At 39.2% G+C, this 72,089-nt stretch overlaps 1 protein-coding gene across 20 annotated transcripts; it reads right to left on the minus strand.

Annotated features, from left to right (window-relative positions):
* Positions 1-13,837: 13,837 nt before the first annotated feature.
* Positions 13,838-41,807, minus strand: LOC113079269 (transducin-like enhancer protein 3-B). Of its 20 annotated transcripts, none has more exons than XM_026251495.1 (22): positions 41,430-41,807; positions 40,753-41,032; positions 39,947-40,047; positions 39,507-39,570; positions 37,617-37,661; positions 32,107-32,169; positions 31,894-31,998; positions 28,624-28,656; positions 26,536-26,731; positions 26,367-26,383; positions 22,224-22,346; positions 21,524-21,574; positions 21,273-21,425; positions 20,726-20,858; positions 20,336-20,511; positions 19,809-19,885; positions 19,211-19,460; positions 18,231-18,478; positions 17,971-18,118; positions 16,382-16,532; positions 15,901-15,977; positions 13,838-15,144 (listed from the first exon to the last, which is right to left on the minus strand). In XM_026251495.1, the coding sequence occupies exons 2-22, from the start codon at positions 40,774-40,776 to the stop codon at positions 15,037-15,039; spliced, it is 2,343 nt and encodes a 780-aa protein (XP_026107280.1). In that variant the 5' UTR covers positions 40,777-41,032; positions 41,430-41,807; the 3' UTR covers positions 13,838-15,036. The 20 variants fall into 20 exon arrangements, with proteins under 20 accessions (XP_026107280.1, XP_026107276.1, XP_026107287.1 ...); XM_026251491.1 differs by having other exon boundaries at positions 20,336-20,514; positions 40,753-40,948; positions 41,430-41,806; XM_026251502.1 differs by having other exon boundaries at positions 20,336-20,514; positions 26,536-26,728; positions 28,624-28,653; positions 31,924-31,998; positions 41,430-41,806.
* Positions 41,808-72,089: the final 30,282 nt, after the last annotated feature.

Raw genomic sequence — 72,089 nt, forward strand, 5'->3', positions numbered from 1 at the left:
GCAATTTGTGACCCCAGAAAAATCTTCAGAGCACTCTTTGTGAAGTCTTTTAAGAGATACTTGGATGCTGTGATTGGGGAAGATTAGAGCGAATGAGAATTAGCTGGCTGGTTTTGGCTGGGTGGATTCGCCTGGCTCCTGGGGACCTCTATGTCACTGATAACTTCCACTGAGCTGTTTGCTAAGAGGATAGAATGTGCTAATCCAAATCAAAAGACATGCCATGTGAATTACATCCCCAAACAGATAATTAGACCCATTTGGATGAAACCAATAAATCTCGTCATGTCATTCTTGATACTTGCATACGCAGAAATCAGAACTAGCAGATGATCTTGAAAGACATTAACATGTTGGCCTATTAAAGTCAACGCGAAGCAAAGAGCCATGAGAAAATCAAATCAAAGGTGTGAAAACTGGATTAGTATTCTAAAATTCAGTGTAATGCTAAAGCAGCTGTCTCTATGCTTTCTAATATATATTTAACACTCTTAAATATAGTTTAAGCAAGGATCAGCATTTATTTTACTTGATTTGCTGTGCAGATTTTGTCTAGTCCACAATGTTTTTGTAGTTCTATTGCATATAGAGTGTGCTTGTGCTCCAGCACACAACAAGAAAGTTGGGGTGGACTGTAATTATTTCGCTCCCCTCACACCTAGAGGGTGTGTTCAAATAAAGTGAGAAAGAAGAAAACGGCAGAGAGGTGTGTGCTGTCTTGTGCATTTGAAACTGTGGTACCCAGGGAGTTTCCAATGCACACATAGGCACAGATGACCATAGCACATACCCACAATGCATCTGGGCCCCTAACACACCACACAAAAAATAGCTTCACTATAAGACAAACACTGTTTTTTCACCTGTGAATGTGGAGGAAGACGATAGGGCACGAACAAAGAGAAGAGTAAAAGGAGTCAGACAGGCATGCTATAGGTCATCAAGATTCTCAAAGGCATTAGATCTGACTCACACCTGGGTCACACTAGCTGGCATTCTGGGACTGCAGGGAGCAGGTGTATGCGTATGTGTGCTTTTATGCGTGTCTGTGCAACTGCATTGAGCAGATGGTAAGAGCAATAACTGACAAACCCTGAGAAGGAACTGAAAGCACCTAATAATTATCCCTGTTTTCTGACACGTCAATTAGAATCCCAGCAACACCTTGCCAACACATATGTTTGTATGTCTGACACTGAGGCCATGTGTACTAGGATATACTAAAGCAACATGCTGCTCTGAACAAAAGGCCATTGTTTACACTGAGAATGACTCATAATAACATGTTCTTTCTTTCCTTTCTCCTCGCGTTTCGGTCTCGGTCTTGCAGGTCTCCAGAGGCTAAAAGCAGAGATGTAGCTGTGGATCCCAACAGATGGAACGCTTGTTAGAACAAGAAGTGCACTTACAGGACCCACTGGGCTCCCCAGAGGACCTGCTTCTCAGACTCAACATACTTTCAGATTCAGCTAACAGCAAGTTCACATTGCTTTTGTCAATTTTAAGCTGTCAGTATATTTGAAAGCACACCTGGAATCATGTGTTTGCACATTCGATCTACAGTCTTCATCTGTCTGTCCAACTGTAAATCTGTAATATTAAACATCACACATCTCCTCTTTTTTAGATTCATGTCAAGGCCAGTTGTAGTCTGATTAATGTGTAGTACTATTTTATAATTAGTAATAATTAATAATAATAATAGTAGTAATAGTAATAATAATAGTCATACTAACTGTTTAGTCCAACTAGAATCAAACTTTTAAAGTGCATGTAAATGTAGCCTAGTTAAAGAGAAAGTTCACTTAAAAATGAACATTCTGTCATCATTACTTGTTACTATCCCTTTAAATGCTGGATTTGATTTTCAAACATTTAAATATGAAAGCTCTAAAATTGACATTTTGGACTGTTTTTCAAATGTATTTCCCTTAAAATCAAGATGTTCCCCTCTCTGTGTCTGCATTTTTAGTTTATGGCATTCAAGGTACCAAAAGTCGTGGCAATTACCATATGAGTCAGATCCCTGGACTTCATCCACTTAAGATTTTCATTCCAATGAGGCAAAAAGGCAATTCATACCTCTTCGCAACATCCACATGATCGTATCAGAGCCTGAAGCACTCTGGTAATCCAGGATTAGGCTTGGTTATGAATGCAGAGACCAACTGTAAAACAGTAAATAATAATAATAATAATAAAAAAGTTGGTCAGTTGGTCTCTCCTTCCTTTAGACATATCTAGTATCAGTTTGAAGATAAAGCAAGATGCAAGTATAGATATGTAAGCAATACACAGGCTGATCGAAGATCAAATTAAAAACCTGGGATCAGTGTAGAGGTGGAGGAGGCTAGGATCAACCAGATTCCTCCTGTGGTTCATTCTAATATAAAATCATAGAGAGACACAACAAATATTTGAGCTCCTGTCTGGGAAGTGTTGTTCTGTGTGGAATTTGCTCAATTTACTCATCACATTTGCTCTAGCTTGTATTTGTTAAACCTAAGTGATGGCTTAGACCATTTCAAACCAACTGAAACCAGAAAGACATTCTCATATTTAAATGTATGCCATTATATTCATGCGTTTCGAACAGTACACAGCACACTCTCAGAAATAAAAGGTACAAAAGCTGTTACAAGGGTGGTACCTTTTCAAAAGGTACATGTTTGTTCCTAAAGGGTCCATTTTGGTATCTTAAAGGTACATATTAGAACCTAATTGGAACAAAACTGTACCTTTTGTAAAGGTACCGCCCCAGGGACAGCTTTTATACCTTTATTTCTGAGAGTGTAGTGACCACATCAGAGAGTGACAGGTTAGCATGCTTTACTCCGCTATAGAAGAAACCTAATGCCTTGGACATTTTTTACATAAGCCATCATATGCTCTTTTTTTCTGTCTTACCCACTCTCACAGCACTGGAAATGTATTTCCTGAAGCTGTCTTAAAGTTAAACAGTGAGTGTGAAATCAGGAGGGAAAGATTTTTCAAAGTATTCTAGACTCATTTTCAACAAGAAATCAAATATTCAAAAAAAAAAAAAAAAAAAAACTTGTGATTATGTACTACTTCCGCATCAGATGCTCACTTTCCACAAACTGGTATGATTCTTTAGGGCCTTCATGAAATGTCTGCAACATACTTTGGTTAAAATCTCCCAGTGGTTGTGTAAAACAACACACTTTTTACCTTGTCAAAAACAGCTCTAATCACAGCAACCTGTTTGGGTGCATGTCTCTTTAAATGATAATGAGTTCTGCTCACCTCACCTCACCTCACCCCACCCCACCCCTCTCTTCCTTGGATATGGTGGACAGGGTACAACTGGCTCAGGGTGGAGATATGCTAATATGGGACAGTCCGTCAGTGGTTGTGGGTGTGGCTTGAGCATTACTACTTGGTCATACTACTCAAAATCAAAACACTTGCTTAAGACTATTTAAGATTTTTGGGGATTAAAAAAAGGAGTGAATGGATTTCTATCATTGTAGGGTGTTTTTGTCTTCACACTGCTAAGACACACAGGAACACAGCTCAATTAATAACAAAACTTAAATTATTTACAGATTAATATTGTGGTCACAGTGGTTAAAGGACCTCGATGGATGACCTGGAGAGTGAAAGACAATGTGTGACACATGAACTGGAGAGCTGAAAATTCCACTTGTGTTGGCCAATGCAAAATTAACTAAAAAAATTTAAATGTCCCTTCTTTATTTTATGGCCTCCCACACAAGATTAAACAACCTGAGGCAGCTTAACTGTATAAAGACACCATGAAGTAAAAAAAAAAAAAAGACACACCCACATCTAAAATAAATAAATTATTGTGTATTCACAATTATTTTTTATCATCATACAGAATACAGAAATTGTGGGAAACATTTCCACAATTAAAAATAACAAATAATAATAGAAAATCATCTGTGCCCTAAAACTCTTGATTCTCAGTGGATTTCACATGTACATGTCTTCTGAGAGGGATTGTTAAGAGATTTAAGCTAGCATTAGACAAAATACTGCTTGAGTCTGATCTGTAAGAATAGCTTCCCACCACCTAATCAACCCGAGGCCTGTGCTGTCTGTCTGCCTGGGTGCCTTGCCTTTGTTGCACCCTGAATAGACGCTAAATATCCTCCCAATCTCCTTTCTGGCTCTGGCTGAGCTCTCAGGACCCAGTCTATTCACATGCTAATGCAGACAGGCTTGATTCCTTAATCACAATCCTGCTGAAATCCAGGAACAAGGACATCTAATAAGGAGCCATTTCCTCATTGTTATTTTCCTTTCCGTAATTCTCTTACATTCTCAGTTTTGCCATGAATTGCAAAGCAGGGCTATGAGAATGGAAAAAGCTAGAGTCTAAGACGAGCCATTCTTTACTGTAGCAGTGGATGGTTAGTGGCAGCGACACTGCATCAATTCAGTGGAGGATTTGATTTGTTTCTGTTGACGAGCTCTGTTAATTTCCTCTCCCGCCTCATTAAGCTCTAACTGCCAATTAATGTCTTTTGTTCTCTGTAATGACTGCCTCCCAAACAGAGCTGCACACACGCACACACGGACACGGGCTTACACAACAATAGGGGGGAAAATATCAGTAGCACACCCCTATACAGACGGGGAAAAAAGAGCGAGAGAGGGATCCGTTGATTAATTAGGAGCTCGGCTGAACAGCAGGCAGACAGGATCTCTCATTAGCTCCTCTCCAAACCCCACCAGCACTCAGACACCACTCGTAGCCCCTCAGGACATGAGGTCATGATCTCCCATGACAACAGTTGGACAGACTAACAACGCCCTAATTGTGAAGAACTAAACAATGACACCATAACTTTACAAGTTTGCACACACAGGCACATACACACACACTTTGGATTACGAAAGTTGCTTTGGGGAACAACAGCATTCGTTGATGTAGTTTAAGGAAGATTTCAAACAGGCCCAAGAAATGATGGTTAAGGTGGTGTAGTTTGTTTATCTTGGGGTAATGATTGTGTGTCACAACAACAATCTCCGCTTTGAGAAATCCTCAAATATGGACCAATTATTGGCAAAGAGTGGCTTTTTTTAAACACAGGGCTCTTAGATTGTCGAGTGACAGGGAGAACCACGCGTCACCCTTCGGTCCATTAAGAAAGAATGGATGTTTTTGTTCCAGCAAGGTAACAGAGACTTTTGCGAGTGCTCCTACAGGGGCTTTTATGGGAAAATATGATTATGCTGTGATTCAGTTTTCAAAGAGATCCATCTGAAAGGTTTTTGAACCTTTCATTTTCGAGATGACCTTAATGAACTTTGGTCAGCCCAACTTCTGAAGTACTGAGAACAGTCATCCACTTTTCATTTGAGTATGAGAGAGAGTGGGAGAGAAAGAGAGAGAGAGAGCGCTAGTGAGCGAAAGAGAGGGTTCATACATTTTTAGAGCATTTTTATGGACTTCAAAGAATGAAGGCAGTGGTGTACGGTATGTGTGTGTTTGTGCATTCAAGTAGACTGCAGAAATTTAAAAGAACCTTTATTTTTAAGAGTGTAAAGAAACTAAATTGTCTACAGCTCAACTGACGTCAGGTCACATGACAAAGCCGACTAGGTGAATGAAGTCCCAATTTCACTCATACTATGCACATTTATACTATATTACGGAGCCCCGCACATGGCATGCAAGAAAAAATAAATCGTGCAGACGATTTAGCATAATATTTTTTCCTGCATGTCATGTGCGGGGCTCCGTACTATATAGAATGTATGTTTTTAACATTTCACAAAATGCATCCCACATGAAATGCAGTACAGTACCTCATCCAGGTGGATGCTGCACACTGGTGGTGGATGAGGAGATACCCCCTGACTATGTAAGCGCTTTGAGTGCCTAGAAAAGCGCTATATACATGTAATGAATTATTATTATTGTTATTACTCACAGACTGTATGTGATTTCGGACATACCCCATTCAAGTAGATAAAAGTTTTCCATCAAATGGATTGACTAAAAGAGACTTTGTACAGGTACAGGGTGACAATCCTCACCTATTTGTACCAGTACGTGCCAACAATACAAGTACTTTTAAGAGTATCTGCTCTGACACCACATGTGTCAAGTACAGTGTCGATGTATCTCCTAACTGGCCTGATTTGATAGTATTGTAGACATTAATAAGGCAGAAGTGAGGCTTCAACTTCCTGTCACTAAGCAGCTGTTGCTGTGTTGACATATCAAACTGTGTATCATTAAACACCTCCAAAGCACTTAATGACTTAATGTGAAAGAGGAAGCTTTAAAACAGAACAAGTTTACACCATGTACAGGAGCCTGTATTAGAAATTCATAGAAATAGACACTAGCTGCTGAAAGCAAAACAAAACCCCAAACTAAATCATCTCCAGATCCAGCACAAGCATTTTCAGATCCAGACACCCTCCTCTCACATTCTCTGCTCCCACCACTGATCGGTGGATTACACTGATCAAATGAGACAGACAATATGCCCAACATGGTGGCAAAGCACCCGTTCTGCTGTGCCAAGGATTGACAGAACCCACTCACTCTCCTCTGCCAACCCATAGAGGACAAGCAGACAGGGGCTGGCACGGGTCCTGAGCCCTGACCACTGCAGCTTCACACTCATTATCTCTTCTTGGGGTTTCCTGTTAGCACACATGCATGAAACAAAAAGTACACACTTACACACTGCTAGCATTAGCAAGAAACTGTTTTGGCCAGCTAACATAGTGACAGAAAAAGATCATAGACAGAATATCCACCCCTCTCTTTCTGGAACACATATTTCACACTTTAAATCAAGTTTAAAGTTTCAAACATTCAATTTGAAATTTTAACATTATAATTTAATAGAAAAAAAGGTATTTATTGATATTATACCATCAAATTGTCATTAAAGTATAATAATATCCAGCATTTAAACTGATTTATAAATTATTTTATTCTCCACACAGTTTATGGTGGGATTAACTGCTGTCATCAGAACTAAAGAACTCTCTCCCTGTTTTCCATTTCTGTACTTCTGTTTATCATTGTTTAATTGATTTATGAAATATAATAATGAAAATAAAAGTATGTGGTTAATGAGTTGTTTTGTGGTCCATTAGAAATCTGTGCTCTTTCTCACCACACATTTGAGAGCACAGAATATTATTTCTTTTGTATATGTGCAGGTATTCATTGAATATTATTTTTTTATTTGAATATGCATACACATTTGAATTTGAGTATTTCATTTGAATATTTTAACAATAATGAAAAAATATTTTGGTTATATTGACATTTGGCTTCGCCTGTACTGACCATACATATTACTATTTTCATACGTACGATATATGTTTGCATAAATCTGAAGAGCTTAATGCATGAAAACAAGTTTCCCTTGCAGCCAAATTCCAGATGTAAAACAGCAGTAATGAAGATAAGCAATAATCCAAGCATCACGTCTCCATTTGCATCTGCAACTGACTGAGCAAAAGTTCAACTGCACCAGAACAATCAACAATCTCCTTTTCTCTAGTCACTAAGTGATCAGTCTTTTCTCTTTCTAACACTTATTTTGCTTTGATCACTCTTTCAATCTCTCCTTTTCATCCCCCCTCTGCTGTCTCCTCCCTTTCCTGGTGGCAATGCTGTTTGGTAGGGATGGAAAGATTTCATACTGTGCAATGGGCACTTCAAGACAAAGCAATGCAATATTAAAGCAGGAAATATTGTACGATTTGCTTCACTTACTATACTGTATATCAGGTGTCAAATGGAGGAATCTCCAAGGTGATAGGCTGTGAACCATAGACTGTATAAAAACATGGACGTAGTGTCTGTGATGTCACCCATTGGTTTCCGAAGAGAGTTTTTGAAGCCAAAAGTGGGCAGAGGTGGCGGTTGCCATCTTGGCAGCATGTCACCTCATGTCACTCCAGGATAATTGAAAATGGGCAAAGAGGCGGGAGCTGGTTGCTGAAGCCACGCCCACCTAACTTGACAGCATTGACAGCAGCGGCAATCCACCTGTCACTCAAGTGCCCACGCCTTAATTACGCCAAACTTTAAGGCTTACTATATTTTAAATGGATGAGTTATAAATAAATAAAAAATCACCCCCCTCACAGTTGTCATAAAGGGCAAAATTTGCTATATAGACCAAAGCCACTTTTTGAACAGGCCGTAAACATGTTCTTTTCTGCAGTACTCTACTGCAGAAAAGAACATGTTTACGGCCTGTTCAAAAAGTGGCTTTGGGTGTTTAAACATGGGGAGTCTACGGGATTGACTCCCTTTTGCAGCCAGCCTCAAGCGGCCAGTCAATGAATTACAGTTTAAGTCACTTCTGTATGGGCTTCACGAGAGAGAGTGAGAGGTTGCTGCTTGCTGTTAACACACAGGCTTGGTTAAACAGAAAAAAGGCAAGCTGATTTGTATGGTCGCAGGCTGTATCTTACACATATGGTTCCTTATAAAGAACAGTGGAAGGTCTAAATCCTAGAAATGGGCTGCATCTTTTTTCACTTTCACAGCTTTAATAGATAAGATAATTAAGCCAAAGTCTTTGAGAGAAGGTGAATGATATGTTTGGGAATTCTCTTGTAAAGACTGCATTATTCCACCTCCACACCATTGCACATCCCGGTCCAATTTTAAGCCTTAGGCCTTCCAGCCTCATAAACAACAGCCGCCTTTCTTCTCTGTCTTACTTGTACCCTCTCCCTTTTCTGTAAAGGACCCCCACATGTGACAATCCCCTTGGGAATGACCATTTTCTAAACACATATATTTGTGTGTATATGTATAGAAATAAATTCAACCTAGGTAAGCATAATTGACTTCTTTCAAAAAACATTAAAAAAGATCTTAATTATTCCAAAATTCATAATTATAAACAATTTACTCAACTGTAAGGTGCATGTTATTTAGGTTTTGCTGGTTGTTTACAGTGTTGTTGGTAAAGCCGAATAATCCATTACTGAATTGTTCACATCGAACATGAGCTTGGCTCTATGTTAAAAGAAAATGGGGAATGTCAAGTAATACGCAGTCGAGTGTATGAATGGCGTAAAGGTGGAGAGTGTTTACTGACAGAAGCAGTTGTGCACCCAGCACCAGCTGTCTCTCTCACACACACAAACATCACCATCTGCTTCTGTGTGCGCCGTTAGTCCAATGGAAGAACGTATTAGCATTGTGTAATGTGTGTGTAGGTGGGTCAGCTCAGTCACGGCAGCGATCAGGGACAGAGGCAGAAAAAAGTAGATCATCAGATTAGAAAGGAAAACGCTTATGGGTGTCAAGAGGTATGAAATACAATCAGCCCCATCTGTTCTCACTCTCTCGCTGTCATTATCATCAACTTTCTAATTATTCTCATTATGACTATTTATTTAGAGTCACAGTAGTCATTCGCAACATACCTCGAGAGCACGACCACCGGCGTCCCGTCAGCTCTGACATTCATCGCTCAGCGCTAGCACGAGACAAACAGGTCGTGCTTCACTAGGACTACTGAGGCTGAGATCTTCAAGAACTTGACTGCGACCTAAAGGAATAAAAAAGATGCTCATAAATATATATTTAAATCAGCCTTTAAGGATTTAATGACATTTCTGAGGCAGCGAGTTGACAAGCACCCTCAGTGCACCAGTAACCGCAGGAAATCATTAGCAGTAAGAGTTCATTTCAGCTCTGCTCCATCTGATTGAGGAGTTAAAGGAGAACTTCATAATCATGTTAAATTAAAGGTCCATTAGATTTAATCTCACCCTTTCCAATCTCTTAATTACTTATTTGTCCCAATTATTTGCTTTACTGAGTCCATTAGCGTCCCTTTTCACCTCAGAATTAACTAGTAGCAGCTGTAATCATGCCAGTGTGAAGCCCTCTTCATTAGAGCACACACACACACACACACACACACACACACACACTGGGGAACATGTCAGAGGAAGCTCACACTCTTCTGATGAAAACCATGCAGCATTAAAATCAGTTCAGGTGGCGTTTCAGAGGAAGAACCCAACTGTGCTGATCTGCAGCTGACACACTTCCCTACACAACACACACACACTCATCACAGAATATGAATCATCATCCAATACTCATGTCCCACTCTTTGTGTAATGTATCACTGCATATGTAATGTAATTTATGTGCAAATAAAATATTTCCTCCGTCACCTTCTCAGCATGGTGCAAATCTTTCATATCTGTTGTGAATCATCCTGAAGATGCCTGCTCCGCTCGCTCTGGCAAAACAGGATATTAACAATTAAAGCAGCACCGATACATCAATTTCGCAACAACACCCTAAAATGCTGGCACATGACGGACATTTATCACAATTAGAATGAAGATGAGCAGCGAAAGATGTGCGGCGATAGCGCAAGCCTTGCTGTGCTAAAAACCGAAGGAGAGAAGATTAATGTCATAGTGCTGCTCAAAAGAGCTTCAAAAACATTGTCTGGATAAGGATTAAGGTGAAACCTTCCCAGCTTTATCGGTCCATCTGTGTGGAACAGCATGCATTCAGTTCCTGCAGTTATTACATCTGATTTTTTTCAGAGAGATGTGCCACAAAACTGTTCAGGGCAGGCCGTTCAAGAAATGGATGGTTTGTTGGCACTGGTGCTAAATGACCTTAGCAGAGAGATTGAGCTATTATACTTTTAATGACCACTAGAGGAAACGTTCCCTTAATCCTGTCTGATTGCTGAAGTTATACATTTCCACTTCCAGCAGGTTTTAAGCTAATGACCATTATGGACATACCTGATAATTGACTTCACAATAATCACATCTCGCTGCCATTTCTTCTTCAGTCCTGTCTGTCAGAACACCATAATGGAAGTAACTGTAAGGTACAATAACATTTGTACACATGATGGGCATAAACAATATATTACACACACATACAGCAAATTTGATAAAGAATTATATTGTGATGTGATAACCTTTGTCACCTCTTAATATTGTGTCCATTACGCAACCTATTTTTAGTTTGGGGTCAGTGAGATTTTGTCCATTTTTTTATGTTAATTATGATAAACACATTTTTAAAAAGCAATGTAAAATATTATTACAATTTAAAATAAAACACCTATTTTAATATATTTTAAAAGTATTCTTTTGATGACAAAGCTGAATTTTCACTCTACTCTTCGGTGCCACATGGTCCTTCAGAAACCATTGTAATATGCTGATTTGCTGCTTAAGAAACATTTCTTAAATATTATCAAGATTAAAAACAGTAGGGCCGCTTATTTTTGTGAAAGTTTTTGTTATTTTATTATTTCAAGATTCATTTTATAACAACCATTTTGTCAGTTCTTGCTAAACAAGTGTTTCAAAAATAATATTTAAAACTAAATTTTGAACAGTAGTGTACTTTGGTGACAGAGCACTCCATTTTCAGCATTGATAATAATGATAATAATGTTTCTTGAGCACTAAATCAGCATATTAGAATGATTTGCAAGTGATACTGACAACGGGAGTAACGGCTGCTGGAAATTCAACTTTGCGATCACAGAAATAAATTACATTTTAAAATATATTCAAATAGAAAGCAGTAGATTTAATATCACTGCTTTTGGCGTATCTTTTTCTGATAAAAATAAACAAAGTCTTAGTAAGCATCAAAGATTTTTTCATAACTTTTGCTGGTCCCCAAAATATTACTGCAAGTGGTCTGTTTCTGCTATAATGTCTCAGACTGAACAGATATAAAGACATGCGGTGAGACTGTCATGTCTGAGCTTAAATAACAGTAACTTTACCTCAGTCTACAACTGCAAATGCTGCAAGAAACTCATGAACTAAGGATCACATACACACACTAAGCAGCCCTCTGTCTAATCAGACGGATGAAACTAATCTTCTCACACAGACTTCTCCCCCAGGTTCAGTAGGAGTCTCCTCAAGAGCCGCTAGAAAGATTCCCGAACACGCTCGTATCGCAGGATGAGAGAGACGGCAGCAGAGGATGAGTGAGGTTACTGTTTCATCCGGCTCAGTAAGCCCGGTCTAATTTGAGGCCTGAGTGGAGAGGGCACTTGTGTGCAGGCCTGATGAAAGCTCTTCAGAGGAAAGAAAAGAGTGGAGGATTGTATCAAATCACTGGTCGCACTCATAGAGAAGCCCTTCTCCATCTCTCTCTCTCTTTCTTCAGTGGTGCCACTCAACGGGATAGCCCTTTAATCTCTACCTAGTCAGCGGTTCCCTTATTAAGAGTGAAACTAGAAAGAAACAAAGAAAAAGAGAAAAGAAAAACACACCTTGTCTATGTACAGCCTTTTAACATCAGAGCAAAAGAAATGAAAGAGTGAGAGCAGAACGAAAATCAGTATGCTAGGATTTTGAGTGCATCTCTCCCTCTCCTTCATCCTCTCAGCACTTTTTCTGAGGAAAACATCAAACTCCGGGCTGCCAGCTAAGAAAGGTAAGCTTTAGAAAGACAGAAAACAGAAAGCAACCAAAGGAGAGAAACAAGGACCGTCTCTTCACATATGCTAAAAGGCACTCTGTCAGTCAAGTTCAAACAGCATATATGGGAACTGAATTAGCTCTGGGTTTGAGGTTCTGAAAAGGCTACTGGACAGGGAGGATAATGCAGACGCCTGACTCACCAAGCAGGGAAACGGAGTGGGTCCATTCGTCATCGTCTGAGGAAGACAATCGACACCAGTCCAGAGCTGAATCATGAAAACTGACACTCCTTTGCCAACAACAAGAACAACTTCTCCTTATTAAAGAATGCACTCATGCTAATGTGAAATAGAGCTCAAAATCTGTCTATGGGAGACTGTAAGGTGTAAGAAAGGCATAAAAGAGGCCCAGTTTGATTCATTTTACCACATTTAAACCTGTAAAATTGTGCAGATTTCCCCCTAAACCAGTGAAGACAATGCATTAAAAAAAGTAAAGAACTCTGATGTTCACCCTGTATGGTTCACACACACACACACACACACACACATACATATATATATATATCTCAGTGCCAATTATAAATGGCTCCTATAGAGTCGAGTATACACTTTTAGCCTGTGCTGTTGTGGGCAAACATTGATCGCAATATTTATGGGCAGAGGAAGTGTGAGAAAGTTTAATTTCTCTAAGTTACAGTCATTTTACTTCTAAAGAATGCAGGAGGTGAGAGACAGGCATTTACTGCAATCACTCCTAACGAAACCAGCTCAAACTATCAGAATAAATCGAATGACAATGCACTTCCTTGCCAATAATCCACTTGAGGTCATGAAACCAAAACATTGTGTTGTGCGTCACCAGCTGTGGCTGGGGGACCACAGGGCATATTTGAGTCAGCTGGTCTGTGGTTGCAACAACTATGTCTCTTTTACACAAACACACACCTTCATGTCTCAACTCGTCTCAATCAGTCAGCCTTTCAGCAGCTTGAAACCATGTGGGAACATCTAGATAACACATCCAGTGTTCCTGGCCTTTGTCATTAGTCTACATAAGACATAGGAGGTTAATGGGACACACACCCAGACTGTGATTCAAATACAACAATGGTGCTCTCAATTAAACCAACATTCATGATATGTTTTTTTTAAAAATAATAATAATAATAATTTTTTTTTAAATTATTAACAACTGAACATGATCAGTGCTGACACAGTTTGCTACATACTTTGTTGTGAAGTTGGGAGACTGTGAAAGGCAGGCGGGTCATATTTTGTATCGTTATAAAGATGGACGGTATTGTACGGTTACCGTGACGGTTCTGCTGCGGTCCCATGAAGACGACTCCAGTTCCCACAGTTAAAACAGTACACATTTACACAAAAAGGGTTGGCCAGGATCCGGTTTAAAAAAAGCAGATGTCTTCGGTCTTGGTCTCTCTCTCAGTGCAGGCAAATAAATATATTCATTAGAGAACTGGCTCAACTTGTACAGAAGCGTATCCCCAATTGACTCCGATCACTCATGTAGAAGAAGGTTTACATCAATCTGTGAGTGAAACCAGGGCTGCAGGCTCATTAGGGTGGAGCTCTACAGCAGAAGTAAGCCGTCAATCACTGAGGTGAATCATATCCCATTTCAACAACAGCAACTACAGTGGAGCCACTTGTGGGATCAGTTGGCAAGTTACTCGTCACTTGCGATCCTCACCGAGTCAGCATGTTACAATCACACATCATTATCCGAATTCCTCTTTCCAACAAGACACCACACAATGCAAAGTGCACAGAAATGCAGCACATTTAGTCATTCTCCAAGTTTAATAATCGCTGTCAATTTACAAACATCTCCTCACTCTCCTCTGGGCTGTTTCCGTCGTATTCCGACTTCCACAGGATTCCGGTCTGATCCCATTTTCAATGAACAGATAGGCTCAATAAGCAAAAAATAAAATAAAAAAAATTAACGAAGATTATTCTGGAGCCTTTTAGCAAATGGCCAGCCCAGAGAGTGTGCTTACAAAATCAAAATTAAAAAGTGTGTCCTAATCTACATTCATCAAGCATTGAGGACATGAGGACAAAGAAACCCATCACAAGTATATCAGGACATGGAAATATATATAATTATATATATTTATAAAACGTCTTTATTACTCCATATATACACTTTTAAACAAATTGTCCACGGAGCAGGAGGCTAAAACTGAAGCACTGCTTCATATTATAATCACAGATTGTTCACTTTTTGTAAAAAGGAAGGAACAAAGATGGGGAGAGGGGATGGCAAGGTAGAAATAGGCACACACAATCCCGTGAGCAGACCTAAAGCAAAGGCAAGACAATATTTACTACATTAGTGCCTTCAGGAAGTCCTTGGGACAGTTTAACATGTTTCCGTTTTGATCAGTAGTGGACTGCTCCACTGCTAGAATCCAGGTGTGCTAAAAATAAAAACATCTGGGAACCGATCCCAACGGATCAACCAGTTCCTAACCTGGGTTCCTACTATAAAAGGAGGAAAAAGTGGAGGAGTGATCCCTTCAATCCATTAAACATCAGGTCCAAAGAGAAGCTTCATACGTAAGTCTTTATATCTGGCGAAGTGAATTCAGTAGATCACTTCATAAACAGTGGCCTTCTTGTCTCCAGATCCTGTCACAATGTACTTATCATCAGCTGAGATGTCACAACTCAGGACAGAGGACGACTCCTTGGACTGTGGAGGGAAGAAAGCAGGGAAACTATTAGCTGACATAAACAGAGACTCAGTGACATCATGAACCACAGAGCAGCATGTCAACATTACTCTCTTCTAAAGATCAACTGAAGCATTTAAGTCACTCTTAGAGGCAAGCAGGTCACTTAATAGTAAACAGAGAGCAAGTAATATGAAATGTAGTGGAATAGCAGTTGACCGAGTACAACCCCCCCCCCCCCCTTAGTTTTATTCTTGTTTCAGTTTTAGTCATTTTATTTCAGTCAGTTGGCAAGGCCACAGTTTTTCCCAAGATTTATATTTATTTAAAGCAATAATTAATTTGTATTAACATTTATTTAAAACAAATGTTAATAGTTTTAAACTTTAGTTTAACAATAACAAACACTGATTTAAGACTGTAGTTGAAACCGTTACTGATTTATGATGCCCATTATTTTGACGAGGCCATTCAGAATGGTTGGAAAATGGCAGCCTTGCTTCCTCAAACCTGTGCTAAACCATTAAACTTGCAGAATGTTTGTCAAAAAAAGATGCTGTTTTTAGCAGACTAATGGCCCATTTTATGTACAGCTGCATCTCCACAGCAAAAATAAAAGCTATCACTCAAAGACCCTACTGCAACAGGGATAGTCCAAAAGAAAGCCTGAAGACAGAATCTATCAATCTCACACTAGAAATCCCACAAACACACGTTCATTCCCAATGTATTGTGGTCTGTAGCGAAGGGAGGCAATGAGGTATTGACTGACATACCTGGAAAATGCTGGCACCATAGGGAGTCCTCCAAGCATTCAAGAGGTTGTCCTTTCCAGTGCTCACAAACCATTTACCTTTAGGAAATGGAACAAACACACATGCACTAATGGGTACAGAGTCAAGGTTGATATAAATGACTTGATTCACTACAGCTAGACTTATTTGGAAGTAGAGTGATCCATTAAGAGAAAAAGAGAGAGCATGCCGGGGGTGGTACAAAGTGCAACTTGGCCCGGCTAAAATGGACAAACCCCACTGAATACTAAAGTAAGGCTGAAGTACTCCATGCAATCAGAATCAGAATCAGAATGAGCTTTATTGCCAGGTATATTTACACATACGAGGAATTTGTTTTCGTGACATGCAATGTCATGTCTCAGACATATTTCATAGCAAGTCTACTGTTTTTTTCCCTATGCATTCTCAGGTGCAAGATGCACTACCTATAAGGTGAAGTAACAGTACTGTGGTCTCTTACCACAGTAGGCAAATTTGAGGGAGAGGACACAGCTCTCGTGCAGGTGCAGCTGGTACTTGTCAGGCTTGGTGTGATGAAGAACCTCCACATTACTGCTCTCCATTCCCACAGCCAGCCACTCACCCATCGGACAGTAGCCCAGAGAGAAGATCTAGATGAGAGCACAAAGCCCAAAGGCAATCACACACTTATCTAAAAGCATACAGACAATGAATGCATAAACACTGATTTGGATTATCAGAAACAGAACCGTAAAGAAGTCATTCAAATAAGTCAAGAACACATTGTGGTACAATGCAATGTATATAGATAAATACACTAGTTGTCAAAGGTTTTTATTTCTTTCCTTAAATTAATTTTAATTAAATTTATATATATTCTGCAATGTTCAGCATAATAGTTTTCTACATTAATTTGTTACGCAAAAACCAAGTCAGCATAACAATCAGTTTTTTTTGAAGGATCATGTGACACTGAGGACTGGAGTAATGGCTGCTGAAAATCAGCTGTAAATCACAGGAATAAATTACATTTTAAAATAAATTAAATAGAAAATGCTTACTTTAAAGGGGTCATGAATTGAGAAAAATCAACTTTTACTTGAGCTTTTGATATACAAGAAATCATCGTATTGAAATAATATATTGAACAAAAGAATGTCTTCAATGTGGCATACCCATAAACACAAAGAGTTACGCGAACTGGCCTTAAGACCAGGGAAGAAAACAGCCTATTACTTATTGATTTTTATGTTTTTGAATGTAAAAACAAGGGGTGCATCGGCAAGAATCTGTTGATACAATACAAGGGTTGCGATACTGTAATCAAGGACATATTTATTTTATATCTTGTAAATTGTATTATACAATGTCATAATATTTTGATCTGAAAAAAATAACTACATCAGCTTAATATTAATGAAAAATAAAGTGCTTGCAGGAAGAACATGAACACACACACACACACACACACACAGTATCAATGTGTGAATTGCAGTATAGAAAATTAAATGCAAATTCACTCCAAAAGTAAAAGTGCACTTCATGACTTGCATTATATGAAAATCTAGTTATGAACGTCAAGGATAAAAGATTTGTAGCTATTTTCAGTCATTTAAAACACACTTCAGCTTTGAACAATTTTTCCATCCTTCATTACTAGCAGCAAACTATATTAATGCTAACATTAGCGGCGTGCCCTTATGCTAGCACTTCCTGTCACTGTTTAAGTTCAGAGATTAGACTGGAATCTAGCGGTCGAGATTAAACTCAAAACAAAACTGCCATGAATCTTGTAGGATCATTATTTAAATGTTTTTATAAATATCGATATCGTGTTTTTGAGAAATTCGATACAGTATTGCCAAACAAAATATCACGATATTCATGGTTATCAATATTTTCTTACATCCCTAGTAAAAACCACGCGAACATCATAAGTGAACCTCAGAGAACAGTATAAAATGAACCCTTTAAATCATAATATTTTGCAACATTACAGTTTTCACTGTAATTTTGATAAATTCAGTGTTGGTAAGCAAGTTTGGGGTTGGTAAGATTTTATTATTTTTGTGTGTTAAAAAGTTTTACCTGTGAAGTAAAGTCATGCTGCTGGAGCTGTCGTCCTTCTCTCAGGTCCCAGGACCGTACTGTGTTGTCCAGACCACCTGTCCACAGTTTGGTGCCATCATGGGAAATGTCTATACAACTTGCACCATCTGTGTGTCCTTGGAACTGCCTACATACGTAGATAAGACATATACACATTGGCGTTTAATGCATCAGAACAGCGTTTGCATCGCTATCCACAAAGAGACACTATGTCATGCAACTCCTGGCTTGCTTCCTACCTGACAAGGGTTTGGTTATGAAGGTCCCAGACAGCAATGTTTCCATCACTGCAGCAAGAGAAGCAGACCTTGGCGTCAGGGCTGATAGCCAGTGCATAGCAGGCCGGGGCAGAAGAGGTGAGCTCGGCTTTGATACGGGGAGTCTGAGAGGCCAAATCCCATATGGTCAGAGTGCTGGCTTCCCCTCCAACGATCAAAGTACGGCCATCCGGAAGCAGCTTACAGGAACGGATATAGTTGTCCCTGTTCTAAAGAGAGAGAGAAGCATGGAACATATGTTTATAGACAGATATTATTGGAATGCTGCATTAAAAGAGGATTTTGGTGAAGGAAAAAAAAAATTGTACAGTTTCTTTTTTGTGTGTGTGTGTGTATTTTAATAATATGCATCAACATCCCTCTCTAGCCCCTCAATAATCATGCTCAAGAGTTTAGGCCAATCAAAATGGCAGGGCTGAAAAGCAGCCGTTCAGCTCCCTGTTATTTGCTCTGGCTCCCTAATTCCTGTCTAACCTGTGTTTATGAAGGTTAGTCAAGGAGGCGAGGCGACCGATAAAAGGGCACAGAATGGTAAGTGGGTATTGGAAAGGCTTTTAAGGGTTTTTAGTTGCAGCACAAGGATGAAGCACATTTTCAAATTAGCAGGAGAATTCTAGATCTGTTCCTGAGGGAGATCAATAAGTCCAGGCTTTCAGACAAATTAAATCACTTTATAATGGCCGAACAGCTCATCAGATACACCGCTTTCTGCACTATGGAGCAAGCACAGGGACACAAAGACTGAGGGGGATAATGCAGAGACATCATGGTATTTTCCCCTAGAATGACTTCTCATAGCCCCAAAATTGGTTCTTTATTTAGCAAGGGGATTAAAGGGAAAGATTATACATAGAAATGTTTTTAAAAAAAATAAAAGAATGTAACTGTACTTCAGAAGAGAATTCTTGTGATTTTGTGTGGACTGACAAGACAACACATACCAGACAGTCGAGTTGTGAGACGGGGCTCTTGCTGCCAGGCTGACTGATGTCCCAGATCTTCACGCAGCCTTTGCCGCCAGTATAGACGTGCCGTGTGGGGTTGCTGATGGTTACGGCGCACACCACCTCACCGTGGCTGAGTGTGTTGATCTGACGGGCATGACGGGGAATACCTGGTCCAATCAGAGCATCTGGAGGAAAAGGTACTGGCTGCATCTGGCCGTCCGCGCTAACGTGGAAGGAGTAGGCCCTATTTATCAGAGCATTAAAGGAGGAGAATGATCAATAATCAGAAATTCTCATCTCACATGTCACATGATCCTTAATGAATCATTCGTTGATTTGGTGCTCAACATTGCTTATTATTATCAGTCAAAACAATCTGTGCTGCTTTATATTTTTATGGCATTGTGATTATTTGATTAATAGAAAGTTCAAAAGAACAACATTTATTTGAAATTGATCAAAAGTGCCATTTATAATGTGAGATAAGATTTCAATGTAATGCATTCTTGCTGAATTAAAGTATTCATTTCGTTCAAAAAAAAAAAAAAAAAAACTTGTTATACATAGTTTGGAGTTTAATAACAGCACTTACGGTTTCCCTCCAGGTATAGAGGTCAGACTTGCTGGCAGACCAGGGGCACGCATGTGGGGATGTGGATCAAAGCCCGCCTGCAACACACAGACATCTTAGTATCTTAGCATTAAAGAGTAAAATGTGAAAAATACATAAGCTGCAAAATAAACCGAAACTAATTTTGTAGTCTAATTTTTCTCTTTATCAGCTCTATTGTCATTGTAATTTATTGTTAATATTCCAGTTAAGCTATCACCTCAAGCCATTATTAGAGACCCCCCCAGGTTATATATTACTTCCCATGGCCTCAGCACAAACACAGAGATCCAGAACAAATTCTGCACAAACGCAAAAGGTAATATTGAAACCGAATGCTATTCTAACAGGGTTTGCATGTGAAGCTTGACTTTGAGTTAAGGAAGAGAGCTGCTAAAGGCCATTCAGCGAGAGAGAGAGAACAAGAGAGAGAGAGAAACCGGAACAGGAAAACAAGCTTCTGCAAACCTTTAGGAATGTATATGCAATCAAAGTAAATAAAGACTAACCATAGGCGAGCGTCCATAGGCAGCAGCGGCTGCGGCACTCATCTGAGGGGAGATGTGAAGGCCATGGTAAACACCTGGACTGGTCAATGAGCCGTTCATCTCTGGGTGGTGACCCATCATGGCAAACGGAGCCCCATATGGTGGCGCAATCGACAATGGCGTACGTAGGGCAGGCGCTGCTGGGAATATATAAAGAAGAAAAGCCATAAATGCATACTCACACTCACAGGTTAATTTTTTCTTTGACTCCAGATTAACCACATGACATCACAAGCTCAGGTAACTGGTTTCAAAAAGTTATTCAATGATCAAAAATATGGTCAAAAGTTTAGACAAACGAGTATGCTTGATGAATGGAAAGCTTAAAAAAAGGGCGCATTTACAACTTACTCAGTGCTTCTATGCCAGGTGGTTTTCCAGGTATGGGCCTGAGTCCAGGGGTGTTGCTAGTTCCTGGGGTGGGAGCGTCGTTGCGTGGGGTGGGGGTGTTGGACTTTAAACCTGGGGTGGAGGACTTGTCATTCTGAAAGATGAAGGAACAAAGATGGAATTAAAGCTAGCTAAAGCTACATTCCACAAATGCTCAAATCCAGAGAGCACACCCACACTAATCCAGTCAAACACTGACAGCTCATTATAGCTGAGGAGGATAAAGCTAAACTTCAGACCAAACCCTTCCCCGAGACTTCATCCTCTCACTCATCTTTAATCACTCTCTCTTTTCTCCTCTTCCCCTCTGAGGCTAGCTAAGCGCGTTGAGACATTAGCCAAGGCTAGCGGCTAAGCCGCTGTTTGTCTGACAGTAGCTGATGTATTCATGTTATGCTTCAATCTGACATTTTCACTGCAGCTATAAATCTGAGGAGAGGAAGAAGGTCTTGCAAATGTGCAGAGACGCATCACCATCAATGCCCATTCTCTTTTCCCTAACACTTACATGTGGGTGGTCCTTCACTTTAGAGGAGGGGGTACTCCCAGAGGAGGCCACAGAAGCCGGGCTGTTGGGGGCATCTTTCTTCAGTGCTCTGGCCTTATCAAGTCCATTCTCAGGAGGAGAATGAGACGGGCTGACCCTTGGAGTGGCAGGATCCTACAGTGGGAAAGAGTTACATACGAGAGACTAGTAGCTCTCAAAACAAAAATGGGAAACTAGTTTTTAAATATAGTAAATAAAATACTAGTTTTTACCTCATTGGACACATCCACGACCAGATCATCACTTTTGTCACCATCACTGTCCTGTATTGTATAAACAACAGTTATAGACTTGAGCGATCCAAGATAGTACTGTATTTCTGGAAGTAACACTGATATGAAAAATAACATTTGGCTAAAACAAAGCTGGCAGTAAATCTGTCAGTATGAACACAATCATAAATTTATAGCATGGACAGTTTATATATACACACATCATAATATACACTCCCACTCAAAAGTTTGGGGTCAGTGTTTTTAGTGGGTTTTTTTATGCTCACCCGGACTGCATGTATTTGATCCAAAATACAGTAAAGACAGTAATGTTGTCAATTATAATTTAAAATAACATCACGATTTTAAAAAGTAATTTTTTTCAGGACTCTTGGACGGATAGAAAGTTCAAAAGAACAGCATTTATTTGAAACAGAAATATAATGTAACAATGTCAAATTATTTACTGACTTTTGATTAATTTGATACAACCTTGCTGAATAAAACTTTTGGACAGCAGTGTACATTTTTAACAGCAAAATGAAAATGACTTCATTAGGAACGGACAATATATCCGTATCTTATCAGCCATTAGAGATCACTTACTGGTCTCTGTAAATATTAGTAGAAAAATCACAAAATGAATGACCACTGAAAATGATTGATTTCTGTATGTGTGGCTGTACTATAAGAATCTTACATATCGGCTCATGTTGTCCTTCTCCTCTACTCTGCGTTTCTTCGGGTCCAGACTATATTCAGAAGAGCCTCTGTGTTTCTCACTGGCCCTCAGGCTGTCTGACGGTGATACTGAATTATTCTGCTTAAAGAAAAAAAAAAAAAAAAATATATATATATATATATATATATATATATATATATATATATATATATATATATATATATATATATATATATATATATATATATATATATATATATATATATATATATATATATATATATAAAAACATGAAGTTGATCAGCACAAATCATAAACAAAAGCTCATCACTGTGCACTTGGTTTCAATACACTTAATGATTCCCGTAAATAATGCCACATTTATAGAATTTGTACACTTTGCACTTCAATACCAAATCAATACCCAAACTAATAGAACCCCCTGAATATCACGTAGCATACATGTATTTATATATGCAGGTTTATTACATTTTAAAGAAATACTCCATGTAAGAGCTCCTCCCTCAGTATAACATAACAGACGATTTAGGTTCAGCTCATTAGCTGCAGACAGTCAGATATGCTCAGGATGGCCCGGGCTTTCAGCAGCACAAATACAAATATCAGAGGTGACATGGGTCCACTGGTGGCTTTGAACGAGCCATGTGTGTAAATTCCTCGCTCGTACAAGGTAAACACAAAGAAGCGAGGGGGTTAAGCCCCAGGCCCTGTTAGATCACCCTGTACTCCCTGGCATGGAGAGAGAGAGCGTAGGTCCTGCCAAGCAGGCAAGTCCAGGCCCCATGAAGCAAAGCAGGCGGGACAGCTGAGCAAACTATCCCTGAAGAGTGAGGCCTCTGAACCAGCCTGACCACACCACGCTTCAAACATTCTGGGCTAACCTCACAGCACTGGGCAACCTGCACCAAGCATTACACAACGCGCCAAACTGGACAGCAGGTTCAAGCGAAAACTAATCCCTGTGGCACAGAGGGGGGAGAGACAGAGAGAATAACAGTGAAATTCAAAGACCAGACAAGAATAAACTGCCACTTACCATGAGAGTTAACCAGCCAGATGACGTCTTGTTTTCCTACCCTCCTGCACATGCCCACCTCTACTAAAACACAGCAAACCTTTCAACACAACTAATGGGCCTTAAAAGGGAAGGCGAGTTTAAGTACGCCTCTTTCACTCCACAGCCCTCTGCCAAGACCACTTGCTGCCTTAAGCTCAGTTCACACTACATGACTTTAAACATCTGCAGATCACGGTACTGTTCAGAATACATGACTTGCTGTCTGTCGTGAAGTCGTTATAGTGTTCACAGTTCACACTAGACAACACTACGTAAATGATCCACAACAGGGGGTCACACACTACACAAGCTGAAAACAACTCTGTCACACAACAACTCTACATGGTCCACAAACCACATCATGATGAAAACCCACACGAGAATTAGAATGGGAACAACACAAATTAAGAAGTGAAACAGGAGCGGTTTATTTAAAAATGGACATTAGGAAGAAATCAGTCCGACCTGTTGGCGAGCTCGTAACTTGGAAACCTGGGTTAAAATCCTGTAGTGTAAGCTAGGCATTAGAGCTACACAATCAAAATAAAAGTGAAATCTCAATACGGATTATTGCAATTATCAAACTGCAAATGCTGTGGATTCAATTAAATATAAATATATGCACAGTGAATTACAGAGTGAAGCGTTCTGTGTACAAGCAAGCATCGGTCTCTCAAAGTGGTTTGCTCCAAGTAATGAGATGTGAGTTTGGGTCGCTCATAATGTGTATTTGAAAACACAGCACACACCAATCATTTATGAATCAGCTGTGGTCTTAAAAAAAAAAAAAAAAAAAAAAAAAATTAAAGGGGTTCCTACGGATTTCGGTCCAAAAAGCTTGATTTTTTATATTTGAAACATATTAAATGAAAGCACCCATAAATATTAGTACTGTAATTTTACAGTTGTGCTATAAAATAAAATTATGACCCACTATTTTACAGTGAATTACAATAATAATATTTCCTATTTGTTTAATGTTGTAAATTGCAAAAATCCAATTTTGACAAATTGTGAAGCCCTTCAAAAAAATAATAATAATCGACAGCAAACCTGGAGCTTTTTTTTTAAATAATTCTAATAGTATTAATAGTAATAATAATAAGAAGAAGAAGAACTACTGCATTTTTTTAATCCTTACTTTTTTTAAAACCACCTAATACAAGTAAGTATACTTAAACTACTTAAACTGTGTGTAGGTACCGTAGAAGAAAGTCAGGAAAGCGGAAAAGACAGGAAAGGAAGATGGAAGATCACATATCCCAGGATGCACTGAGAGTGGCAGCGGCTGAGTGGCGCTAGCACTTTGAGCAAGGCTGGGCAGGCGGGCATCATCTCTGGCCCAGAGAGTGTGGCACTGCCAGTGCATGATCTCAGTGCCAAGCCCACACTCTCGTCTGACTGACAAACCTCTATTCATGCAGAGAGAGAGGGGAGACAGATGAAAAGGAGGATGTGGCTGGGCCAAAGGAAGCGATCTCCAGGCAGAAGGAACCCCAATGCTCTCCTGGAGGCAACACAAAGGATTCCCGGCATCTTAAACCCCACTCACAAACACTCTACAACAATCTCAGTGTTGCTTTTGTCCCGTTTTCCCCACCCCCCTCTTCTGCTAATCCAAAAGTAATAAACAGACCTAGACTGCTCTCTCAGCCTGACAGGGGAGCATGTGTGTGTGCGTCTCAGCTGCGGGTTTAATAGGCTGACCTTTTAAGACAGGCTTAACATGACTCAATAAGTGAAGTCAGAGCAGTGCTATCAGATGACCCATGACAACAGGAAGTCCCGGCGGGCAGAGAGCAGGATGGACGCTGCTGCACTAAGCGCTAATGAACAGCAGAGTCTGATTTCTGCAGGCATGACTGCACCCATTCACACTGTTGCCCATTCAACACACACACACACACACACAACTCTATTGCCAAGTAAAACCTTTCTGCATATCCAGTTTAAGAGGTGAAACGGGGTAATCCAGCCTTTGGGAGATAGGAAGACTTTAAGTGGTTGTATGGAAACTGCAAATAAACACGACAAGAGATATGCACATAGGGACAGAACAACAGCTGTGGAGACAGAGCCAAACGAACAAGTGAAAGAGCAGTTAACAAAATTGAAGAAAAGAGGCACAAGGAGAAACAAAGGTGGAGGCAATGACACATAGTTGAATGAGTCAGGTTTATCTGAGCCAGGAGCCGGAGACATGAAGAGTGGGTGAGGACAAATCCTCTAAGATAGAGAGTCAAAGTCTTTTTTAATTGTGATGAAATTATAGCGCTGCTAATCCCTGGCCTGTGCTTTTGCGCATTTTTTACCTGGATTAAAAGTAGGATTATACAGCAGGCTCCCTTCTCCTTTTTATTATTTTTTTATAGGCTTAGTGTGCCCTAATGCTGCCTGCTCCGCTCTCCTCACGCTGTTAATATGCCACTGACTTCCCTCTTCATCAAACATCAGGACTTAAAGGAATAGTTCAACAAAAAATTCTGTCACAATTTACTTCATGTCACTCCAAACACAACAGGAACACAACAGGAGTAATTTTAAAGAATGGCTTTGTAAAAACACTAGCAGTGTTATGTTGTTTGATGAGGCAACAAGCAAAAAAACTAAGGTTTGAAACAATAGGATTTTTTTTTTTTTTTTGGATAAAACGTATGGCCCAAGATGAAAGGATTTACTGACGCAGAAATGAGATGCCCAAGGTAGCTCTTTTTTTGTTGGACAGTAAAAGGAATTGTTGTGTAGACCCCTCTCTAAAACTCACCATGATCAGTGTAATTTACATAAAACTTAAGAGACAATCACGCTGATCCACTTTGACAGCCAGTGCAACATCTTACACCATTGTGGTATCGGTACTTAAAGATGCATTCAGTAGTTTTTTTTACATCGTTCTTCTTTGTGTACTTTAAAATGGACATAAAGTAGCACAGAAATAAAAATCCATATGACTCATGTTTGAAGCCTTCAGCACCATACAGTAGTTTTGTGTAAGGAACAGATTACATTTTATGAAGATATGCATAAAGAAAAGCAAGTAGAGACAGATATGGAAAATTAGAAAATGACACTCTTGAACTCACCGTGCTAGATTCCCGCTCTTTATCCAAGTAAGAATGAAGAAGTCGTTAAAAGAAAAAAATATAAAGAAAAGCACCAAGTCAGCATTTACATTTATTTTCTTACCAAAGCATGAGCATACCACTTCAGGGCATGTATTTTTGTTTTCTCTTCAGTGCATTTGTGCGTTACCTCTGTGCTCCAGGTCATGGTGGTTCTTCTCATCTTTGACTGACAGGTGCGCCTGGCTACCCAGAGCTCCCAGCGCCAGCAGACCTGACCCTGAGCCCGTGACTGGAGGGATGCCTGGGGGCTGCAGGTGAGGGGGCAGCTGGACTGGGGGTCCGTGGGCAGCATGAGAAAGGTGTTGAGCCTGGAGCTGCTGCTGCTGTCAACACACACATGCACAGCAAGTGGGTCAGAGGGAAAAAGGCATATGGAAAGCAAACACTGAATAAAGGTGACTGGTTAAGCCCTTCTCTCACAGGATGCACAGAGAGAGACACTAGCACCACAACACTTCCATTAGTGGCTGGATCAAAGCAGGACACTGTTCACAAGGACATGTCCTCCTTGAGCTCAGCAGGAACGGCTTACTCGAACACATACTATAGATTTCTTAACATGCACTGCTCTTAAGAAACTACACTACTTAACATGCATCCTTTTACAACAAACAAGACATACACAAATCCTTGACTAATTACATGAGCTTCAAACAGGATTTATACACACTTCGTTCTATCCTATGCAATCAAGAAGCAATATTAAATTAAGGGTGCATGAGTCAAAATGTACACACATTCATTCACATACTAATATACACACACATACAAGCACGGTCCAATGTATGGCATTCACTAGTCACCTCTTTAGACATAGGTCCATGGCTACCATCTCCTAAACTAAGCCACTCCTCCATGCCTCCTTAACAACAGCCAATAAGACAAGCCATCCTATGTTTGTGTTAATTTAATGGTCAGTAACATATATAGTGTCAAAGCAGTGGCTGTTTACAACTAAGAGGGGAAGATGTGATAATGCAACTGATCAGATCAGGTAAATGTCTGTTGCATTGTGTGATTTTCATCCGAATCAAAAATATATTGGTCTTCATCTAATACTACAGTTAAAGCTACATTTCTCATGGTGCTGCCTTCATTTTGGATTTAGTCATTTTGGCTAAAATATCAGAATCCCTTTTGATGAGAAAAGGATTTAATATGAGTCCAATCACATATAGCTCAGAACGGCCTCTGTGGTGGCAGCATTAGGTATAATTTTCACCTTATTTCCCACAATTGTACACAGTAATTATGACATTTATCATCAGACCAATTATGCTGGATTAAATGTTCTGTGATACATACATCCAAAGCAAAGACCTTCGCAAATCTATATTAGATAGATATTCCCACATTAGTAATTACCTTAAAAAAACCAAATCAGTCCACAAACTAATGCGGTCCATACAGTGCTTTAAAAAATTATATTACATTTCAGATGGAAAAGCTGGCCCACTACCATTCAAAGGTTCAAATGAGGTCGATACAATTTTTTCTTTAAACTGATCAAAAGTGATAGTAAAGATGTTAACAAATGTTACAAAAATACATACAGTATATTTCAAATAAACTCAATTTCAAGTTAATCTCAATTCAGGTTATTTTTTTCATACGATAAGACATCAGCATATTAGAATGATTACTGAAGGATCATGTGACACTGAAGGCAAATCCAGCTTTGCCATTTAATAATTTTTACAAATGTATTAAAATGAGTTATTGGATGTATTTCACAAAGTCTTGGTGAGCACAAAGTGGATTTAAAAATAAATAAACAAACAAAACTAACAGTAGTGCATTTGTGATTTATGAACCGGTAACTGCAAATAATTAACAATTTTATATGCAGAATTTTAGCTCTAAATACATAAATGTTCTCATGCAAATATAGTGCATTTAGTTAATGCATTCGGTTCAAAATAATCTAAATATGTATCAAATACTTTTTATTGATGTCTCAGCAGTCCTGCAGTGATCATATTAATGTAAACAGGGATCATAAATATATAATATGAATTTCTAAACCTATGTAAAAAAGCATTAATATTCTCCCAATAAGCAGCCACTGCTTTGAAACCAACAACTAAAGGAAGCACAACGCTGAACAAACACACAAGATACAACAGAGAAGCGTTAGGGTCTAAAGAATGCTGGGGTATCAACTTCACTTCAAAAACCAAAATATAACATACACAGAGGCTGTTTTAGCACTGACCATCAGAGCAGGGTAGACAGCATGAGGCTGCTGTTGATGAGAGAAAAGAGATGAGCATGTCATTACAAGCTCACTCATGAATAACACATCACTACTTCACAAATCCACCCAGGCACATGAATGCTGACCAACAGGGTGCTTTTGTATTTAAATGTGTGTTTCTAACCTTACCACAATGCTGAAAACCCTTAAACATCATAAAAAGAAACACTGATCCCTATTAGTCTTCCACTAATAGCATAACAGTGCTGGCAAAAAATGTATTGTTGGGTATCGAGAACTGGTTCCAAATTTCCAAAAACCAGGGATTCGATAGGAGACGTGCATTTCGATTCTGCTTAACGATTACTGCATTTACATTTAAATGTGATTTTAAATCATTTAAGCTCAAGAATGGAAAGAACTTGCACACGGTTTTACTTGCCATGCATGTATCTGAAGCGTGAGCACAGAGAACCACTGTACAGGCACTAGTGCAGGTTCCCAGCCTATGTCCGTATCTGTGCATTTCTACAGCGGAAGTAGTTGTTCTGGGCCGGAACGGACTTCTCTTTTTACCTCTTGTTACCAATATGCACAAAATGATGTCAGTATATCCTCACAAGCACAGTCATCTTTTGTGACCGTAAATAGATGAGAAAGAAAGCACATGTATAAGCATGAAGAAAATCATTCACTGATCTTGACCGAATATCGGAAATAATAAGCAGAATCGTAACCTATAAAATTCAAACGAAACCCAACTCGACAAACATAAAGCTGAGGATACACAGGGCAACATTGGCCAATGTTGATGTCAACGAGCAACTAGCTGAGACAAGGCCCACAACTAGGGGTTGTGACAGTGAGGAAATTTTCATCAGCACTGACACTTTAACAGGTCAGTGGTACCGCAGACTAGAGGTTTCATGGGCATCTCTCTTCTCTTGCTAACCCACTTATTTGCCTCTACCCCTCCCTTTGAATATCACTCCCTCTCACAATGTCTCTCTCTCCTTTCACAATCTTCCTTCTCCTCACTGTCTCTATCACTGTGCCAAACACTGCTGGCTCCTGATTAACAGTGAATCTAATGACCCCCTGGCATCTCACCAGCCAACAAATAAAAGCTTTTTTTTTTTTAAGCCTGTAAGGGTGTGTGAGAGATTGTGTGTTAATTCCTGTAACAGTGTGGCAAGTGTCTGCCTGACTACATCTATTTACCCACCATCATGATGATGATGATGATCCACCATCATGACCATGTGACTGCTAAGTGTGCACAAGTGAGCAGAAGCAGCAAGCCCTGCCCCCATGCCTCCCCACGTCTCACCAAGCTGCTCTGCTGAATGGCTAGCTGTTAAATGATGGAGCCCCGTCGACAGTTGCATTCAGGCAGATTCGAGGAAGCAATTACCTTGAAAACAGAGGTCAGAGTCTTGGCTCACTTGCCTTAATTGAATTCCAATATCTTGCTCTGGCTGTCCTGACCCAGCTCAGGACCTCCTACCCACTAGCCCAGCCCAGGCAAATCAAAGTTGGATAGTCACCTTCACCACTGGAGACACACTAAGTACTTTAACATCTAATAAAACTTTGATTTGAATTATTTAGTAAAATCTATCAAGTAAAATTTTCTAAAAACATTTTTTTTTGTAAAATGAAAAGGAAATGGCCCATTGACACAAAGGATAATAATTAAACTGAAATCACTCCAGTTTAGTTTTCAGAACGTCTGACTACTGGACCTAGATGAAGTGACTGTAGCTAGTCTTCATCAAGCATAGCATTGTGTGCTTGCTCTGAAGGACACAGGTGACACTGTGCATTTTAATACTTTAAACAATACACACTGTGTATATTTGGACAGAAAGATCATGCCTACAAAAATGTGATTAACTGTGCATGTAAGAGCACTTCTGTTTTTGGCCTACTGACCTACAGAAATGAATAGTTTAGATTAAACACTGAACAAAATTAACTCTGGATAAGATTCAAACACATTGTCTGACAAAGTCTTTTCACACTTGAAACCGTTAACCCTGGGTAATTCTAAATGGAATCCTGAATTATTTTGATTCACATTTCATACTGCTCATACTTTTTCCCAAAGTTTGCAATTAGTCCTGGGTATTCATATGTTGACATTAAACACAGTACATGTCAGTGTCTCTGAATGGTTGACCACAGCGTGCAACATCTTTACCCGTTACCAATTCACACGTTTATCACCAGATTACATTTTCCCACTTAAACACTGCAACAATTGTTTATACAATGCGCAGTGTTTCCATATGATGTACACTATTGGTTGTCTGTTGCTAAGCATCTTGCAATAACATTCTTTAATACACCGCATCATTTCACACTCTACAAGATTGACACCACAGTGCAGGGTTAGTACCATGAAAGCAGTGGAGTAAACCTGCTTCTAAATTACAAGTGTAAAACCTACCTTTAACTAAGGTTAAAAGTGGGGTTTAGAATGACGATAACCCAGGCTTAGGTACAGAGAAAACAGTCTAACACACAAACCAGTTTTCCAGATACTAAATGAAGTGATTCAAGTAATGTTTGTGTTGCCAAATTCAATAGGAAGCTTCTCATTCTCAATGCTCCTTAACACAGGCTCTTTAAAGTATTTAACATGACTAATCGCAGACAACCCTGACAGAATTAGACTTCTCCCTTTTTGTGATCAAAACGAGAGCTTAACTACACAATCCTTAACATGTTTCTCTCCACATGCCTCTGAAACCCTGTGACAAACAGACACAGAGAGAGAGAGGCACTACAGGCACAAATTAACTCAAATGATCCAAACGGCACACTGTGACAAGACAAAAACGATGGCATAATAAAAGCAAACATCATGGTGTAAATGCATGGCATTACAAATTAAAAAAGTGAAAATCACATCATGAAGGACAGGGGCAAATCTGCAGCCAGACACACCAACAATCCTGATCTGCTCCCAGAGCACAACTTTAAACGTCTCTAGCAATCACGGATTTGCCCTTAGACTGTTTACGAGCTTCTGAGGTAATATGTGTTGGATTGAAGGTTTTACAGCGGAGGATTACAGCTTATGTATCACCTTTGACCCAAACCCGGCCTGTGGGAGTAGGCTGGTGTAACTTCTTTAAGAGCAAATTTGATCTTTATTACTACATACTATAAATCCAATTGTCATTTAGGAGCCAGGCATGAATGCATTAGTACAGTGAGTGGCATGAGTGCAGATTTGACCCTGGCCTTGGTCAAATGAAGGAGAAAGAAGGGTATACACACGGTGAGAGGCAGATTGGGAAGTCCACGTACCCCGATGATGGCATTCAACTCTGTCATTGTCACTTGCTTAGCACGTTCAACAGCCTGCGCAACCTGCTGTTGGTGCTGGAGGAAATAGAAAAGACAGATTAATACACAGAACATTAGCATGGGCTACCGGAAATAATGGGGCTAAAATGGCAAGCAGCTCATTTTATGAGAATATTTATTTACCTCTTGTGACAAAAAAGGCATTATTTGGGCAAGAATTGCATTTAGACGTTTGGCAATCTCAGTCTAAAAGAGAAAAACAGAGACATACAAACAGTACGGTTATTAAATGTTGTCAGCTCTTCCCGAATCACTCAAATGTACTTAAATCACTACAACATGCACTCGAACACTCTCACATTACTTTCACATTGCTGAATGCTCTAATCAAGACTCTAAATGAGGCATGATGGGAAACCTCCAGAGCTCCAGATTAATGAAGTCAAAACTTCAGAACTGTCTGTCGTCGCTGATGTTGCCATGTGTATGATTTGGAGCATAATGAACATGATGCTCTTTGAGCGCCGATATGGTTGTGTGTGGCTCACAAAGCCAAACGGCGCTCCAGCACACTGCTACTGAAACAGATCTGGCCAAATCAACCGCTCTGCCAGGCCAAGATGGGCAGAAGGCCTGCGGTGCCCATCTGGTCAAGAGATGAAGAGAGGGAAGGAGGGATGGGGGGGGGGGGTGTCTGGCCTCAACCTCCCCTCCACCCCCTCATTACCCAGACAGATTATTTCATTAACATGTTGAAATATGCTAATGCTAATTTGGTGCTGGGAGATTAACGATGGCAATACTGAGCAATTACCATTTTCCCCCATGCTCCCATTCCAGCAGCGCAGGAGGCGAGGAACCAGAGCCCTACAGCAATATTCAAAATGACTTTTATTGATATGGAGAGACGGACAGGGTAATCAGCCAACATGCTCTGGTTCTCCTGCATTACTCACAGCTACCTGAAGCCCCAAAAAGCTATATTTCATCATGAGCTATGCTAATGCTCCAGGATGAAAAGAAGAGACGGGAAGGGAGAGTGTGAGGAGGGTGGGAGAGGAAATGTGGGGCGGTGAACAAATTGATTATAGGTTGGAGCAGATGGCCCAGCAGGTGAGGGAGGGGAGAAATTTCTCTTTCTTTCCTGCAAGCCACATTCCGTTCATTTTTTGGCAGCGTGACCTCTGTGCCTGTGGGAGGGTGCCGACCCTGGCACTCTGATGGATTCGGTCTCTCTTTAGAGCGGGTGAGAGTGGATGTGTCCTGACCTGTGATGAACTGACTGTCAGGGATGTGAACAAAGGATCTAAGCTCTCTCCACACCCCTTCAGAGTCATTCAGCTATTAATGCTTTCTCAGCCCGGCTTTGCTACACAAACACATACTCCTTTGTAAAACAAACACATACAATAACAATAATCAGTTGGTATCTAACCAAAACAAGGAAATATTGAAATAGGTTGCCTGCTCTCAAACGTAAGCCATAGACTGAGGTTCTTTTTCCTCGCTCACTTCATCAGTTCACCCCCCTCCCCTTGGCTTCCATTCCTGTAAGCCACTCTGAGGTTGCCACAGCAACCGGTCCGCCCCTATCTCTCCCTCTGATCATTATGTAAATTGGAGCTCTGCTTGACCATAACAGGCAGTAAAATCATATTACGCGCACAGGGGCAGGTCATTAAATTTAATTTTCAGCCTGTCGATCAGATCAGCTCTGCAAGTTAATGTGGGATGAAAGGGGGCAGATGGGGGAGGGGGAGTAACGGCTTCTCTTTCATGGGTGGGGTGAAGAGTATGTGTGTGTGTGTGTGTGTGTGTGTGTGTGTGTTAAAAAAGGAAAGATTGGGAAACATTAGCAATATGCCCAATACAATAAACCTTTGTGCCTGTCCGAAGTAAAATATAATCTACAGTAATTATCAGAAAATACTTTTCCACTGATATATGGCATGACTTACACAGGAGCTTCCTATTGTGATGCTGGCTTGAAAGAACGTGACTTATGGTAAAAAATATCTACATTTATATTCATTAAAAAAAATAAAACGAACACTAAGCAAGATATGATACAAGGGGAATATCATTGAAAAAAAGTGTTACGCATCATGAAAAATATTTTTTTTTCCACTGTGACATTGACAATCACATTTTATCCTCTCATAAATGTTACAAAAAACACTGTTAAAGTAGGGGAAAAAAACAAAAATGAGAATCAAAGTAAAGATAATTAAGGGAACTTCAGAAAAAAAAAGTAATAATAAATTGAGAGGGAGAAAAAAGTCATGAAATTGCCACAGTGAAATTGCACCATCAATCAATCATTTTTCTTTTCTTTTTTTTGTGTGACCTGAACATGTTTTTATGACATTCACTTTTGGTAGACTCCATAAAACAAGCTAAAAGGATTTTAATCAGAATCACTTTACACAAACTACCCTACAAAATACATTAACCTCAGATTAAACCACTGCACCATGGGATAAGAACAGGAAGTGTGGTTTTGCTGAGTTCCAGAGGCTTGCCGTAAGCTACTAGAACAGCTCCCACACAGGCTGATGAAAAACAGGGCACAGGGAGTGAAAACAAGGCCCTTCAACAGAGCAATGCTTTCTGCTCAGCTTCACCATCCCAGGTGCTCAGTGCTGTCAAGCAGCGTGTGAAGAGCTCTCACGCACAGCCCTGTCAATGGCACGCCAGAAGCCATTTACCTGTTGCTGTGGGTACGAGCTGAGTGCTGGGAGACACTGATGAGGATAAAATATGCTGCAAAACAACTGCACACTGAAGGAGAGCCAATCGGTGACAAATGAACACACATACAGACCACTGCACTGTCTCTCTGTGACTCAATGAACAATTACAGACAAGAGGGAGAGAAATAGGGAGTGACTTTGTGTAGATGAACTTACATTTACATGCTCACTCAGACACAAAAAAAAAACATTAATTTTCATTCTGATGACAGATGAAGCAACCTTCACAGATAAGACGTTAACAAATAAACCAAAGCACTCAGTGGCATTCACACACTTGAGCTCACTCCTTCCTGCCTGACACAGGCTCCTCTAAACCTCGGGCTGAAAGGCTGCTTTGAGCAGCAGCCGTCTGTACAGGCTGTCTGTGTCTTGCCCCCACTGCATATGCAGCACAAATCCTGTTGGAACCATTTAGTGATGTTTGTGTCTCTCTGTGCATTCATCTGCTGAAGCTGGACATGGGACCTGGACAAAGGACACAGACACGACCACCTAATCCAATGCACAGGGCTGAGAGACAGTTGTGATCCAAAATTCACACGAGCACACTCTACCGTATCTATATTCAACACTGAACATACAATGTGGCAAGCAGCTTAAAATGTCCTGCAGGCTAGTATTTCATTACACACTGCAGTCCAAAAACACTTTATTCAACGAGCTTTATCGAGGAAGACAAACAGATGAATCTGTCAGTATTAAACACTTTTTAATTAATCAGTACTGGTTTATATTTAGAACATACATTTGTTGGCGGATATTAAACCTTTAACTGTAAGTGATTTAAAGTGCTCAGTTAAAGTTAATTCTTTAAAGCATTAATCAATAAACAGTTAAAAACAAGCATTAAGCAAAAAATTAAATGTCTAATTTGCATAATGAAAATTATAATAACAATAATAATGTTTAATATCAGGCATTACATGGAAAAATAAGGCTTACTGGTGTATGCCTAAAAAGTAAATGTAATGTAAAATAAATAAATAAAAATACAACCCACACTCATCAACTCAAACTGTGTTTCAAATAAGACAAACTACCAGTAATCAGAATAAAATATTATAATATAACCCTGTCTGCATTCTGTTAGGAATACACTGGCCTGTCATGAGAATGCGGGCTCATTTCGTCACCACTAGACATCTCACTCACATGTACACAAACACTTCTGAAGAGAGACTGCAGTGTGCTCGGAGTCCGTTTGCTTTGGCTCAGAATCAAATCGACCATCATCACCTTGGCAAACAATTCCTGGAATCCTGAATAAATTATTCATCTGAACAAGTTCCCTCCTTGCTGCCCATCTCAGCCCCCCTCCTTGCTCTCGGGCCACAGACTAAGCTTAACTTAATGAATCTGGCTCAGTGTGCGTGCGCACACACACATACACACAAAACTGACCAAATACGGCCACATCAATGACAACACACACTAGTTCTGCATTCATTCAGCAGTGAGAACTTCAGGACAAAATGAGGAAGAGAATGAAGACAGAGGGAACTGTGTTAACCACAGAGGGACAGCAGATCAGGGGCCTCTGAGGCTCAGTAATTAAAGGGCAACATTGACAAGAACAGCCGTCCACTTCCTGCCCCCACACGGCCAGTCCTCCCACTCATGAGTGTAAACTCACCATCCTGCCCCGAGGCTTTAACGTACCGCAAGATTAGCGCTGACCCTTGCACAATTAGAAACTCTCAAGTGTGTTTACATAATACAGTTATTTAATTGCAATCCGAATCTGGTGGATCCTGAAAGCACATGACAAATCTGGCACCTAGATGAATTTTCCCTTTCTTTTCCAAAAGCACTACATGAAGGGCAGACTGTGTGTTATCAGACTGCTGTCATCGCTAACTCCAAAGAGAGCAGGGAGTCCATGCTCCAATGAATAATTCATGCGTTTGAGTGCACTCAGTCAGAGCTCTATTGATAAACAAAAGAGAGGCCCTAAAAAAAAAAAAAGCCAGTCGATTAACCTGTTTGAGCAAAGCCCCTGCACCTTCCCTTCCCTCCCTTTTCATTTTCTCTCCATCTCTCTCACAGCTGGAGATAAGTGCCTGACAGAACCTTTCAGAAAATGCAGTGTCTTTCAGAGAGAGACATGTGGCTCAGATACACACACACACACACACTTGGAGAAGCTGATGGATTGTGCATGCTGTTCCAATTCAGCACCCTCACACTGATACCATTAACCTTGTGAGGCCTCAGGGTGAGAACCATAAAGGGCCTCTTCAAACTGAGCCCTCCTCATATGACTATATATCACATCACTACTAATGACAGAGAGATAGAGAAACAGAGGAAATGTGGGTGTTGGCTGGTCTCGCTTTTAAAATGCATCAATTTCATAACCTCACTTGGTAACAAAACCCCAATCGATCAGTTGCAGAAAAAAAACATACAGGCTGACAACAATCAGGACAGTCTGTGATGCCAAACATTCACATAAATTACTAAAAGAGGTTAAACAACACTTCCTGCTGGACGCGACTGACCTAAACCTTTATCTGCCCTCCATCTTTCTCTTGGTTATACTTTTATTTTTTGTTATGTTGGGTGCAGACTCACTTTTTGCAGCATAGGAAACAAAGACAATAAAAGGGAACAGAATTGGGAAATGGGTTCAAACTTGCACAAGCTAGGTTCAAACATGCACTAACCACTATGCCGACAACAACTGTAATCAATTCAATTACATGTTTAACTGCTCAAAATATGTATTGTACATGCACCCCTTGCAGGCTCTTTGACATGAACAAACAGCCTTTATTGGACAATATAGTGCTTTTAAGAAATGTACAGTAATGTAATCATCATCCTTTTAACCAGAAGAATTTGTCATGTCAAAAGACATGCAATATTTTTTTATCATACAAATGTTACCTACAAAATGCACATTAAAAAGACATGGCGTCCAAGTAGATCACATACCTGTTTATGCATTTCAATGTTCAGCCCATAGGACATCTCATAATACTGCAAGAAAAAAAAAAGAGAAATGCATTTAGCTCACAATAGTATAATGCTATTGACTGCAGTAATGCAGAGTATCACCTCTATATATCATGCACACATACAAAAAAAGTAGTTCGAATAGCAAATCCGTATTCGAAAAGGCACGGAAAGTTAGTCATGTGTTGTACGGAGCCACTAAAGGGACATGGTTAGCTGCTTGCTAGCGGTTGCCTTTTACATAACAGTAATGTTACATAATATTTCACTTACCACATAAACAGAAAGAGGTAAGGAGACATGACTGATAGGACGATGGCGGATGATTTGCACATCCTGAGCATCACTGACAAACATCTAATCTTGTGAAATGTGTGTAAAAAGGACCGCTCTTTAGTAGAGTAGGCTACTTGTGAACGCAAATCTCAAAAGTAGAAGTAAAAAGCCAACGCGCATTTATAAGTGATTTCAATGTCCTACATATTAATAACAGCTCCCTGATTCCTCCAATTTATATACAGGATAATTACTCAATTACATAATTGTGAAAGAAACCATCGAAAAAAAAATGTTTCATACATCATGTATTTATTCCCTTTAGGGGTGCTGTAGTACACGTCATTATCTTTCCAAATACTGTATTCAGATTAGGGCACATCCCTAAAAAAAAGCATCCACAAAACCAGGACTCCGATAACTGCCTGATTATAGAAGTAGAGGGCAATGTGTATGAAACTCTCTGGCAACATTTGTTTAGAGGTATTTACTTACTACTAGCATTCATGGAAGCGGTTATCTCATACCAGTTACTAAAGAGCAGTTAAAAAACAAACAAACTAAGCAAAGATAGGCAAATATGTGTCTGAGGTACATTTCTTCACAATTCTACGTCTCTAAGAAACATCTATTTCAGATCCATCATAAGCATCCCTGTCATTTCAAGATAAAAGTGGTTTTCAGTACTCAAAATAACTGATCAGACTATGTTCATCCTAACAACTACTGCAAACATCGGATTTTCTCAGAGCATGTCTGTATATTTCATTTCGTTTATCTGGTAGTGTCCTTTATACCACTCAGCATTCCTCTGAAAAACAATATTTAACAAAGGTGCCGGCATGTTGAGTCAATATCTACTGCAAGTTCAAATAAGATAAGAGAGAGTAAAGCTTGGTTAACACTGTTCAACCTGTGTACTATTACATCACATGCAGATGGAATTAAATTTCCACTCAATGGACTTCTAATAAGAGGCATTCAGCGACACTAACATTAGTGTAAATCTTGAACTGCACACAAGGTACAAAATTGAGTGAGAATGCAATCATCCTTAATGTTGATGACATTTCATTTGGGTCAGGTCTCTATGTAATTAAAGAAAAACAAACTATACACCCCTCTATTGAATTAATGCATACATTGTTTTATTTTTAACTGGTTAGCTGAGAAGATTGTTGTTTATTTACACTCACTGCACATCATCAATATAACTATTTAACCTTGACAAGTCTCTTAAACCCAGTTTGTTCCAAAAATTCAAATCTGATTAAATTGAGCAAGCCTCCCTTTCTCTCATTTGAATCAAGAGACACTTAGCCCTCAGGACAGAGTGGATGGAACAAGCAGTTACTAAACGCCCAAAACAGCCTCCAGGCATTTTACAACAAACACACACACTCACACTCCTATAATCTCAAAGCTGATCCTTCGGTGCAATCAATGCAAATGGTATCACATAATAAATAAGGGCAGTGGATACTAAACACCAGCTCAGATGGGCAGCTGGTGACCCTACTGATGTTTTCAAGCAACAAAAGAACAACAGATAGAAGACCTCAAATTAAAAAGAAAACCACATCTTGCTCTTACCATGACATAATGTCGCTGCATCTCTGTCTTCTCATTGGCCAGTTTGTCAAACTCCACTTTAAGACTGTGAGGAGAGAGAAAGACCCAGAATGAGTTAACGGTCCATGCTGGCAAATCCTCTCAAAGAGCACTATTTGGTCACATACACAGGAAACTTACTGACATATGACAAAAGTTATGCTAATATGAAATTACAAATACAAATATGAAACTATAGTTTTAACAGCTACAGCGTACACTGATATATTACATACTATAATGTTGTTATAGTTACTATTCATCTGTTATGGTTACACTGTTAAGGTTGCACCGATGCTGCATTTGATTTACACAGAATCAAAGTAGCATCAGAGCTGCCTCACAGTCTAGTAGCAGGTGTGACATTAATCCCACACATACATCAAGCAGGTCATTAATAACAGCACAGCAGCAATATTTACCTGTGGTACTGAGCTTGAAGGAACTGGAATTCATCTTTGATCCTGTCACAAGATTCTGCTACAGTGAATTTGAAGCCTGGTTGACCAGGCTGGTGAGGTGCCTGAAAAATCATAGCAATAATATATGTGAACTGCTGCAAAGCATAAACTTCACATTATCAATATAATCTAACCTAGTCACTGATGCAATCCGCTTTCACACGAAGTGTTTTTAGCATGTCATTGTACCTTTGACTTCCTACCACCATTACCAAAACAACCTACGACCTTCTCCATTACTCCTTTTACGGCAGTCCACAGGTCTCAGGTTTTACTTTCACTGTGTTTTTGAAGTCATGGGTATAACCACGGGTGTCAATAACACATTTCATGCTTCCCGATTTTCAGGGAAATTTTATTTCATCAGAGCTGAATTGCGGTTCTTCACAGGCGCTCCTTCGAGCTCGGCCTGTCGGTGGTTTTGAGTCTAGTGGGAACAGTCAGCAGAGGTCGGCGTGACACAGACGGGTCACTGCGTCTAAACAGCCCCGGAGAAAAACTAGTAGCTGATTCCCCTCCATTCATTTTTTCCTAGACATTTTACCACTTTTAAGTTAAATGAAGATGCACTACTGTTCAGAACCAAGACAACGGACGTCCAGAAAAGCACATCCTTATTTAGATTGAGCACAGATAAAGGACACACCGCGCGACGGAAACGTCACGCGACACAATAGTCCATCCACGAGCACTTGGACCGAGAAGGTAACGCGCTCTGGCGCGGAGTTGCCAGGGCACAATGCATCAATATAATTTATGCTACTCACCGGATGCCGGCCCTGCGGATACATCTTGAATGTATCCTTTCTGAAGTGAAGATCCAGGGGTCGTGGCGCTCTTCAGTAATCCGAGTAGATGAGCGAGAATCCGTCGGTCACCCCTCCCAGCGCTCTCGGACACACAAAGCCCAGTCCGTCCACCCGATCCACGCGCTTCTTCTATAGCCGATTTAACCCCTTTATCCTTCACACAGCCGAGGAGCAAGACAAAAACACATCGCGTTGGCTCATTATCTCCTTAAGAGTCAAGCATTCAGCTGCGCTTGTTCTGTAAACACAGAGTAGTTGTGCAGAGCGAGTCAAACACATTTGCTGCTTGTCATCTGCGCTGTGACTAACAAGCTGTTTGAGTCTTCTCGCAATAACAAGATTACCTGACTACTGTTTGACTGAATGTACCCGACAAGAGTACAGAACAATGTAAAGACGTTAGTTAAGATATACAGTAACAGAACCCCAGTCAACTTAGAGCAATTCCTCGACAAATGTGTCAAATGTTTTTGTTTTTTACACTTATTCTTTATAGCACAAAGTCGAGCCTCAAAGTGGATACGGCAATAGCATTTTTGCAAATTACAAAACAGGAACGGAGAAAATAAGGCACGTAGAGTGTTCAATTGTCTAAATTATAAGTAGATTCGTTTTAAAGTTATCTACCGCGTTACCTTCAGTCTCCATAAAATCGTTTTCCGCCAATGTAACAACAGCAATAATTCCTTGCACCGAGGAAATGTCGAAGTCCTCCACTCGTGACCTTATACGAGCAGTATTAGGCGCTGGTTGGGAATCAATCCCAACCATAGAAAAGCAGCGCCTACAATCGCTTCGATGTTTTCCTCAGTTAAGACTGGGTTCTCGCAGTATTCCTGTTGTTGGTAAACTCTCCCAATCCCTGTTTGCGTGTTTATTTAAAAAAGGTCTGATTGTGAAAAGTTTGCCCCGTACGTGCCAGCCGCTCGAAATCGCTTTGCCTAGTTTCTCCAGCATTCACAGTACCACACACACAGGCTGCCCACTGACACGCGGGCTCAACTACCGCGAGAACAACTGAGCGCGACCAATCAAATCTCGACAAGGACTTCGCCGCGTCCGACCAATCAAACGTGGGATCCCCACGTGGGGCGCGTCTATTCTACGCGTTCTGATTGGCCAATAAAAAAACTGACCTTCTGTTCGCCATCTTGGCTCTAAATAGGTTGCTTTCCCCGTAGACAAACAACTTACATGGGCGACGATTGTACGAAGGCCAGCCACAAACTGAAATCTCAAGAGATAGACCGTATCCTAAGAAATACATGTTACAAGTGAAATTGTCTGTTGCACTTCTGTTCACTGATTTAGGAGCACGACTGCTGTTGTTCCATGGAAAGCATTTGAAAGTTGCATCAAATCTGGTTATGATTCCTTTGACGTTTCCTAAACGATGTCCTAATGGCTAATGGTATGTTTTCGTTACACTGCGAATTTAATATGTGAGCAACTGATCGCTGAATTGGGCCAAAACTTCCTTCAAATGTCCCAGTTTGTCCTTTCCAAGGACGCCCTTTAACATGGACAGCACAGTGATGCGAGAGAGCACCCTTATAGCCAATCTATAGTTAGGCTACCGATTTTGAATGTAACTCAAATTAACAGCATAATATGTGAAATCAGCCCTCATTACTTGATTCACACTGTCTGCTCAGCAACACCCACCGTGCCCATGTCTGCGCCATAAAAAAAATCCCCATCCTATCTTGTGTTGCTCAGACCCACGTGGGGCGCAGCTCTTCGTTCTGTGCGTGCTGACCAATCAGAGGACTTGCGTGCATCTGATTGGCTTAGAGCAACACGGGTTGTCAGTTCGAGACCTAAGTTGTCAATCAAGCCCACGAGGGGTAGAGCGCTGACAAATGCCTGTGCCTCTCAGCCTCCCGCCTGCGAATAGTGCTTGGAATGGCTGCTTAATTAGCTTCGAATGGCTTTTCCTTCCAGCTCAAACAATCTGTCACTACCATGTGGTAAAAAGAGCCTTGCGTAAAACAAAAGAGGGAAGAGCTAGTAGGGGCTAAATATCAGTTTTTTTTTTTCTATGTATGCAAGTCGTATTACCACAAAACAAAACAAAACATTTATTCCACTCAAAGGCTGGTTCATCGTAGCCAACTATTTCTGGCTTTATTTGTTCACCAAATAGGGTTGTAATCTGATATGATAAATAATACTCTGTTCTTTTTTATAGATTTTTTTGATAATTAAAAAAAATAATATTAGACATTTGCTGTATAAAACAGTAATCTGGAATGTACTTTTAAATGGACTAAGTGGACACGTTTAAGATGTTTGCACTCAGGGGACTTCTGGGCCACTCCAATACAAAGATCTGGGAAAAAGCCAACTATTGTTCGATTAAACTGTAAACTTTTGTCCATCCTTTTGGGAGGGTTATTGGCTGGAACAAATGTCTGGAATGGAAGCAAGGATGGACATTGGAGTCATTATGAGAGCTATTATTGACATACCACTGCTCTAATATTTAAAATAACTACATTTTGTCAGTGCACAAATATAATATTGATTCTTTCCTCTGGAATTGCAAAAATGTTTGAAATGCTAAACTGTGTTAATGGCAAATATACTTCTATGAACAGTAAGTTTTCTGCATGCTACTTGTGTATCATTGATGTGTGCAATAGAGATTTCCTGCTTGCTCAGTGACCCCCTCACAAAAACATTCTGTATAATACAACAAAAGTGTGAGTCAATGAGTTTTCAACCCACAGACAAGGACTACAATAGTAGTGTCAAGTCTATTTTGATGACCAAAGTAACAGCTGAAGACTGCAGACTGCACTCCACCCCTCTTTCAAATTACTGACTGGGCTATAAAACCAGATATTTGCCATATACCTGCAACAGTTTAATTTCAGCACATATTTATGTGTTGCTATATAACCACTGCTAGGATGGAACTGATTTAGCTGTAATGATGGAGAGGAAACACTACAGTTTCATATCCGAGTGCCTGTTCATTCACACCTTTGTTCTGACAAACATGCTTTGTATTTTCATGCTAATGCAGCTCCAAATGATAGCTGTCATGATTATCCTCAGTATGTGAGAAATACTTCTTTCTCAGTCTCTGCCTGCCTGCCTGTTTTTTTTTCATGCATGCAACCTTCCACTACCTACCTCTCTCTTCTTTGCTTGATTTCCCTGGTAGTGGAGCAGAAAACTATCTGACTCTGCATGGCGTGCATGTATTGAGCGGTGCCTCTGTCTCTGGTTTATTGACGTGCTTTCATATGTGGGAATGGGGCCTTAAAAGAGAGATTTTCCTGACTACAATAGCTTCAGTGTGCAGCACTAGGCTGAATGGGCTATGGTGTATCAGAGAGACTTGTCAGGCTGTAATCAATGCAAACAGGATGAAAAGCTTGATCAAAAGAGACAAACGCAGACATGAGCACTGTCGCCAAATGAAAACAAGAGTAAGAAAGATGGAGGCTTTGGCAGTTGGCCATGGCCTGTTGTATGTGGAGTATGTGTGTGTAAGAACGAGGGAGAGAAATTGAGCCAAATTCTCATTCTGTTCCAGCATAAGTAATATCTTCAATACAGGAGCCGCGGCGTAACCGCGCTGACTCACACAGCGCTCCCAGGAATAGCATATATTAGATGCTAATGTGCAGGTAATGGATGATATATATCCATATAAAAGGACTCGGTGCTTGTGGATCTCTGAGTGTTAATCCAACACTGATTTGGGAGCTGCCAGGGATGATGGGTAAAGAAAGCTTCTCTTTAGGGATTCTCCTCCCAATCCAATCTGCATCTGTACTGATGGATTCACTATAATCTCACTCTAAAGAAGAAAGGGATTCCACACAGGAACCTGTGGCACATAAGCCTGTTGAGATCTCTGCGGGCTGTCACAGTGTGCATGAGTGTGTATAAGCCTGTTTTGAGCACAGCCGAGTGAGTGTGTGTGTGTGTGTGTGTGTTTGGAGAGGGTGTTATATGTTCGTAAGCCTGTTTGGGACACAGCTGCCCATCACAGCTATTTGAAAAGCTCCAGGGGTAAGCCATAGGGGCATGAGAGCTCTCTTGATAAAATTTGTCAGCCATATACTTGAGTTTTTCCTCCATGTTGTCTAAGGAATCAATAGCTGTGTCAATTCTTAGGTTCAGAGACAGGTTAAGTACACATTTAAAGAGAATCTGGAATATTTTCCGAGGGTAAAAACATTTATTAACCTCTTTCTGTATGTTATACTCACAGTAAAAATGGAGTAATTGAGAACATTTTAGGATCCATAAGAGTCTGAAGATTCATTGGTTTTTGGAGAAGGTTTTGGAAAGAATGCTTTCTTTGCTGTAAATGTTCACTGTGAAATTAGCAGTATGACACAGGCAGCACTAATGCTTTTATACATCAGCTCAATAAACAAAAGATAATATCTAGCATTATTGAGGTACTATTATATATATATATATATATATATATATATATATATATATAATAGTACCTCAAGAATACTAGATATTATATATATTACATTTAAAAATATAAGTATATATAATGTTTAGTCAAATTTTGTTGTGTTTGTACAATTTTTAAAATGTAAAAATCTATGATTATTGTTTAAAAAAAACATTACTTCAGGTTTAAGTTCAGTTATTTCAGGAGAAACATTGCTTAGTTACACTAAAATATGTTTTATTTTATAACAAAACTAATAACAATAAACTAAATAATAAACTTATACAATTTTTTATATTTTATTTTATTTAACTTTTGTGTTAAGTTTTTTTATTTAAAGTAACAGTTTTTAAAATGGTTTTAGGTATTAGCCCTGGTATAAAGTAACTTTTGTTCCATGCAAAAAGTTCCAAACGAAGGCAGAAAAGCAACTGTTTTCATCTCTAAGCATCATACAGTAGTGGCGTTAATGAATGAATTTGTGAGTGATTCGGTTGAGTGTCTGATTTAATGACTCACTCCTAAACACAGTCACTTGTTTCATTCCTGAAAGAATCAGTGCATCTGAACGAATAACCAATTCGTTCAGATGCACTGATTCTTGAGTGAGTCAATGAATGAATCAGTGACTCACTCAAGACGACAGTTATTTTTCACCACCTACTGGTGGATGTGACCTGCAAAAAGAGTCACTCTAAAATCCCCACCACTAATGCACTGACTGCCCGTTTGTATGGAACACACAAAGACACACTAGCGATAGAAACAGTGACAAAAAAATTACCATTGCTGCTGGATGGTTATATCTGTATTTGTTGAACATAAATTACATTACCATATCTTTAATTATTTGTATGTTTTATATATATATATTTACATTTAAAATAAATCAGTAAACGCAAAAGACGTATTATTATTTTTTTTTTTTTTAGGTGCATTTGTACTCTGGAAGAAATAGCATTAGAGTGAGACCAAAAGAAGTGAGAGAGTCTGGAGTTCTTCAGAGGAGTGCAGTTATTTTTGGTGATTGAGACACAAGTGGATAGGATGAAAAGTCAAGCACCTCCTCAACACCGCCAGTCTCTGTAGTGCCAACCAAGCTATCATCTGTCAGAGAGAACAGTGGATGAGAGGAAATATAGCTGACTCCACACCTGCAAACACAAACACCCACAGATACACTTGTTCATGCTCACTAGCTGTGCAGTGGCTCTACTGAACACTCTCTCACATGGTACCTTTCATCCTAAAGTACACTTTTACAACTATTTAATGAGAAATGCATAAAAAATATATAAGAATAATAATAATAATAATAATAATATAATAATATAATAATATATAATATAATAATATATATAATAATTATTATTATTATTATTATTATTATTATTATTATTATTATTATATATTTATCAAATATAATTTACTTTTATGACAGCTAATATCAGAACACAATAGTTCTTTGACAATGGTTTTTACAAAACAACTTTTATTTTGCCAGTGGCCAGAGGTCTGTACATTGTTGGAGTTTTAGTTTAAAAGCAAAAAAGGAAACTATAGGTTATTGTAAAATAAATTCAGCAATAATTGTTTTGTTCAAAGGGCCTTTATCTACTTTTCCTAGCTGTCATTCATGTGAAGCATTCCTGTGAAGAAACTTCAGATTTTGTCCTCGTCCATTGTCCTTTACTCAGAATGTTGGATCATTTAGGAGCTGTGTTCTTCATTATATCATTCTTATTGCTCATTATCTTGTGCCTTTATGTTGATCAAAGATAAATCCCCAATAAACATGGGAAATACACATAGCGCTGTATGTTTATTTATCTCTATTGACTAGAACTAAAATGCATACAGACCAGAGACCTGTTATATATACATAGACGTACACACACTGGACAATATCAAATACATCATACAAACAGGGTTTCCGTGATCAGAGTCATCACATACTGTATAACATCTGTTTCTCCCATTTACACAAACACAAGCGGAAGATATTCTTGTCACATCCTTAATCTGAATCTCCTGTGGACCTCTAGCAGGCTTTTAACATCTCCAGTCCCCCCCCCCCCTCTCTCTCTCTCTCTGTTGACTTCACAGAGTGCTACCACCGTGTTATCAGCGTCTCTCTGTAGTCCACTTAGCGAAATGCTAGGGAGCTGCCCAAGGTCCATCTACCTCATGAGAGAGTGCTGACTATTCTGCCACTGCACTTCTCTCTCTTTCTTTATCTAGCTCCCAGATAGTAACACATTTGAAAAACTCTTGGACAAACTCCATCAGTGTTTATCCAATCATATTTTGAAACACGGATAAGGCAAAGTACTCTTTTATGATATTATTGAGTGAGTTTGACACTGGAGCAGAAGGACAGAGCTCACTGTCACGGCCCACAACCCACTGCCAGGCCCACATTTCTACAGGCATTTTTCATAATGATATTCATAACCTCAGAAGGACTCAGAGAATGGGCAAAAAAAAAAAAGTGTAAAAAGGATCGATATCTCTTGTTGATTGTACTATTTTGTTTACTGTACATTCAAAGGGGGTGTTTTCTGGCCTTGGATTATGCTGAAGCTCAAAAAAAATGTCATTATGCTGACCATATTTTATGAGTTTATACGTTTTATATAACATGAACTTATTTGGCTTTCTGTCCATGATGAAGGACTCTGGATCCACCACCTCTACACTAATTAATTAATGTTAATATAATTTTTAATACATAATAAAACAGGAGTTTGGTTGGCGGAGGACTTGAGGTTAGTGTTTACTTCCTTTTGAGCTTTTAGTGTAACATTTATTGTACCAAAAATGCCTAATCAGTCAATTTTTAGGTTTTTGAAGGAATTTCATTTGTTCGCAAGCTTACACTAAAATAAAATAAAAAATTAAATAGTTTTTCATTTAGCAATTACTTCACTTGTATACAAATAATTATATAATAAATATCCCTTTTCCTACATATTTTTCCTAGCAACTGTACATTATATAAAAAAAGATGACAAAAAATTTATATACACAAAACTATAATAAATGTTCTTTTATTTCCATTAATCTGTGTTTACATAATATTGAAAGTTTGCATTTATTTTAAATAAGCAAAATTCAAAGTAAAATATAATAATCTTTTCATAACAGGTTTACCTTTTCTTTGATGTATTTGTGATATGACACACTAGGTCCTGCTGCTGTGTGGTGGGACCTGTTTATATCAAGTGATTTCCTCGGGGGTGGATGAAGTTCTACTGTATCCTATTGTAATTATGCTACAGAGAATAAACATGACCACTTTCTGGTGAGAAACATGATTGTGTAAAGAATCAAACAAGCTATGAAACTGACACAAAATGGATTACTGAAAAACTATTCAATCTCAATGTTCCTTTATTTTCTTGCAGTCCCTTTAAGCTTGCTTAAAACATTGTTGTGATGTTTTTTTTTTTCCTAACCTCCACTGCTTGCCTCATAAATGACCACGAACTCTGCTTAAGTGCTTTAAGAAAGCCCATGCTGTGGTCTTGACCTAATGAACACTGCTGGAATAAAGCAGCCGTGCTGTATCTAATGCTCAGGTCTTAAGTGGTTTGTTCCCTTCTGTGAGGTGATGGTGTTTCTGGGAATACAAAACGCATTCTCCATACTCCTTTCTCTGTTCTACTGCTTTATTCAACTCACATGAAGCTCTGAATTTTCTCCTTCTTTCCTTCTTTCACAGCAGAAAGCTTTTAAGTCTGTGTACAGTTTGCCGCCAGCACTAAAAAGTGATGAGTGTGCCATAACCTGTTACTTTTAGTGATTACCTTCCATTTGCATTATTTATACAGTAAAATCCTTTTGGTTGCTTTTTAAATCATTATGTTAACAAGAGGAAAGAGTCACAGGAGCCACAGTTCACTGCCACAATAAAGAATTGATCTGAGCAGGATGGGCTGCTTTTAACCTTCCTTTTTAAAGGCTCCATTAAATGCACTCACAAGAGAAGAGTGGCACTCCCAGCATGCACTAGTGTTAATGGCGCTGTGACAGAGGCCTGGGTGGACAGTCTGGAATGTGCGTCACTGACAGCCTACAACCTACAGGGTGTGAAATTTCTCTCTCTGCTCTCTCTCAAACACACAACTGACTACACACACTCACACACCCACAAACACAAATAACTCAACAGCATGAGGTGGAGTGACTGTTTGCCATCACAAGCAGAGAGAATAGGAAATGGTTTCAAAGGTGAATTCAGGAAACCAGATCCTGCAAACAGTGAAAACAAGTAAAGGTAAACATCACAGGCATTTTGTGTAAACCGCAGTTGATGGATTAGAATTGTATACTTGCTTTCATTATAATGAAGGGCGATGAATATCACATGAGGGCGTAGCCAGTGTCATCACACAATGGTTATTTGCTAAAGTCAGCCACAAATATCTGAGGATATACGAACAAAGAGCAAGATCATAGGCATGAAATGAGATTCTCATTTACACGGCTGATGTAAGTATCGACGCAGATTGACGTGTGAGGAAAATGTTTGTATCGATTCGTGTAATGTCAGTTACAATGTGTATGTAATCTGTAGATCAGCAATATTCCCACAAGGGTTAATGCATCAGTTAAAATGTGTCACATTACAGTTTAACTGAGGTGGCAAACATGATGCATAATAATTATTTGAACTGAAAATGTAAAAAAAAAAAAAAAAAAACTAAAAGTTTACACAAAAGTACTTCTATGCTCAGCACATCTTCCTTCTAGGCAGAAGGTGTTGAGCTTATACAGAGAGGCACAGAGCAATCAGACAGCCTGTGCCTGCGAATGTGAAAACTAGAGAATCCGGAGGGATGGAGGATAACAATTAAAGAGTGTCTGTCAGAGTCAAGCACCCCCTCTCAGCCTTTTTTTCCATTAATTGGGATGTAGGGAGGCTGAGGGCAGGCAGGTTCAAGAGGCTCCATATGAATGACAGACCCACTCAGGGGCCTCTTTAGAAACCATCCAGAACAGATGAGTTTCTGACCAAACGTGATCAACAGCATATGGTAACAGCTGAGAGTCCCGCTGTTCCCCCATGCCCATACAAATAGACTTTCTCATTCACAGGTACATCAGTCTGCCATCAGTGTTCATTTGGAGATTGATGAGAATATAATAAATGTAATTCTAATTAATCTTACTGTGTATAAAAATATTTAAAAGAATAAAAATGAGAATTCTGACATCATTGTACAAAAATGTCTTATTTTGTTATTCAGTGGGGAAGTCAGCGGTGAAGTCAAATGTGGGGCCCTATATATACTGCTTTTGTTTTCTTTTCTGTTTTGTTCTACAGAAGATTAAAAAAAAATAATTAAAAAAAAATTCAGACAAGTTTTGAACGGCATGTGGGTGACAGGAATGTATTCTCCCACAAAATGTAGGTATGTCCAAAGGCAGAAATGTTTAAAGTCTAGTATTTCATATGCAAAATGTGAACTGCTCGTTCATGTGGAGAGAGCAAAGCAAACACTTTTTAAGCTTATGTTGTAACCCTGTTATAGACAATGAGCAGAAGAGAGGGTGAGAAATGAAGTTAAGAGCACTTGTAAAGAGGCCAAGGGTGTCAGTAGTGGGAATGTTACTTATCAGTTCAGTGCTAAATGGGTTTAGTGTCCACTATCACCTCTTAAGACCTTGGACCAAATGCTACAAAAGCTGACGACTGCAGTCTATTAAAGTCTGTGAAACAAACAAAAAAAAAAAAAACTCTAATTCTACATAAAATTACATTTTCAATAAATCAATATGATTTAGACTTGTAAATCCTGCCTGTTTCCTTTGAGACAGACACAGAGTCTCAGTGTTCTGGTCACTATGTACTTCACACACTTTCAGGAAGGAGCGGCGAGGAGATAGGAGCAGGCGGGCATGCCGTGACAATACACACCACTGTGTTTTCCTGTTGAACACAAAGGCTATCTGTCACTGCAGGCCCCTTCTGACTCACTCTTCCTAGCTTCTCCTCTGGTCCTCACTGCGACTCAAATCCCCCCTCCAGGCGAAACTGACTTCACACAAGTACTGCCATGCTCAGTGAATGACACAGTCTCTCTAAAAATATCCCCTTCACTGGCAATGGATTGCTGTTGAGCTCTATTTCCTGTCAGAACACACTCGACTAGACGATGAGATGGAGGAACGGAGAGAGATGAAGGGAAGAGTGAAGGCACAGAAATGCTTCAAACAAAGAGATATCAAGAAGCACCGAGCAGGGGTTGCGATACACATCAAATGCGCCTTAGGCTCCCTCTTCTCATGCATATTAACACTGACACTCCCTCGTACACATCCTAATAAACATAAACCTCACAAATGCATCGTGTTGGTTTAACAATCGTGAAAGCTAAGCACAGACACGCACACACACACACACACACAATGAGACGTGTGCTAGCTCAGAGCAGTCAGTTACTCGGATTAGCCCTGATTAACCTCCTCACGGATCATGAAGTCTGCCGGGGCCTGATACAAGATTCATCGATCGTTACACTCAGCTGTTTCTTCCGGACCGAAAACCTCTCAGAACCCAAAACCTCATAATCATCTTTCTTACACTCAAGAGAGAGAAAGCGATTAGCCAAATCAACAGAGATTAATGTGCTAACCGTTTATGTTTGTGTGTGTGTGTGTGTGTAAAATCCATTAGTGTTCTTTTCCAAAGAAGATTAAAATGGACTTTCTTTTAATTCTCTAATTATCAGACTGCTTGATGTTAATGTATCTCCAACAAGCTCTCAAGCAATTATGAAGAGTATGGCTGATGGCAAGCAAAAAAACAAATAGCATATTTAACTGGTGCTAATAGCTTAAATTACTGTACAATTCAGTGCCAGTGAACTTATTTCATATTTATCCACTTCAAACTAAAACAATCAGAGAAAGTATTTCACGGCAGTCTTCAAGGTCAGTCTTGTTAAATTGCAACCCTTTAAAAAGATTATATCTATTACACCCGCGTGTCCAGTCAACATTTCTCTCATGTGATTACTCAGGAAACAGATGCATGTGTTTTTTACTTTTAACAAGTTTTTGCCAAGTGGCTCTGTGAGTCACACAACATAATGTCATGAGGCTTGCATGTCACCATGTGAGTTTCTTTTCTGATAGTGTGAATCCGGACCTCTGTGTAAATTAGGGCAAAAACCCCCAGGAAGCACTGTATGGAGTAAATGACTAACATGGTGTTACCCTACCCTTTTCACTTCTATCTTCAACCATCTGTCCTTCCCTCCCAGTGATTCATCCTTGTCCTTTATATGTGGTTAGACAGTTAGAGCCCAAGCCAGACAGGATGTTTTGGTACCATGATTGTGGATGCATTTTTAAGTTCATTACCATAGTATCATAGAATGCCACAGTGGTCATGAGAACATGACATCATGACAACACTTGGCAGATGGCAGAGCCCATCACTAGCCCCCATGCAACAATCAGGGAAAAAATATACAATTTCAAACAGTAGGAAGGCAAGTACTGCACTATAATGAAATATTAGCAATCTGTATATTGCTCGCAGAAAAAATATTTTGTGTAAGTACACACTGTTTTTAGAAAAAGCTTGTATCTTTGTCGGCATTTTGATCCACACATTAAAAAATTATTATAGCTTTCCATTTCATCATACCTGTATGCAGAGGGTGATGCCGAAAACCTCAGCACAAACGGTTTTGCAGAGCTGTTCATTAGATGGTCATCACACTTTTTATTTACAAACATTTTGATCATGTTCCCCCAGCATTTGCCCATTAAAATAGGCTACTAAATGGAAAATATCATTCAAAAGTATAACTAAAAAATCTATATAAATCAATATTAATACATTTTACAGCTTGTAAGATTGAACAATGCAGTGTCTATCAATAATGGTTAATATGTTGATAGATTATGGAAAATGTTCAAAGCAAAATATAATATTAGTTAATAAATAATACAATTATTATTATTATTTAAGTTAATTATTATTATATGTGTTAATGTGTCATCAGCATCCCGGTAACCCTATCATGGTAATCTGAATTGTAATGCCCCAATGCGCATCCCTCTCCAGGGTAAAACGGTGATGCAGGAAGATTGAGATTGTGTTTTATGAAGACTCTCATCCAGGACATCATGAATGTCCTGCAGAAGTTCATTCAGGAACATCTATATTTTCACTGTATGGTTTGATTTTTCAATAATTCAATGTGCTTCTACATCTGGGAAACTGAAGAAGGATATGATATCATGAAAGTAAAACCAAAGCTTATATCGTTCATTATAATAGTTTTTTTTTTTTTTTTACCTCATTTTACTGGAACAAAACTAAGCAAGCCAATAACACATCTGGGAAGGATATTTTAAGCGTGTCAAGATTGTGTTATTTTATAGTGCAGTTTAAAGTTGATTGATAGGCTCTGGAAAAAGAATAGGGAAACATTAATTAGTCAATCAATCTTCTGTTTAACATGACATATTTTTCCTCAAAGAGCTACTCACACAAGATTGCAGTCCTCACACACTGGACTTCCTGATGGTCTCAGAGCAGCGGTTGCCCTGGTAACATAGAGGTAACTGACGCCTGTGCCACAAGAGATGGAGAGAGCAGTTCTGCACTTACATGATGACAAGTCTAAGACAGTAGAGACATCATCTACTGGACAGGACAGGACAGGGTAATGACGAATGTAAATATAGTGAATACAATATGGATGTTTACTATGGAAAACCCATCGGCAACACTCATCACAATTGCAGAGAGTACATGATCATATACTTGTATAAAATTCACAATTACAATAACAATACTAAGATTTTAAGAATCCAGTGTAATTATTTTTAGGCAAAACATCAAAACATTCACCATAATTTAAATTAAAAGGTTGTGTGTGTGTGTGTGTGTGTGTGTGTGTGTGTTGTGTGTGTGTGTGTGTGTGTGTGTGTGTGTGTGTGAAGGCCCTATATAAAGACCCTTTGTTTTACAAACAGGGAGCTTTTCAATTGGAAGGCCGCATTTTAGGGAGGCTAGACTCCTTCTCAGCATAGAATGCCAAAATGGGACAGTCTGGTATTGCTGCTGGCTTCATCAGCCTGAGGTAATAGTGTAAAAACTACTACTAAAAAAATCATATTTTTGAATAATAATTTACATTAACCATGTTTGTGATCTGGTTTGGCAACATCTTGGCATTTTGTGATTAATGTACAACTCAACAGAAGAAATGATCTCAAGCAAGCCTTCCCAGGATACTTCTAAATTGAGAAGACCTTTGACAGTGCTTGATGATGTGGCAGCTGTGATGTGCAGTCTTACTAGGATGCAGCCTTCTGATTGAAAAATAATTACAGAGACTAATGATTTAACCACAAGACACACCTGGAAACAATCACAACAGGAAAACAATCAACATAGGAAATGGAAACAAAAGACAATACTACAAAAAAAAATTCAACATGAGCAACACCCAGTATCTGTTACACCCTTCTCAAATATTGAGAGTCAAATACACTGTACATTAAACAACGCAAACATGACTAGGATTTCAAGGTGTATGACGAAACAGTTCAGCCCAAAAAGAATCCTGACAGGACTCAATTTGACACAGACTCAGATATGTCTGGGTTTCAGTCTTCAGGCCATTCCCACAAGTCCTAAGAACATGACTTTGGACATAAACACACACAGACACATCCACCCTGTACACTAACACCCACCATCATAGATACAGAAAAATGAAACATCTTTCTTGTGCTTTCCTCTCTTATTCTGTCTCCCCCAGGACAGAAAGTCCAACAAAGATCTGAAAACACATTTCCGGCTCTACTGAACAATCGACTATGAGGGTGCAAAGATGCTTGTCCTTGCTGCTCTCTCTCGCCTCCTCTCCACCTTGTGTTCAGACAGTCTGCTAAAACTATAGTGCTCTGGCAGCATGCCACTTACACCTCAAGCCTGCTTTTAGACAACCTTTTTCAGTACAGACACCCCCCCCCCCAACTCCCATGCCATCTTCCTGTGGATTACTACAGACAGATTACATGCTCAGCAAAGTATACTGAGTCCACAGCACACTAGCACTAATGAGCTATCTGACCCACTGATGGTGCAACGGCACATACCCATGTCAAAGCCGCTCAGTGACCCTCACTAATTGGGTGCTGGCAGATAACAGCTCCATTTGCCCAAGAGGTGTGCAGAGAAGAACACTACCTATGCACTGCATTTATCATATAAACGTCACATAATAAAACACTTACTGCCACATGCTGTCAATTTAGGTGGTCTTTTCATTTTTAATCACATTGATAATTATTGGAGCATGTTTCTACCTGAATAAATATTCTTAAGATATAATTAAAATAACAATGAAGTCATATCGTGGCATATATATATATCCGAGGCAGAAATAGAAATGGTGCAAGACCTAAACTGTGTTTTAAAATACATTATAAGAAGCTCTAATATTTAAAGTAGGTTTAAAGTAGGCTTTAAGTTATTCTTTTGGTTTCTTTTTCTCCTATAAGGACGCTTCAGTACCCACATGTTCCACTCACCCTCAAAACCACTGAGAAAACGCTCATCTCAGACAGGAAGTGGCTGCTGAGGCCAAGATTTTTCAGTGGCAGCAGATGGCAGAACAAAGGAAGTGCGTCACAGATCAGACAGGCCGAACTGTGTCTTGGAACACCGCAGACTGACCACATTCTAGAACATGTGAGATTCGAGAATCTGTGAGAGCACATCTGTACGTCACACAGGAACATAAACAGGTCATGCGTCCTTGCACCCAGTGCACAGAAATCCTGCAAGAATCGCATTTCAAATGCTGTATATTTTGTGTGTATATATATATATATATATATACACACACACACACACACACACACACACACATATTTATAGTACAATGACATATTGCATGAGGGGGTTGCCAAATGAAAAATAGCTTTAAGTCTTTTTAACATAATTTGGGTGTTTGTGAACAGTACCTGATAAATCCACCAGTGAGGATCGAATCTGAAGCCTCATTAACAAGTGTATGTGAGCTGTGATGACAGCGAATGGAAACTCACACCAATTCTGGATAAAAAGAGGAAGAGGAAGAGAAATAGACAAACATAAAAACATGGAAAGGGAAAAGCAGTGTAAGCTGTAATTAATGTCACACTCATTAGCAAGCTAAGTAAGCTGAGAAGCAGGCATATGTTAGAACACTGACTCTTGGTAACACATTTATAAACATCTTTACACTCACATCTCACACAGTTTGTTTACATGCATAAAGTGCAGACTTACTTTCAAAGTTATCTAATTTTGCAATTATTTTTATTCTGTTATTTTGAATAGCACATAAATTAGTGTTTTCTATGTCGTAGCCGGTCTTAGTGTAATCGCTTCACAATACTTTAGTGTGTACTGTAAAAGTCAGATAAACAGAGCTCAAATCTACTGTATAAATTCTACTACAGTCTTCATCTGTCTAAGCACACAACATAATGCATAATCAAATATATGAAGGATTATCGTTTTTAAAATTGCTTAGACACTAAAACACACTCAGTGAAATCTTTATACCAAGTCTGCAAAACTTCTCAATTTCTCAATCACTCCACCGGCCTCGCCCCGTTCCCACAGCTCTCGGGCCCGCCCCACTCGTAACATACACACACACACACATATATATATATGATTATATACTATATGTGTGTATATACAGTATGTAGTACATATAAAGAGGGAGAGAGAGAAAGAGAGAGTAGTGTTTTACATTTTTCACATCTGTGTATAGTTTGGTATGTATGTGCCAAATTATTTTATATTTGTGTGTAGAGTTACTATGCATAAATATATTCAAAACAAAGTTTTGAATGAAGTGCTTGCTTCACAAGATATGTGTGACCTTTTGCATGTTGTGAGTGTGGTTTGTGGTTTTGTACTGTCAGTACAGTTTTGAGAAATGTAGCCATAGTTTCATGCATTATTTTATAAGAACTGTAAATAAACACTACCATGTCTTCCTGAGACATCACACAAAATCAAGGACAAATGTAGTCCTATTAACATAAAGACAAGCTGGATGAAGGTCAACTACAGTAACATTATCAAGGTTGGTTAGTCCAACTTCACAAAAACCGGTGTTCAGTTTACGTACACTTTTAAAGGGCATGTAAACACATTTGTGTTCCCGCAGATTCCAGTCTCCCTCTTTGTAGCGCTAATTTTATATCTACCACACAACATGTGTCTAGAAGAGCTGTCTGTGACATGTGTCAAGAGGAGCTGGCAGGAACCTGCAAATCTGCATAAGCAAATCTACAGAGCTGCAATGAAGACACTTCAGTAATGATCAACTATCTTCATTAGCTTCATTAGCCACACACGCAGAACAGAGGAGCACCTGTGGCAAAGCTGAGCCCCCAGGCCTGGCACTCATAGCCCACCCAAGTGTGTGCTTGTGCATGTGTGTGCAGGTTCAAGACCTACAGCAGTGCTGTGCATCGGGCCTAAGAAACGAGAGCCCTTGATGAGAGAAGAGTGGAGAGCTTTACTGTGTGTGAGAGAGAGAGCAGACTAAACCACAGCTCTGCAGCAGGCTGTAATTCACCCGCCACTGAAACCGCCGACATTGCTGCAGCTACTGTCTATGCTACACTTACTTCTTATACACATGCACGCGCGCGCACACACACACACACAGGATTTCCTTGTTGGTTTATGTTCGTTGACGTGTGCAAAAATGCTGCTTCTATCACAAATTTGTGATCCAGGGGGCTTGTCGTGTTTGAGGGCTGTGATCATGGATTGGAGATGATGTTTCATTTCTCCCACTGACCTCTCAGGATAAACTAGAAAAGCCACTTAACTCTGGGGCTCAGCTGCCAAACCTCAAGAGTGTTAGTCAGAGGAGGAAAAAGAGAGAGAGGCAGACAGGGAGTGACAAAACACTAACACAGAAAAAAAGAAAGAGGAAGCGGTTACTTGACTACAGTACAAGCAGTGTGGCTGTGTGTGGTGCTACACAGTTGTTATATTTAATTTGTTTTATCACACTTATATTAGGATCAGTGCTTGAAGTGGTCCAGCACGCACTTAAGCGTACTGGCACTTTTCCATGCGTACCAGCACTTCTGAGATGTTGCCAATGTTGTGCCCAATTCTTACTCCCTACCAGATAATTACCTCCAAATATTTGGGGAGGGGTTATGATTAGGGGTGGAGTTAGGATATGGCAATTAGGTAGTGGCTTCAACAAGGACATGGGGTTGAAATTGGGCACCACACCAGTACTGAGTCAATGTGTCAATGCCTGGGTGATTAGAAATGATACTATAAAGCACACTACCCAGAAGACCATTTGAAACCAGTAAACTTCTGGAAAGAAGTGAATGCATTAGTAATAAGTATTAAGTTCAAAATGGTGCTAATGCAGAGAAAACACTGATGATTTAATCAGAGATGGCAGAGAGAAAAGTGACTTTGTTCAACATGGCAAATTTGTGTGACCAATGTGAATCTGTTGTGACATATGCATGGAAAAATCTGTCACCCTCACTTAAAAATTCCCAATTGCATGGAATCCTACTGAAGTTACTGTCCATGAAATTGTCCATTAGCAGAACATTGGTAATGTGATCATACCACAGTTGTAAGGGACAACAACAACAACAACAACAAAAAAATAATAATAATAATATTTAAAATGTTTGAGAAATTTTAATTAAGATTATTAAATGCTGATTATTGTTTTTTTATATTGCATTATAGCTACAGAATTAATTAATGGTAAATGGGATTTAAAATGTTCCACCCAAACTGGAAACACTAGTTTGGAAGCAAACAAGGCCATTTCATGTAATTTAATGGAGCCTTTAAATACATTTTAAGGGTGATAAGGCACACAAATGATTGTGTCACGTTACCTCAATAAAAATCTATGGAAAACTTAGCCTTTTGCAACATGTTTATGTGTGTATATTTAAAAAGAAAAAAGAAAATGGCTCAACAAATACCCTTGGTTTGATTTCCTACAGGGCTTTGCTTCCTCTTTGACAATCTGTAGTAATTTTTGAGCTTAAGAGAAAACATCTGGATTGTCCCATTACAGCTGTTTAAAGCAGTCACAGAGCAGTGAGTGGGAAAAAGAGACTGTCCAAGCACATCGACTGAAATCCCCAAACACATATTGAAGCCAGAGAACACAACCTCATCCAAATTCACATCTGTGACCTCAACATACTTCGGCTTTCTAAACTGCTACTCAAGTCTTGCACTGGTCTGTCTGTCTTACAGGCCGGACGGGACCCAAACAGTTCCTATATAAGGCCAAATTAAATATTACTAGTGCTAATAATTAAAGTTAGGGATTTGAAGAAACCTCTAACCTTGAGTATGTTAGCCCCGTAGCTCAAATTGTGCGGTGTTTGAGGCCTATGCAAAAACATCATGTCAGAGGCTGCTCTGTCTCCATCACATGTGATTTATGAGCTCATCTTATTCTGTCTTCTCCTTCATTGGTTTATTTTTCTTTCCTTTTTTTGTTGTTGTTTTACAAATGGACACCCCCATCTTTCATCCACCTCTCTCGCTCTCATTCTCCCACAGGGGCTTTAATAGCTTGATGAGTGTAGTCTAAGTGGGCAGCAATGCAATAGAGCTTTGTGACCTGCTTACAAACAAATACATACACAAGCACTTCAGCCACACACTTCTTTCACCTCCAGAAGCCTTATCCATCTCTGTGAGCAAGGATTGACTAGACACCGAGAGCACTTCTCAGCAGATTATTGCACGTGGCTAAAAACAAACACACACATTTGTTTTCTACGTTCTCTAAATGCACAGTAGAGAAACACATTAAATAAAGCAAGAATTGCTAGAAATGGATTCATGAATAAAATAGTATTTTCAACTAGTTATTGTCCAACGTATTGTCCATTGTTCATCCCATAGTGAAAAATCAACTACATGAGCAACGATCTACAATTTCTGTTTCCATCCAAATGGATTTCAAATCAACACACATAAAACATGTCCACTCTTCAAACCCATTTCTCACCGATCAGCTGAAGCCAGAATGGCTACTGACTTTGTCAACATAAGTGAATACAAAGAGAGATAAACAGACCAGAGAGAGAGAGAGAGGAGGAAATTACTGCTGAGGCCAAGTGCATTGCGCTGCAAGCCTGTAAATCACCAGATTATAGCTTTTATGAGCACCGCTCATGTGAAAATAATTGCTAATGTTCGTAGAGTAACCAATGGAAATCGAGGTAATGGAGCGTTTTATAAATTCTGATTGCTATACATGGAAGACTTCCAACCCATCTACTTTGTTATTTACAGCCTATAATAAAAAATACTTAGAACTGCACGATGAATGCATGGCTGTTACAATCAATAATAATAATAAAAAACCTGCCGTAGCTTAGTTTCTGTTCCCTTGTTTTTAGCAAGGTTGCAGGAGAATCTGCCTGTAGGTCCTAAATTAAAGGTCAGTATGAGTGAATGAAAAAAACACCTTTTATTTTAGTTAGAGAATAAGTGATGAAAGAAAGAATGTTTTTACATCACTGTAATAAGGAAATCATTTAAAGACAAGGAAGACTGAAAAAGGGTTAAACTAACAATTGCATGCAGGTGTGACAAACGGATGTGTATGTATGCAGAAGCACACAAACACCACAAAATAGTTGTTTTCAATTCATCTCTGGTTTCCTACTGCCCTAGTTGAAATGCGTTGGTCTTGCTCAATAGTTTATGCACAATTTCTCACACACATCTCAGAGACCATGGTGTTCATAACAAGCTTTTCTCTGTTTCAAAGTGTGTCATAGCCCACACAGATAACACGCTGCTTTTCACTCAGAGGTGAAAACACCTCCTCAGAATTTAAATCATCTGTGGTTTAAAAAGAGAGAAGCACAACAGTGTCAGAGTGATGTGGAGGACGTGTTTGTGTGTGTGAGACGCTGAGAGAGAGAAACAGAGAAAGGGAAGTGGGATCATTTGAGCTAAGTGGAAGGCTGTGTGTATGATGTGAAGAGATAGACCAACAAAGGAGGAAACATACAAAAAGGTGATATCTAAAAAGCCTGCATGTGGCTAAAACCAGCTATGGGGACTGATGGTTGTTGAATGTTTAATTTAGCTCATCTGTTGCAGTACACTTATATTTACAGTACTGAATTGGTTTATATACAGACATATACATAAAAGCATCACAGAATCCACAAAAACGTCAATATTTGCTTTCAAGTCAAATTCCTCAAGAACCAAATCAGCATATTAGAATGATTTGTGAAGAATCGTGTGACAATGAAGACTGGATTAATATCTGCTGAATTTCAAATTCAGCCTTGCCATCAGAGGAATAAATTACTGATTAATTATTTATTCATTTTAAAATATTAAAACAGATTTTAAACTGTAATCATAACTCACAATATTACTGTTTACTGTATTATGGGCCCTACGATCTAAACGCAAAGTGTAAAGCGCATGCCGCAGGTGCACTCAGGGGGTGTACAAATCCACTTTAGCTATTTCAACGATGGAAAAATGGTTGGCGAGCCCAGGCGCATGGTCTAAATGGGTTGTCCCTATTCTCTTAATGAGTAATGGGTGTTTTTTGGGTGTAACATGCAATAAACCAATCAGAGTATCATCTTCCATTCCCTTTAAGAGCCATTTGCGCTCGTGCCATGATGGATTTGCTATTTACATGGTGGAATTTGGCAAGTGCAAAGACAGCGTCTCCAAGATGAAACGGTGCTGCCCATGTGCGAGCAAATACATAGCCTGATTCTGATACATGCAACGACTATCCATTATGACATGTAGGCATTTATTTTATATATATATATATATAGCCTACTACAAAAAAATCTTTAACATTGCAATCCTTTAATTTTTAACATTCGGCATGTTTGTGTGCTGCTTTGCATCCCTGTGTTTAATAAGCAGCTTGTACGCTCTTTAAATAAAACAGAAAAAACATTGTACCAGTCTTAAGACCAGGTTTGAGTTGGTCTATGGTGCAGTCTATTTTCAGCTCCTTAAAATAGCAATGCGCCAGCAATGTGACTGAACACGGCTCTTTTTTAGACCAGCATGCCCATGCGCACACAAATGAGCGCAAATGCATTTGCTAATTAAACGCTGGATGGGAAAATGCGAATGGCGCCGGATTGAAACTAGCAAACACACTTGCGCTGCGCCTTGTGTCGCATTGCACCGGGTGTATTATAGGGCCCTATATATAATGGCATTATATATTTTTGCATGAACTTTGCATGCATTGTGTCTGTGTTTCTCTTTTACTCATGCACCATATCACAATATAAATCTGAACTATTTTCTACCACACAGGAAAACAAAAGTGTGCAAAAATAGGGCACGCCCACATAATGTCACACAGAAAAAAGAAGAAACAAAAAAACACCATCATCACCTCATTCTGCAGTTCCAAGAGAACTTTTCTGTTTGAATTCTGTTGAAGTTTTTTTTCCTTTGAGGGAGGATGAGGTATATCAGTAGTTGGCAGACCTTTAACTATTCTAAATAGTGAGGAACTGTTGATTGACTTCATACATGTACATAAGTCATTATCACACCACAGTGCTGCCTTCACCTTCCAATAGAGTAACACTCCACACACACACACACACACACACACACAAACACACACACACTTCAATCCACTTCTCTTTTACTCACTATAGTAGCGTGCCTGTTAATGTGTGGTCGTGACCTATCTTCCTCCCCTTTCCTTTTTACTTTTCTCTGTGTTGTTCTCCGTCTTTTGTTTCTTTCGCTCAGTAGATCGCGTGTGAACTTTACCCATGCCGGTGTGGGTTTAACTGCCCGAGGTGAAACGCCTGAGAGAGTGTGTTCACCAAACCTCAGACGACGATAAGATGTGTGAAAGCGTGAGAGACTGTGTTTATATGAGGTGTATGCATGCATGTGTCTTATGGACTAGTATGAGTAGAACGACCTCCCAAGCAAACAGACAAAGCAAAGAGGTGCCATGTAGGGCACAGAATGGGTATTTTTAGCTTCCACACTCTTCCGACATCCCTCAATACATTGACATGCATCAAAAGCAATGACAGTGGTGGCAATATGTGCTAAATCCAATTTGTCACCTACACCTACACAGAGAGAGGTGCACAGCTCCTGGATATCACCCACACTGTAAAACCTGAAAGAGAGGAAAATCATTTATTTTAACTGTCAACTGAAAAATTTAAGACTGAAAAATGCAATCTTAGATTGTAATAGAAATACAATCTTAAACTGATAATGCACCATGAGAGAAAATACACGGTGTAGATGCCCTCAGTTGCCATGACAACACAGAGCAGCAGATCATTTTGTATGGACAAGTCAAAGGCAACAAAGACAGCGGGAAAGACATGAAAGGGAAAAGAGAACTCATAACAATTTCAACAACACATGCAGACTGCAGCTTTTAAGAAAGAACATCAATAATTCAAGCAGCTGGTGTGATGGAGTGAAAAGAAAACTAACTGCATAATTACATCACAACCATCACAGTTTATACATCAAGCTGCTAAACATGTTTATGATTGTTGCCACCCATAACTGAGCCATCGAGTGAGTTATGTGTGTGTTGAGTTCAGCATAAAAGGACTTATGGGTTAGATGAGTTATGGGCGATTAGAGTTATGAGTTAAGTGTGGTAAAGTGTGAATTTGAACGTTGCAAAAATGCACAGCAGAGAAAAAAAGCTTGCAATGGAGACAGCGTGTGGTTTCTGGTCTGTGAGGTTTCACAAGAGCAAACGTTTCTCTTGCTCACTCAGCACTTATAGATCATTGCACCAAACCACAGCTGAACCTGTGAGATAACCTTCACACAAGCACTCTTGCACACAACTCTGGAGAAGAAAAACAACCTTAAAAATAAGCTTGTGGCTGTACCACGGTCTATGACAAGATGATCATTTGTGAGAAAGCGAAGCAAGATGAGACTAGCAAGTGAGAATGTTTTTGTTACATTGACCAAGATAGGTGTGCGAGAAAAGAGTGTGTGCATGTGTGTGCATTTGTGGTTAATGTAAGACGCTTTCAAAAGGGGAACTGGTTTTGATAGCCTCATTATTTCTGCCGACATGATGACTCTCACAACCACATCTTCTTTCTTGTAGATCAACAATGGTGCAGACATCCAAGACAGGAAAATAAACAGCACAACAGAACAGCGTTTCGGAGATGTTGTGATGATGCTGAATGTTATTTTAAATTTTAAAAAAAAATAATAAAAAATGTGATTCCATTTCAGATGCTAATCCATCGGAAGACATCGGTCTACACTGACAGTGTCGCTTGGTTTGGCACAATGTCAGAATGAGTCAGGTGATGCTAAAAATAAGACCAAAAGTTACAGTTCATAAGTTATACACTCAAGAAGCCTTTTATAACATACAATATATTACAATTAATACTGTCATTAGAAGAGATTTTTATAGAGCTGTTCAGTCATGATGTCAATTTGTAGGCCATTTTTTGAGTAAAATAAGATCTGTAGTCAATATTACTTTCACATTTTGTTCTACAATATAAATTACACACAGTCAGACCTCAAAGATGAAGCCATTGTGTGTGTTTTTATTGTAAACTGCTATATGAGGACAAGTTGTTAGATCATCAAGCATGCACACTCATTGGGGTAGTTTTAGTCCTTAATTATTGTATACACACTTACAATTATATTACATCATACACTTGATGAGGTGACTAGTGGCCACTGTGTTTTGTTTAAAAGAATGAAAATTAAATTCTGGTTGGGTAAAGGATATGTCACTAAACTTCTCAGTAGAAAAACTGCAGTAAAAAAATCTTGCATTTGGCTTTTAGTTAATTCCTCAGGGTGAAACGTGCTTGCAAATTCACCCCTCACTAATGACCTAAAATCACATCGTTCATAATGATAATCATATAATAATTAGGACCATCTCATGCACACATATTCCTAACATTTTAATATAATGTCATGTCTCTAAGCCTCAATAAAGGTGCTTATTTCATGTTCGCTCTTGTCTGCCTTTGGGTTTTACAAATGAGCACTGACTTGCGGAGCTGATGTAAAAGCATGAAAGAGAATGTTACAATACAGAATAGAAGAGAGAAAGAGTAAGATTGAAACGAGCTTGCAACTGCTCCATGATGAAATTTGTTTTAGACTAGCAGCAAGGGGGCCCAGTTTCTATCTTGGAGCGAGTGTAGGATGAATCAAGGATTGTAGCCCAGAGTGGTTGTCTCTCCCTAGGGTTGACATCCACACCTGCAGGGGCCTCAGCTGTGAGCTCCATCCTGCTGCTGTAGCCTAATCTCTTTAATCCAGAATTATCCCAGCAGCCCTCCACTCACTCCATCCACACTTAATCCCCCCTAATCCCACCAACTCCACACTCACCCACTGAGCCAGCTGCAGACACACCGCTATCCTTATCACTAGCAGAGAATATGTATGTGTGTCAACAGCTTCTCTGGTGCCTGGTATTATCAAAAAGTACATGGATTCTGACTTGAGGAGTGATTGTATTTCAGATAAATTCAGCACCTTTCTAACTAACTATATGTACGGAGCCCCGCACATGACATGCAGGAAAAAAATAGTAGGCTAAATCGTGTCCATGATTTTCACTAAATTTATAAATAATGCGCATGATTTACTATTGCGTTCCTTCGATTTGCTAAATCGTAATAGTAAATCAAGGGAACGCAATAGTAATCGTGTGCACGTTATAGTAAATTGAAGGAAAGAATTAGTAAATTGTACGCAAAATTTATTTATTTTTTCTTGCATGTCATGTGCGGGGCTCCGTAGATAGCATTAGCATTAGTAGTGAGGATTTTATGTGACTCTCTCTGCTGGTTAGGGTTAGGGTGAGTTCTCTTATGAGTGAATCATTGAATTGATTCATTCAAAAAGTGATTAATTCAGGAACAAAACAAATGACTGTCATTATGTGCGAGTCATTGAATTATTCACTCAAACAATTTGTTCAAAAACACTGATTCTTTCAATAGTGCCACTACTATGCTGCTTGGAGATGCATCACAATTGTTTTTGTTTTTTCAAGTCAAACCAGGTTTTGTCTCTTGTTCTGGTTTTTGTCTGCTTCCATCCTGCAGCACCTTTTCTCTTATGTCATCACTGTCTGAGTTCTCTACAGGAGGCCAACAAGAGAAGAAAAAAGAAGGTGAGAGACAGATCAGTGACTATTTGAGTCATGTATTACCAGGATGGACCAAGAGCTTCACTTTTCTTATTCTCACTGTATCTATCTCATTCTGCCGGGAAAGATAGCTCATTATGTTTTGGAGTGTGACAAATCTGCACTTACATGTGCACAGAACTCACTGTAAAAGTAGAAATAAAATGCTTTTTAACTATTTAACCTTTACCATAGAAGAACAAATGTTGCATACAGTACATAATTAGTATATTGCTTAGGAAAACCCAAGTTCTTTGCGCTATTGTGAATGTAAAACAAATAAATGAATGAAATATTGGTAACACCCTAAAAAATAACCCTAAATGTTATTTTACTTTAGGACAAGCCACAACCTGTTTAGTCCGTTGTTGTTTTGACATCGCTGGTTATTTGTCCTTATAATTATCACATCTTGGTAATTGGTTGATTAATTACTAAAGTAATCCAGTGTGTACTGGAGTACCACAGATGCATAATGAGACATGTGCTGTTTATTCATACTAGCCATAACAGGCGTTAGTGTCCTCTAATGGTCTTTTTTATAATGGATCTGCTATCAATCGAAAATTTGCTGCTGTCGGGTTTTTAAAATATTTTCAAATAGACAGTGTTTTCAATGGAAAGTGGAGAGTTTGAATATGTACAGAAAATATTAGATCCATTATATAGAATCTACATGTATTTTTAAATTGTTAATTTTGGCCCTCAATGCTTACATTTGTAAAAATAAACATGACAGCTGACAGAATCTATGCCTGTTTCATGCTTTGTTGTTCAGATTGCATAGCTTTATTTCATTTTTTCTTTCAGACGGATTGTGAAGTTCTGCAGTCATGATCTTACAGCTTCACATAAAGTTCTCTAATGATCATATATGAGATGTTGGCACAACAAGAATCAACAACAACAGATGCTGAGGGGGTTGATATCACTCTCTCTTGTTCCTCTCCTGGTTAAATGAAATGTCAAATCTGTGCTTAAAGAAAGAAAGAAAGAAAGAAAGAAAGAAAGAAAGAAAGAAAGAAAGAAAGAAAGAAGACCATCACCATCAAGCGAATTAGGACATTTAAAGTGATCATGCACCCTTTGTGTAAATTGTGTCATTGACTCATTCACTCATGTCGTACAACTATGGTTCCTGTATGATTGATATTTTCTGTAGAACACAATTAATATATTCTGAAAAATGTTTCATACAATGAGGGACAAGAGTTGTTTTGGACCACATGGACTTTTTCAGAGAAACCGGTTTAGAGACAGGTTCTCTTCACTCCTATACTTCTGTATTAGTGTATTAGAATGAAGAACTCAGTTCATGTGATTCTCACCCACCACAGCAACACAATCTGCCGTGCTATAAATGACCTGAGGACTATCAACATTTAGTGTGATTCACACTCTACAATTCTCAGATCACTTTTGCAGTGGCAACAGATCAACACTGATAGAGCTCTTTAACGCTTCTGAGAGAAGAGTGATTAAGATCTGGCCTGGTTGATGCAGTGGAGTGGCACTCTCATCAAGCTGTTTTCGTTGATTGTGTAGGCACACATTTACTGGCTGCATGTTGATACAGGAAATTAGAGGCAGAAGTTCTTCTGAGAGGTGAACAAACACATGTTCCTGCCATTCAAATGTGTTAAGCCAATGTAACTTTCCGCAAACTAATATACGGGGCAAATGTCAGTGTGTAGGTTGAGAAAGAAGGGCAGAATCATGTGTACACTCAGTTACATTGAACCTGTCACTGTGATGCCACATCTAAATATATGCATTCATAATGTAACAGGAATTTCATGCATAAATATCACAGGTTGCCAAGTCATTTATTGCCTCCCCAGGCACTCATCTGTTAGCTTATAAAGACATTATATATTCATAACACTGTATAATGCTGGCACTTTGTTTATCACTTCATGCATTTTCTGGTGCTATTTATCTGAATCCATCCAAGCTGTTTACTTTACCTTCAGGAACATTGGGGGAAAATGAGCAGTCTATTTCATTGTGTACGTGTATGACTTCACTACACAAATCGTTAGACAGTTGTCTTTAGGACAACATAATATATATCTATCCATACATCCATCCCTTCTGAAAATGCATACTGAAAAGTTTTGAAACACAGTGAGGTGTGACGGTTTCTCCCGCAATGCTTTGTAGAGTAAAAGTCAGACTACCAACAGTCATTTATCTTTATTTCTTTGAAACGGCTCAAATACCTCCTTTCCAGTATGCCTCACAGTATGTTCCCAAACAGGTCTGAAAGCATTTTTCTTTATTTGACAATATACTGTAAGCTTGACATCAGAATGTATTAGACATCTCAATGGTAGCAAGCCTGGAAACCAGCCCAGAATAAAGGTTTTCTTAGCTCAGGTCTTTGTTCTTGTCTCTGATCAACCCAGAAAATATATAATAGGAGAGATTCATCCAGCAAATTTGACTACTATGACCCGTCCGAATGACAGAAAAAAGGAAATGATTTGAATGACAGGAATATTAAAGTGTTTTGTCTGACTCTAAGAGGTCATTGCACACACACTGATCTGAGGTCAGCCTTACAGTCTGTCCCGCTATCTCAGATTAGCTCTTCATCTGATCCTGTATTACAGCACTCAGACACACATCCTCCCTAGAGTTATAAGTGTTTATTGATTACTCAACTCCTCAGCCAGATTGATCTATAATTACAGAAGTGTGCAAATGTCAGACCAAACTGATCTCCCCTCTGTCCTCCTCGCTGTAATTAAGATTAAAAATGATACCAATCACTTCATCTTAAAGCCTGTGATCAGAGTGCCAGGGGCATGTGCTCAGCAGCGTTATCTTTACGTCTAATCCAAAGGCTCTTTACTGAGCTTTACCAAATAATGCAGGCATCCGTTTTCTATTTGTCTTGCAGATTGGACCACTGATGTGCTACTTTCATTTTCAGCAGCCAGATGATAATTATTAAAGGGGGAAGAAATGACATGTAACATTAAATTAGGCAAACACTGCAACCAAACTGTGGTAAACAAGATAGGACTCGTTGAGTTTTATGAGCGGTTATAATGTTTATGCAATTTAGCAACGCTGTGCTCTGTGTCACGTTAGTGTAAGAGTTATTCATTAAAGGCGACAGCCTGTTTTATGTTTCACAAAGCATCAGCAGTCCTAAAAAGGTCATTTTGCAATGTTTTAAGGTGCTTCACAAATGAGTAACTTTTATGAGACTCTGCTGAGAGGGCCAGGATATGAATGTGTTGTGCACTCAGCACATTAGTTGAGATACAAAGTGAGTTTGATTAAGGGGGTGATTTTGTTGCTCCCTAATGAGAGGTAATAAAAATTACAAAAACCTTTCCAAACATTAGCTCAAAGGGCAATAAGCTAATTTGGCAACTCTAGCGCACACATCCGTCAAATGAATATTAAAAGAGTCTTGCTTAAATGTAATTCTGTCTTTATAAATGCAGAAAGCAGGGACCTGAGCTAGGGGAAATATTCCCTTTGGTTTGGTCACAGTGATAAAAAGTTATATTCTACGCTAAAGTGGAATAAATATGCCTGCACTATTTTTAAGCAAATTCCTGGTTTATAACTCAAAATATGTTTAATACATTGCCCTAACTTAGCTTAGGCAATATATTGCTCCCAAAGGCAGTATGACAAAAGGGTTTTCAAATGTCAAGAGCACTGTAATCTTGCTATCGGTCTATTGCTGAAGAAATAGTGTTGAATAACAGCTTGATATTTCTCCAAACTGAGCTAGAACACATATGTCTTCTGAGCCCATGAGGTGTGTGAAACTGGAAGAGTTACAGTGATGTGGGAGCGGTGGAGATCTGTCCCTCCAGACACAACCAACAGCCTAACATTCAGCTTTCTGAAGAAATAAATGGGGTAGCAGCTAACAAACTAAAAAAAAAAAAAAGTACTGTTTCAACGGAATACAGGGAGATTCTAATGCTGCTCTGAATTACTTTAACAAGGAATTTACACTAAAGGTAAAAAAAAGCACTTCCTATATAAAATATGTTATTTTTAAAGCTGTTTTAACTGTGTAGAGCTAGTGGCACTTGCGCTCTCCATCCACATCAATGAGCTGTAAAACTCTGACTGCAGGCCACTCTCTTAATTGGTCTGCCTATTATGTTTTTGAACAAGCCTTAGAAGATTTGTTGAAGTTAATATTTTATAGCCAGCATTCTGCAAACTCCAAACAACTCTTGAATTAATGAGTTAAGATAAGAAACCAAAGACTTGCCAAAAGCAGCGACTGGCTCTAAAGCATTAAAAGCTACATCAGCAAGATACTGCCAATTTAGAAATGGAGGAGGAGAGCTGTAGACACACAGAGAGGGAGAAAGAGAGAGAGAGTGTGCAAAGGCAGAAGAAAGAAAGAAAAGTGTTGAGAATTTTTTTTGTATTATTATTTCACTAAGTTCTTTCCACTTCTTAGAATGTAAGTGAGCAGATAAATGTGGTCAATGAGATTTTAGTGCTCACTGTTCCATTTAAAACAGATCCTTTCATGTGCTTTGCAGCTGAACTGACATTTTTATCTATTGTGACTTGCATACTTAAGTAACAACCTTAAGTGTCTTACACAAATACACAGTGGTGATGGAGTGACCCTTACAGGGTTCACACCTGGTCCTTTCGATCACAAACTCATATGTTTACAACTTGGCTACACTGCTCATCCAGACTCAAAGCCCTAATAATCAAGCAAACATGCCATCAGGTTAAATCAAATGAATCATAACAACACCATCGCGCTCAGCCATCAACGTGTTGCACCAAGAGTCTTGATTCGTCAGACCAGGCCACTTTCTTCCAATCATCAATGGTTCAATCTCTATAATCTCGGTTGCCAAGCATGCCCAATGCTTTCGGCTATGAGGTGGTCATAATGTAATGGACCATCAGTGTGCATAATGTATATACATGCATTACATAAATTGCATTGCAGCTCAAAATGTAATATTTAAATATCTAATTGTGCTGATCTTTCCATCAAGGGAAAGCTCACACTACAGCAATCATCTGAACTGTCACTCTAAAGGTCCTCTGTATTTCCCTCTGAGACAATCCAAGTGCTCAAGCTTCACCTTGATTAGTCCACATAGCTGTAATTCAACTTAATATATTTAAATGGCTGATGGCATTTGCTTGGAGAGCAGCATCAACAAGTGTGTAATTATCTCCCTAATTAAGCTGCCAAAACACACACACACACTGCCAGAGCACCTCTGAAACACTGAGTGCTCTGTTCATTAGCATCTCTATAAGCTTATTAATCATCTAACAGGCAATTAGCGAGCCTTACCATTCATGGCTGCTATGTCAATATATTCCTGGATAAATGATAATATAGAAAACATTATGAAAAAGATCTCCGTGACCATATATATTATCTGTTGTTAAAGGCAAAACAATGCTACTGCAAATATAAGCACAAATAAATTTGTTATAATGAAAAAAAAGGATCAACGGTAAGGGGAACGATTAACCTGACAGACATTGGCTCACCTCTGAAGCCCTTTATGGGCTGTAGTTATGGCCTCCGCAAGGCTTCTGTTGGACAGATCGCGCAGCGTTGTCCTTGCACAAGGCTA

Source organism: Carassius auratus, unplaced genomic scaffold, assembly GCF_003368295.1.
Source record: "Carassius auratus strain Wakin unplaced genomic scaffold, ASM336829v1 scaf_tig00027555, whole genome shotgun sequence".
NCBI lineage: Eukaryota > Metazoa > Chordata > Actinopteri > Cypriniformes > Cyprinidae > Carassius > Carassius auratus.

What these genes read in the sequence shown, in the direction of transcription:
- LOC113079269 (XM_026251491.1), bottom strand. Translation starts at nt 40,776, where the DNA reads ATGTATCCGCAGGGCCGGCATCCG. An exon ending in TCGTGGATGTGTCCAATGAG is followed by an intron (nt 21,426 to 21,523) that starts GTAAAAACTAGT and finishes TTCCCACTGTAG; the next exon opens with GATCCTGCCACTCCAAGGGT. An exon ending in CCTCAAATTTGCCTACTGTG is followed by an intron (nt 15,978 to 16,381) that starts GTAAGAGACCAC and finishes CATTTCCTAAAG; the next exon opens with GTAAATGGTTTGTGAGCACT.